Consider the following 72089-nt stretch of genomic DNA (forward strand, 5'->3'; position numbering starts at 1 on the left):
ATTTTACCTGTTTTCCAAATGGTAGGGTATGTATGGAAAGGGAGGCAGTACAAGGCCCATCTGTAGGTAGAGAAATGGCCAAAATTATGATATTTTCAAATACAACTCCCACATAAATATATTTGTTTTTTCAATGAAAATGAAGTTCAAATCAAAGTAAATAGAAGTGAAAGCAACAGAGTAAATTCACTCCTTCAAGTGAGGAATGTTAAAAAGGAAGTGAAGTGGCTCCAGACTTCTGTTCCCAGGCACCTATCTCCTCCTTCTGTTGGTGGAAACCCTGGGTACACTTGGTAAGAGCCAGGTCTCTCTCTGTAGGGAGAGTGTGCACACTTACGGCAGAAGTACAGTCTCGTACTGCTCTATACCCTCACTTGCATCGGGGGTGGGGGTTGAGGGAGCTAGGTTGGATGTTCAGGTAGCTAGGGAGAACTAAGGAGATTCCCCAGTGGTGAAGTGTTAGGATGCTACTGCTCAGCTGAGCTTCCTCAGTGTCACTGTGTACTCATCCTGTGCTCTCTTCAGTGGCTGAAGTGGCTCCAGGGGCTCTGATAGGCCAGGCGTGGCTGCTGAATAGCTAAGGCCCAGCCTAAGTCTACTGCTTTGGAGGTGTGCACAGACTCATTCCTTTCTCCACCTCTGATCTCTGAAACCTAGCATGTCCTTGTGTTGAGATTTTGGGAGGGGGGCTCCTTTGTTTCCCCTTTGCCATTAATGGAAAGAATTCAGGTTTAAAGTCAAAATTCCTGGGGTCAAGTCTTATCACACTTACCACTTATGTGACCTTAGTTAAATTATTTAATCTCTTCAAGCCTCAGTTTCCTCAACTGTAAAAGAAAAAAGTGGACCTGGATGAGCTCTAAGGTCCCTTCTCTTATGACAGTGGATTCAATGCAACATTGATTTCTATATTTTTATGTTTAAGATTTAGTAAGAATTGCCATGAATTCTTAATTTTGTTTAAATAAAATATGAGCTAAAATTATTTGCTTGGAAAAGTATGGGAGACAGCTAGATTTGTGTGTGTGTGTGTGTGTCTAAGAGTAAAGTGAGTTGCTACATAAGGTTTGGAAATCATTGTTAATCTTGTACTTTGGTCATTTGTGCACAGGTCTTATATCTCCTACTGGAGTGTAAGCCCCTTAAGAGCAAGGCAAATGTCATCTTCTACATCTCCCCACAGAATAATGGCTTTGCACAGAGCAGATGCTTAATAAATGTTTGTTAAATAAATGTATGAAAATGGGGGCTTCAGAAGATTAATAAAACTAATGAAGGTTAAACAGCAGGACCCTTGATGCAAGGGAAAAGGAGCTAGGATTGCTGATTTGGGAGAAGAGAAGGCTGAGGCATGATCTTTAAAAGGGGAGTTCATAGTGAAAATAGTTCTATTAGAGCGCAGCACCAGAAACTGAGAGTTACTACGGTGTTAAGGGGAAAAAAAGAGGCTTATTTATTTTTAAAAAGACACCTGTGAATTCATGAGTGTAGAGATTTCTGAGTGAGGAAACTCCGTCTACCAAAAGATCACTAACTTCTCTGTAGCTTACAGTTTTAAGGCATTGGTGGGCTCGTTGAAAGGTTGAGTGACTTGTCCACAGTCACGTACCCAACATATGTCAGAAGCCTTTGGGATGTGAACCTAGGTCTTCCAGACTCTGAGTGCAGTTCTTTATTCTCTGTGGAAGGCTGCCTCTCGTGAAATGCAGTAAAGGGTGACAAAAAGGCTCACTCAAGATACTGAAGGACTTATGTGATTAATCTCCTTTCTTGAGAGGCTTTTACAATAAGGTCCATATGTACGAAATAGTTTTGGCAAAGTCCAGATCAGAGGCAGGGGGTGGAGTACATGATTTCTCCAGTCCCCTGCGATTCTGGAATTTTATACATGCAAGACCACATCAGGGATAAGGGGGAAGGTGGATTTAGCCTCAAAGTGACAATGGAATGGGGTTGCTATGTATGATATCAGGTACTCAGACATGACAGCTATAGACAGTGAAGAATATTTATGTAAACAAAAGAAGTAAAAATAGATGGCAGAGAGTAAGCTAAATATAAACTATCAGTTCAAAGTCATTGTGAGAACATCTAACGCTATTTTCAGAAGGGGCGTGAAGAAATTCACACACAGCATTATTTATAGATAGATGGTTGTATGTAAACTCTGACACAATGTACATGGTTTGTAGTGGGGCCAAAGCTTAACACTCCAATTACTTTCTCACCCCCTCAAGGCTGGAAGGAAAATAAGAGAAAAAAGTCATAAAAGTGTTTCTTTGCTTCCCTTTTCTCCCCAGGACTAGAGCTGAAACCTCCAATTGTTTTTTCACTCCTTCAAAGCTAGAAGGAAAATAAAAGAAAAAAGTCACAAAAGTGTTTTTTTTCTCTTGCCTTTTCTCCCCGTAACCGTGTTGATACAAGGGTGTATATATACTGACTCCAACTATACATTTTTCTTGATGTTTCCAGGAATGGCAGAACAAGGAGAAATGAGCTTAAATTGCAGCAGAAAGAATGGAAAGACATAACCTAGAACCCATTTAAAGGTGCTCCAACATAAATGTAGCATAACTGGGATATTCAGCATTAATGCTCCTAGGTGACCTTTTCAAGGATAAAGCCAACAGCTATGTGTTTGAAGTCCTTCCACCCAACTGGTCCTAGATCATCGTTCAGAGCAGGTTGGACAGCAATGCTGGTTGAATTCTTTTCTGTTGACAATTCTGTACCTAAGAATTCAAATCAACTAATATTCAATAAGTTAGTTACTGCTTACAGTAAGTGATTACTACAACAAGCAAGGCATTGTTTTAGGTGATGAGAATTCAATGAAAAGAAATACAGTTCCTGCCCTTGAGGACCTTACAATCTAATACAGGAATATGACATGTACATAAATAAAGATAATGCAAGTTAGAATTTAATAAGGGGCAAAAGAGAGATCCAGACAAAGTATTGTAGAAAATATGAAAAGGACTTCTCGCATTGCAGGAATGCCTAAATTTGGAGTTAGGAGAACCAAGTTATTACCTGCAAAAGGTCAGGCAAATTGTTTCTCGTCTCAGGTTTTCAGTTTCTACATCAGTAAAATGGGGGTGGCAAGAACTAGATTATCTCTAAGGTTTCTTCCTCCTCTAAATTCTATAATAAGCATGAATGTTAAGATACAGGTCAGTGCATTTCTACTCATTGGCCTTCATATATGTTTATCCCAGAAGAGGGCAGCATTTCTCCAATTTCCCCCCTCCTTTTTTTTTTTTTTGATTAAGACAGGCTTGCCCTTGCCCAGAATGCTTAACAAAAGGAGCAGAACATTGGGATCTGAAAGTTGTCTCTCTCTCTCTCTCTCTTTTTTTTTTTTAATACATCCTTTTTAGTTTCTTTAGGAATTTGTGCATGCGTGCCTGGAGGCTGTGGAACAAGTCAATCTTTTTTTTTTTCCTAAAGAACAAGTTTTTCAGACTTTTGTTTGCCTGGAGACCTGCTGGGATCCTGGCTCCGGAACCCTCTCTTGGGGAGGGGGTTGGGGGGACAGCTCCAGTGACTGGGTTGCTGGGGACAGGAGCAGCTGAGGTGGGGTGGTTGGCAGTATTTGCAAATGACAGGCCCAAGATCTGAGAGGGTATATGCATATATGTGTGGCATGTATGAACTGATCAGGGACATTGGAGACCACCTGTCTGTAAGGGGGTGTAGTATAAAGGAAATCTGCCTCTTACTCATAATAGACTATGAGAAAGCTTCTCTGAGCCCCAGTTTCCCCATCTGTACAGTGGGATGACAATACCTGTCATAATATATAATAATACCTCACAGGGTTGTCCTGAGTCTCAAAAGAAATAATATCTATAACCTATATATATGACATATATATGCGTATATATATATATATGTGTGTGTGTGTGTGTGTGTATATATATATATATAATGTATAGGTATCATCATCATCTTATACAAGGCCACAACTAAATATTGACAGAAATAAGGACTAGAATTTAGATTTCCCCGTACAGTCTTCTTTTCCATTTAGTATGGGGCAGTTAGGTGCTGCAGTGAATAGAATGTGAAGCCTGGATTTAGGAATTCCTGAGTTCAAATTCAGTCTCAGACACTTATAGCCTGTGCAAGTCATACAACCTATTTGCCTCAGTTTTCTCTTCTGTAAAATGAGGATAATAATAGTGCCTACCTCTCAGGGTTGTTGTGAGGATCAAATGAGATAATAATTGTAAAGTGCTTAGCACAGTGCCTGGCACATAGTAAGTATTATATAAATGTTATTATTATTATTAGGGGGCAGCTAGGTGCAGTGGATAGAGTGCTGGGCCTGGAGTCAGGAAGACATCTTCATGAGTGAAAACCTGGCCTTAGACACTTAACTAGCTGTATGACCTTGGACAAATCACTTAACTCTGTTTGGCTCAGTTTCCTCATATGTAAAATGAGCTGGAGAAGGAAATGACAAACCGCTCTGGCATCTCTGCCAAGAAAGCCCCAAATGGAGCCACAAAGAGTTAGAGAGGACTGAAATGACTCAACAGCAGTCACCACCACAATTATTATTGGGAGATGAGCATCTAGGAAATTCAAGTTGTGTCCACTCAGAACTACCGAGGTCAAGACATTTTTCTTCTCTACCAACCCTTTATCAGCCCTCAGACCTCTCCACTCTAAGTCCCCACAGGCTAGAGCCCTTGTGGAATCCATCTGTGGATTGCCAGTGGTTACGCCTTTAAAATTATTTAGTTCAGGTGTCTGAGAGGTTTGGCCATCTCCCTCTGTATATGTATACACAAAAAAAATGACAATAACGATCCTACATTCTCTTCCTACTCCCCACCCCCAGGCCTCTTCATTGTGTCTGTTTTCTATAGGTCCTTGTATAGCATTCAGTAGCCTATAGGGGCCCAGGAATAGGATCAGATAGAAGGAAAAAGAGAGATTGAATTCTTTATTTGGTGAATTACCCAGTTCTTTTTGGAGGGACAATATTTTAAATATCTTTGGGAGGGGGCACCTTCCCATTTAGGACCAGATTTTTTGGGGTGGAGGGTGAAGGGAGAGGGGTACAATATATCTTTCCTCTTTAGGACCAAAGATTGGGGAAGCTATCTAGGAGAGATACTGTGAGGATAAGAGCATGTTAACAGCAGGTGGCTGAACAGTCTGCTCCCTGTCCTCTCCTAAGCTGACTTTGCTTTTCCAAACCTCTTCTTTCCCTCCCTCCATTCAATAAAAAGGAACAATCTTTGAAAATTCACTAAAAATAAGTGACGTATACAAAACCCTAGTTAATTTAAAACCTGGCCTAACTTTAGCGTAAGACTGGCCTCCTCACATATAATGAGTGAATTTAGAATCAAAGAATCACAAAATGTTGGTACTGGAAGGAGCCTTAGGAATCATCAGTTCTAACCCCCTCGTTTTACAGATGAAGAAACCGAGGCCCGGAAAGGGGAAGAATTTCTAATGTTTCTAGGCAAGTTGCCAAGGATACTGAATTCATTCATTCATTCATTCATTCATTCATTCATTCATTCATTCATTCTCTCCAAGTCTCTCCTGGTCACAGGGGCATGCACGCTGGAAAGCCAGTATTTTATTCAATCCTGCACTGGGCCCTCATCCCCAGACTGGGTTGGAGTATACACTTACCTCCCTACTGCTCTTCCGATCAGCATTCGCTTTGTATTTCCTGGCCTTTGTGGTTTAGCTCCTTAACATTACTCTAGCTTAGCTGGCGTGTGTGTGGATGAATTATTAGAGTAAAAAGCTTCCAAACCTCTGGCATGCTGGAACAGTTCCCCCAATCTGGGTCTCTGACGAACTGCTGTCATCGCAACTTATATCAAAAACATCTCTTGCCCCAGGGATATGGCGAGTGTTTTGAAAGCATTGCTGTCCTATCACTTGGGTGGAAAAGTGGGAGAGAGGTCCTTCTACTTCTTTTCAGCCCTGTGGAGAGGGGCATTCTTTATAAAAATTGTTTAGAAATTCTTTGGCACTTTTTAATTTTCAAATTCATTATGTTCTCTGCTCCGGAATGGATTAGACACTGGTAGATAGGGGCTCTCTTCTCTGGTTTGTCACTAACTTGCTGTGGGACCTTGGGCAAATGATTCACCATCTCTGAGTCTCAGTTCCTTTATCTGTAAAATGAAGGACCTGGACCAGATAGGAAAAAAATATCGCAAATACATTATCACATTTGATTTTTACTGAACTCTGGGGATCAGGAAGGTAGAACAGCTTGGCCCAGGAGACACAGCCAGCCATCAGGCTTTGGAGCGAGAGATAGAACTCAGGTCTTTGGGGAGCTGAGAAGAGTGGTAAACTTCCTTTTGGCTCTGAAAAGAACAAGATTTAGAGATTATCTAGTGCAACCATCCCATTTTCAAGGGAAAACTGAGGCCCAGTGAATGACAGTGACTTGATATTAAATGGCCAAGCCAGGATTTAAATTCCTGACAGCAGGTATTCTTGAATTCCATTAAATGAATATTTATTAAGTACCTACATACCATGTTGTTAGACACAAAGTTTGGACAAGATGGCATCTCAAGTTCTGGAAGAGGATAATACGCATATACCAAAAAATTGCCAAATATGTTCATGTATGAGGTGGGTCAGTCATAGAGCCAGAGTCAGGGATAGCACAAACAGAGTGCTACATTGGTACCCCCACAATATTTAAAGCTCTTAATAGAAGATTTTCAGCACTTTGAGTAGAACCATAAAGGTAGATAGGAGCCCCCATATAGATGAGACCATAAATCTATCAAAGGAAGTGCATTAGAGAAGTGCAAACAATTTGTTTATTTAAGGTCATGATTTTTGTGAGGAAGAACCAGTGAATGCTGAATGGAGGAGGTAGCATTTGCCTTGTACATTCTAGGCCAGGATTAGGGAATCTCTCAAGATCACACATGGCCCTCTAGGTCCTCAAATGTGGCTCTTTGTTTTTGTTTGTTTGTTTTCTGTTTTTTGTTTTTTTGGCTAGGCAGTGGGGTTAAGTGACTTGCCCAGGGTCACACAGCTAGTAAGTGTTATGTGTCTGAGGCCGGATTTGAACTCAGGTCATCCTGAATCCAGGGCCGGTGCTCTATCCACTGTGCCATCTAGCTGACCCTTTTTTTTTGTTTGTTTGTTTTTTGTTTTTTAAGGGCTAATCAATTTATTTTTTTAGGCTAAGCAATGGGGTTAAGTGACTTGCTCAGGGTCACACAGCTAGTAAGTGTTATGTGTCTGAGGCCGAATTTGAACTCAGGACCTCCTGTATCCAGGGCCGGTGCTCTATCCACTGTGCCACCTAACTGCCCCCAAATGTGGCTCTTTGACTGAATCCAAACTTCACAGAACAAATCCCCTTAATAAAAGGATTTGTTCTATGAAACCTGGACTCAGCCAAAAGACCGCACCTGAAGACCTAGAAGGCCACAGGTTCCCCACCCCTGTTTTAGAAGCTTGATCTTTTCAATGAATGGATTTCTCTTAAGATTGATTGTTATCTCTACACAAGAATCCAGAGACAAAGGATGTATGACCAAAGTGTGACCTTGGACCAGGCACTTCTCATTTGAAGCCTTAGTTTTTTGCCACCTACAAAATTAGAGGACTGGAATTTATTATTTTTAAGATCTTTCTAACTGTAGCATTTGATAGACTCAAGAGGAGTAATGGCAGCTATTCATACTTGTTGGCATTGGTGAAACTGCATGAAAGTCAGTCAACTAACAAGCATTAACTAAACATCTACTATGTGCCAGGCACTATGCTAAGCCATGGGAAAACAAGAAAGGCAAAGAACAGTCCCTGTTCTCAAGAAGCTCAGGGCATAATGGGGAGACAATGTACAAATAGCTATGTACAACAATAGGATATATAGAGGGTAAATTGAAGGGGGGAAGGCACTAAGATTAAGGATGACTGGGAAAGGCTTCTTATAGAAGATGGGTCTTTAGCTGAGACTTAAAGGAAGCCTGGAGGAACCTTGTGAGAGAGATCAGTGCCAGAGACATCCCTAGAGCAAAATGGACCAGAGAGATTGCTAGACTCTGTCTTAACCCCATATTAGGGACTTCCCTACAGCAGGTGATCCAATGGTAGCTCAACTCTACCAATTCTGCTTTTTAAGAAAAGATTTGAAATTTGTGTACTTACAATTGGGCCTCCAACACCCCAACTTCAGAAAGGGGTGTAGCTGCCCTTCCTCATTCTTCTACTGATCGGTCTCAGGTTGCATGTTGATCTTTGGCAAATTCTTTCTCTTTGACATCGCCCTCAGTGCTTATACAAATTTGTATAAATGTATTTGTTTGTTTGTTTTTCTTTTTCTAATGGAAAGAGGACAGTGAGAGGGCAGGATGTGATTATTTCATGCATGCTAGGAAGTTCTGATTTGTGACTTGTGGATGAAACACAAGATCCTGGACCAGAAGACCTTGGTTAATTTCAAAACTCTTCCAGTAGAGAGACCAAGTAGGGTTTCAACCACCTGCCTTCCTGTTCTTCTAACTTATTCCAGGAAGTAAAACATGTAGGTTCTTATATGATCACAAAGGATCTTGGGATCTAGGGCTAGAAGAGATCCTGGAGGTCATCCTTTTCAGAATATTACATTTATTGATGAGGAGACTGAGTCTCTGAGAGTTTTGTCCAAGGTCACACAGGGAATTAGTGGCAGGGATGAAATTAAAACCTAATTCCTCTATGACCAAAGGGCATATAAAACCATTTGCGTATAAAACCATTCATACTCTTTGACCAAGCAATACCACTACTAGGTCTTTATTCCAAAGAGATGACAAAAAAACAAAAACAAAAAAGGAAAAGGACCTATGTGTACAAAAATATTTATAGCAGCTCTTTTAGTGGTGGCAAAGAATTGAAAATTGAGAGGATGCTCATCAATTGGGGAATGGCTGAGCAAGCTATTGCATAAGATTGCGATGGAATACTATTGTGCTTTAAGAAATGATGAGCATGATGCTTGCAGAAAAACATGGAAAGACTTATGTGAACTGACACAAAGGAAAATGAGCAGAACCAGGAGAACATTGTACACAGTGACAACACTATTGTATGATGATCTACCATGAATAACTTAGCTATTCTCAGCAATACAATGATTCAAGACAATTCTGTAGGATGAAAAGTGCTGTCCATCTCCAGAGAAAGAACTGGTAGAGCTTGAATGCAGATCAAAGACACTCTTTCCTTACTTTATTTTTCTTGTGGTTTTTTTTGTCTGCATTTTCTTTCACTGAATGACTCACATGGAAGTGTGTTTTGCATGACTATACATGTATAACCTATATCAAATTGCTTGCCTTCTCAATGAAAGGGAAAGGAGAAGGAGGGAGAGAATTTGGCACTCAAAATTTGAAAAAAAAAGTTAAAATTGTTTTTACACGTAACTGGGAAAAGTAAAATATTAAATAAGATTTTTAAAAAGTCCCTTTAATTGCTAACCATTTTCTCTATCAACTGATTTGATGACCATGGATGGACAATAATAGGTGGAAAAAAGGGAGGTCACTGCATTTCCTTATTGTGACTTCAATCTTCAACCATCTCAACTCCACAGGAAACTAGGACCATACCCCTAAATTTGATAGGTGAGTCTTTTTATTTATCTATCTAGGCACCAGGTCACTACACGGCTTCCTGCAGTCTCTCCACCATGACCCAACTGGCTATCTTTTCCCTCCTTTTCAACATCCCTTTATTTGTTGTCTTTCCCCATTAGAATGTAAACTCCTTCAGGGCACTTAATCATTTTATCTATAAGAATTAATTTAAATTCTTTGCTTAAATTAACTGAGGCCTGGAAAAACCTTAATTTTAAAAGGCCATGGTCATCTGCTGCATCCTGGACCATTGCCAGTTGTCTTGACTTTTATCTTGTCTGACTCTGGAGGAGAGAGTAAGGCTGATGACCTCATACAGCTCTCCTTCACTTAAATCCAATTCATGAACACCCTCATGATGTCATTAGTCCTCTTTGAGAATGAAGGATGAACAGCAATGACAACAACAACAACAGCCACCACCTTGAGGGCAAAAGCTGCCTTGCTGGCTTTTATATTTATCCCCAGCACTTAGTATAGTACTTGGAGAACAGTAAAGCCTTAATAAATGCTTTATGTGTCTATTTGCCATGGCAAACCCTCTGAAAGCCTACGGTACTAAACAGAGACAGCCAATAAAGGGAGATGTCTGACCTGGACACTAACTCTTAAGGACTGGGCATCTGGGAATTAGTGGCAGTTGTTCTATGGAAAGTCGATGGGATTTGATTACACGTGACTCATTTGCTTCTTTTCTTTTCTTTTTTTTTATTTGGTTCTTCACACACACACACACACACACACACACACACACACACACACACTCACACACATGCTCCCACCTCCTTTTTCACTTGTTAGAATGCTTCCTACATATGGTCACCTAAACATTTATTGGAATAAAATGGTTTAGCAATAGAGGACCTGGATTCTTACATCAGATTGTCAATCTCCAGAGTTTGGCTAAGAATGATAAAAAGAATCAGGTTGTATGTGTGTTTATTTTCTCTAAAAGTAGTGGCAGGCATGCATGTGAATATGCATGTGGAGCTGCAGTTGGAACTGAGCTCATTTTGGGGGGAGGCTGCACAGACTAGACAAAGAGAAACTGCAAAGCTGGAAAGGCCATGTAGTGACCCAGTCGGGTACTGCCACAGTCCTTTTCCATTTTTCAGAGATCATGAGACACCTACATGGAACAAGGAAGTGGGTCAGGCTGAAAAGTCCCCAATGTACTGGACCTAGGATGCTTGTGATAATCCTGTCTGTTAGAGCTGGTATAAACCAGCTTAAGTCAGTTCTGTGGTTATTGGCACAGCAGAGGGATTTGTGGGTTCAGCAAGTGAACACTGCAAAGGAATCTTTGGTATGTCAAATTTAAGGGATGCTCAGTCTGCCTCCTAACTGGCTGATTCCGATTCCTAGATCAGTCTTGCTTCCTCTAGATAGTAAGGAAGCTCAAGCAAAACAAAGTGGTTAGTAAAGTCATTTTTCACAAGATCTACTATGTCCTTCACATCCAGACAGTATCCTCATCTGTCCCGCCTTTTCTCACTTTTTTCTAGCAACTCTAATTGAATCTTCAGAATCCATCCCCCAAGACCCAGAGGAAGTTAATCTTTCCAACCCAGGGCTGAACCATTTTGATATGTGACTGAGTGATTGTAAACATACCTAGCCCACTATATGTAGCTGTTCCTACACTGACAAAACATGTTTCCTAGCCATCCAGCTGTCTACCTAGCTATCTAGCCATCTGCTCAACTCTAGTTTTTCACTTCTTATACTTGGACACAACTCACTATCCCAGTGACTTCCTCAACATCCTTGTCTGACCACTATGTCCCTATATATCTTTCCTATTAGAATATAAGCTCCATAGTAGTGGGAAATGTTTTACTTTCCATATTTGTATCTCCGGTGCTTTGCATAGTGCCTGGTACTTTTATAAGAACTTACACTTGGTTGTTTTTTCCTCCACCCATTTCATTCATTCAAGAAAGAGCAGGTTTATGGCAGAGATCTAAAGCAGCCATTCCTCGGGAAAAATGTGTAAAAAGGCAGTGGAATGAGCACTAAATCTGAAGTAAAAAGACCCAAGTTCAGATCCCAGATATGTTATTTATGATCTCCATGGCCTTGGGCAAGTCTCCATCTTTATGGTCTTTGGGTTTTCTCATCTATTTAATAAAGGAGATGTACTAAATGGCTTGTGACGTACCTTCCAGCCTATCATCTTATGAGTTTTGAGGTCCTTTCTGCCTCTAAATTTATCATCTTAAATGTGGGTTGGGCACACCCCTTTCAGAGTTTGAGGGGCCACACCTGCATCATGAAAGGCCAGGAATGCAGTTGGACAGGTGCAGGTAGTAGAGACAATGACCTTACCCCCTAAGCTAAGCTTATCTCTCTGCCTTTCTCTACTCATTCATCCACATGGGAGAACAGAAGAAATTTAGGGCTTGAAAACTGTGGGACCCTGACCCCCCAGAACTGTTTGGTGGTTACTGGGAAAGCAAATCATTACCTGGTTTATAGTTTAGCCTTCAGAGATTGAAAATTGGAAGGCATTATGATGGAGTGCTCACAATAAAGGAGGGCGTGATCTCTGACAATAAGCCTTAATCCCTTAGAGAAAGAAATAGCTTTCAATGAAAAGACTAAGACCAAGGACCATTATTATTAGCTAAGAGCACTTTAATCTTTGTTTCAAAGAGCTGGGCACTTGGGTTTAAGAATCTTCTTTCCGGGGGAGGTGAGAGGTCTCAGTAGCCAAGACTTTTAAAATTTACTTATTTTTGCTTGTCTGAGGGCAATAGTTTTCCACCTTTCTTAAAATAAATCTAGAAAAGGCCTATAAAACTCAGAGAATTTGAGTGACTTTTCCTTGCAGTTAAATAGCTGGTATGCTGGATATGGAGTCAGAAGTCAGATTCAAACTTTTGGCCTGTTATATAACTGACTTTGGGACCATGGACAAGTCAATGAATCTCTCTAAACTTCAATTTCTTGATGTATAAAAAGAGGAATAATACTTGGAATATAGACCTGACATCATTATTGTGAAGAGTGTATTTTGTTAACCATAAAGCTCCATTTAAATGTGAGCTGTTATTACCCTTAGGAAAAAGTTTGTTGTTGCTCCTTTCTGTAACCTATGACATTTACCATAGTAATAACAAGAGCATAGTTTTATAAGTGAGCTCATAAAGGAGAGAGAGAGAATTTTAGAGAAGGAGAAGAGCTGTCCCCTCTGTGAAAAATGATTCTTAGAGCTTCCCCCTCAGCCAGCCCCCTTCTGAGAAATTCTTCACAAGGACATTACTGATAAGCTTATCCCGGTCAAACTCCAACCCAGGCCTGACTTGATTTAATCTGCTCAGGTTTAGGTAGAGATAGATTTTTCTGCCTAGATAGTCCAAGACTGGGGGTGGTATTTCCTGTATCCCCATGGTGGGTGATTTCAGCCCCTGTTGACCAAATTAAGTGACCTAAGTCACTTACTCAATACCTCATTTTAATATAGCCTACCTCCCAATGTGTTGTTGACCAATCAGAGTTGGATGGTGCCCCTTGGGAAAACCAACTCTTTGAAGGTGACATAAGCTTGTATTCTCAAATCCCAAATGGAGCCAGTTCTGAATTGGCTCCCTTGGAAGGCCCAGTTTTGGACTGAACTTCTATGCAATGCATGTCAAGCCAGCTTGAGAGAAATTAAACTATGGACACATGCACCCTAATTTTGTCTCTTTCTTAGAACAGACTCTAATTTATTGGGGTTTGACACCTCTTAGACTTCAGGAAATTTCCCCTTGGGTGAGATTTGGTCCTCATTCTTACTTGATCTGTGGTATGTCACTTTCAGTGGGAGAGCTCATTCACTCTATTTATTATCACAAACTGTCCCTTGGAGAAGACTTAGCAAAATACACACAATATCCATCAAAGCAATCCAGGAGCCACATTTATACAAACTGATACTACAAAATCTATATGGCCAACATACATAAACCTTATAGATGTAGATGTGCACCTAGACATATGTAAGTATACATGCATATATGTATATATACATACATAGGCTAATGAACATTTAGATAGACAAATGGACATTAAGTTACAGCCAAAATTAATGGGATGAAGAGAATGGACTGTATTACCATTGGAAAATTGCAGTTATTTTAATTACCTTACATTTCTCCCTAAAACAAAGGCCCACATTTTGAACATCAATATTGTATGAATGCAAATCATGGAATAATATAGTTTTCTAAGAACAGAAAATAATATCACTCAAAAAGTAATAGAGATAAGCTTAGTGGCTATTTTTTTCTCCAAATCTGCCCTTGCTAGATTTTTATACTCCGTGGACCAGAATGAATGTAAAAATGTAGAAAGAGAAGATTTGGAGAAAAAAAGACCTCAAGATAATGAGCCCTTGACTTAGAAGTCAAAAGGCCTGTCCTCAAACCATGGTTCTGTTGAGGTTTAGGGGTGTTGGACATCCCCATCAGTTTTACCACTTATCCTTCTAACGTATGGGCAAGTGATTTCACTTTTCTCAGCCTTGGTTCTAATCATAATTTATGGAATTTTTGTAAGGATCCTCTTAAGAGAGGGATTTGAGGTTCCCAGTTGGATGCATTGTTTGTTACTGGTCCAGCCTCCTATGACTTGGTGAGTAGTATGGAGAGTGTGACTTCTTCTGGGCTTGTTCCTCCTCCACATCCCACCACCCCAACCTCTTACTACCCTCTGGTTCAGATACATGACATTCATCTTCTCAAAACATTCCCCAAGCTTAACTCCCAAAGCAATTCCAGCAGGACTGCTCCTGCTGGAATCTCCTCTGACACTCATAGACCCAGAAGTACTCCCAATTCTTTTGATCAGTTCAAAGACATTTATTCATCTGATTTCATCCAATGACTAATTCCAAATTGATTAACTAAGTTGTTCTCATCTAGCTTATTCCTTTGATAGATTCAAAGAGAAGATTAAGAATTTTTGATACCCATTTCACACCTTTGATTGATTACATAATTCAATCAAGGTGGCATCCTCACCTGATTAAAAATATGATATAGAAAATCTTTTTAGTTTTATTAATTAGAATTAGGCTGTGTGACACTCCTCTTACATTGTTTTATGCCTTGATTGAAAATTGCCATGAAGTAATTGGACAGGGTTATCTTTATGTATATTTCAAGGAATCTTACATAATTTTGACATATGAATACAAGATACCTTATTGGAGTCTTCAAAGTGACATTTTGCTTTAACAAATCAAATGATTACAGAAAATAATCAGCAAGAAATCACGGATTGGGTCATTGGGATCCTTTATTCTGTGTGTCTTTCATTTAATTATGTGATTATAAAGAAGGGGCCTACTGAGGAATATTGCTTGCCAAAGGCTGCATATTCCTTTCTAATACCCTCTCAGGTATGCTCTCAACATGTGTATAGATTACTCTGAGACTCAAATCAGCCTTTATGTATTTACTCACATGAAAACGTTATATTCATAGGAAAAATAGGCATATAGGTTGTAATTGTTGATATTCCCTTGTTGAGCCCCCCTTTTTTGGTTATGATAGATATGGGCTTCTCCTCACCCCAACCGCTTTGGTACTTTTCCTTCCTTCAGATACCTTTTGAATTGATCCTTCAATGCATTCACAATTCTATTGCCTCTTGTATGAATCTCCTTTGTGTATATTTGATCTAGTCTGGATGCTTTCCCATTCTGTTCTCAACAGTGTGATTTCTGCCTCCTATATAAGCACATCTGGGATTGTGATGTTAGAGTCCAAATGTGATGGCTCCTTAATTCTTCCTACCGGTGTCCCCTCCATGAAAGCTTCCTGGCTATATGCGATGCTTATAGATGGTCCCATTCCCTATTCCTTAGCCATGTACTTTCTATACGTGTGCTCTCTGTTACCATTCCCTGGTCAGATGTATTCTCTGTGTGTGTGTCCTTCCTCACTGGCAGCAGGACGCCATGCCCTATATCTATATCTATATCTATATCTATATCTATATCTATATCTATATCTATATCTATATCTATATCTATATCTATATCTATATCTATATCTATATCTATATCTATATCTATATCTGTATCTGTATCTGTATCTGTATCTATATCTATATCTATATCTATATCTATATCTATATCTATATCTATATCTATATCTATGCCTATGCCTATGTCTATGTCTATGTCTATGTCTATATCTATATCTATATCAACATCTATATCTATATCGACATCTATGTCGATATAGATATAGAAATGTAGATTTTTTTATCACTTACTTGGCTATATAATCTTATCTATAGAGCAATATTGTCTTCTAAGGGCAAAAAAATTACTTATAACTCAAAGGACAATGGAGATGAACTTGGTGGTCTTTTTTTCTCCAAATCTGCCCTTGCTAGATTTTTTACACTGCAGTTGCTAGAGTGAGGATAAAAATCTAGTAAGGTCAGATTTAGAGAAAAAAGACCTTAAGATAATGAGTCTAGACTGTGAGGTCAGGAGGCTTGTCCTCCAACTCCAGTTCTATCACTTAGCTGTGTAATGTGTGGGCAAGTGACTTCCCCTCTCTGAGCCTTGATTAACTCATCTTTCAATCACTGTACTACCCACACCTTATGGTGTTTTTGTAAGGATCCTCTTGAGAGAGGGATATGAGATTCCCAGTTGGATGTATTGTTTATTACTGGTCCAGTTTCCAATATGTGAGAGGTGAGAAATGATTATGTTTCCATATGAGGAAATAGAGAGAAAAAGTAGCTCAGAGATTCTAGAACTGGCTGAAAAATGGATGAAACTGATTGGTTAAAGAGGCTGGAAGTAGGACAAAGGTTAAGCTTTACTTAGAGTGTACATGCATAATAGGCTCATTAATTACTTCTCCACCCAGATAGGAGCAATAGCACAGAACTAGGCACATTTCATATGTTAGTGGGAGGAGGGACATGTCATGAAGTGGGAATATCAGGAAGATTGTAACCCGGAAGAGCAGGGACCAATCCCAGCTCTGAAGGGAGGGACAAGAAGGAACTAACTGCATAATAGGCTTGCTCTGGCATCTATTGGGGTGTGTGTGTGGTTTTTTTTTTGGGGGGGGGAGTAATCACACACTCGATTCTTGCAAGAGCCATAAATAAATAAACGTCCCTCTGCTCACTTCAGTTTAAGTTTTGTTTCTTAAGGGAGGACGGAACTCTGCATGGTATATTTCTAGGGGAGCAGTGAGTTGTGGCTGCACGCTTGGGCTAAATTCCTAGACCTACCAAGGAGTAACTGAACCCTGTTTCTCACAAATGACATGGGCAGTGAGGTGAGGAATATGACTATGCCATTTGATTAAATGTCTTTTATTTTAAACTGATGTATGCTTTGTTTGGCTGGTGAAAATAAATATGATTGGAGGAGAGTTATGAGCTCTGATTTTTAAGTGAGAGTTAATTCACAGGGTACCTCAAATCTGCAGTAAATATCCAGGGGTCCACATATTACTGGAGATTGGGTAACACCTCTGTAATAAGTCAGAGGTAGACAGTGAAAGACTATGCCCCTGCCTCTATGACCTGCCCTGGTTATAAAGCTAATAGTAAATCCAGCATCTTGGCAGTCCTGTGTAAGAAAATACTTTAATGTTGTAAAGGCCTAATGTAACTCTTAAAGTATCAATATATTTGTCATCTTTCTTTCCTACTCTGCCCAGATGTAGAGAAACACCTCAATGTCTTCTTGAATCTCTGCATCACTTTCTCTTGCTCACTGGTACCTTGTAATAGCTAACTGGGCATCTGAAGGCTACTCTGATTCTGACTGTGGTAATTCTAAATGAAGGTTTAAAAGTTACTAGTGTACATTAGATGTATACTGTAGAAGAAATGGGACTTCGTAGGCTACAAATACTGGAGTAAACTGGCAGCATGCTGGAGAGAAAATGGACCATGTGAGCTTTGTATGCAAGCAAATCTCTGCAGATTTCCATTGTCAGCTTCTATGAATAGGTCTTTGATGTAGCCACAGATTAGCCTGATGGGCAGTCTCAGAGTAAAAATCCAAAGGATTGGGTCTCTTTACTAACTCCCCGACTGTGTGTCACTTTAGAAAATTTATTCCCTGTCTTCAGGTTTTAATTTCTCCACTCTTTCAATGGAATGAGAAGTCCTAGCATTTGGCGAATACCATATAGGTTATCTAATTCAACCTTCCGTCCTGTCCTGAAGCCCTATCTATAGTATCTCAAAAAGGAAATTGTCCATAGGGGAATTGTCAGAAGACCCAAAACCTTTCAGGAAAGAACCACAAAGGGAACTGGAGGCCCTGGGCAGCTCCTCAGCTGACAGCCTGCAACATTACTGGCTCTGGGACAGACCGCAGTGGCTAGAGAAAGATGATTCTCTCTAATCACACTTTGGGTGGGTGGGGAGGCTGGAAAAAACCATGAAAGTCACTCCAGATATGAGATTGAAAAATCCTAGGATGCCAGGGGCTGAAGGCAGGAACCATTTTAGTTCTAATTATTAAAACAAAGATTGGATAAGAGTGGAGGACAGATAAGCCATTCTAGAAGCCCATGACAAGTGCTTCAGTAGTGTTATTTGGGAGGAGGTGGAGAAGGGGTAGCTGCAGGCCTTCCCCTGGGGATAGTAGGTAGAAGGCCTGAAGCAAATAACACTATGTACTCCACTGTCTTCCTACTCCCAACATTTTCGTTGAAATTGGTTAAAATGAACAACAAAAAAAGCCTTAAAAAAGGAAAAATGAAAGTTCATCATGCAACTTACAACCTGGGATGGGCCATGGAGAAGGGACTCATCCTCCTTATAGGACTTTTCAATATTCAGGAGATTGACGCTAGAGCAGCGGTGTGAAACCCAGATAGTAGAGTCCCCACTCTTTTGAGCATATGGATTTAGAAAACCACAAATTAGCATTATCTATGTTGTTTTGTATTTTTATTTATTTTGTTAAGCATATTTCCAATTATACTTTAACCTGGTTCCCACTATACTTGTTGGCTAGGAATTTGACACCTTGTGCTAACGGAAAAGAAACCCAAACAGAGCATCAGGGATTGCCAGGGATCTTGGATACAAGCCCAGATAGTAGAGCCCAAGCTTCACATGGGGGAAATGGGTTTCCTATTCTGCCAATATGCTAAGGTGAAGACTGACCTTTCCTTTCTCTACCCCTATGTATAGTCACATCTCATATTCTAGATGACAGCTTCTAAGAGATCTGCCCATTAGAGTCTGACTATTGTTATTATTATTATATTTACAATGCCATGGTACTTATGGCATAGCATCAGCTTTTCCAGTTCAGCAATCAGTGAGGAAGCTCAACCGAGAAATAAGTCCAAATTTAATCAGTGTTAAGTACTATATGCATGCTCAAATTTTTACACAGTCCCCAGAGGGCTGGGAAGGAATAATTAAACATATTTTTAAGGAGAATGGGGAAAATCCATGCATGTGACTGTGCTGCCCTGAGGGATTGGTGGTGAGAGGATGCTTTTAAGCAGTACTAGTGCTATATGTATAGTCATCCCTCTACAAATGGGGATTTCACATTCATGGTTTTAGTTATTCTGGGGTTGACCACCAGTAATTAAATGGGAACTTTTGGAGATTCATGGCATACTGTGAAAATCACAGATGATGTATTTATAAAGAAAACAAAAACATAAATTTATAAATACTCTATATTATTAATCTATTTGATAATTTACTACCATAAGATATATACATAAATTTATCATATAAGTAGTTACATTTTGTTAGAAGTTTCAGAGTGCTAAAGAACCATGGCTCCCCACTCTTTTTGGGAACTCCTCCTCTTTGTCTCTCTACTATCCAGACCCTAACATCCATGAAACAGCTGCTACGGCTTAGGGGTGGCTGCATAGACTCTGCTGAGTGTGTGAGATAGTAATCTTTCTCACATAGAAACCACAGCTTTTTTAATGGGTGCAATGTGCTGTTTTACCTGTTTGTTTTTTGCCTTAAATAAATATGATCAGATTTATTAAAAATAAAAGTTTGTGTGTTCACAGTTTTTCACATTCATCAGGTTCTTCTCCCCTAACCCCGAAAATGATGAGAGACAACAGTCCATGCTACACCAGCTTTATTAGAATGTAAGCTCCCTCAGGGCAAGCACTGAGTCATTTCAGTCTTTGTATCTCCAGAATAATGTCTTATACATAATAGATTCTAAATAAATGTTTATAGAATTGAATTAGATCTATTCCTTTCTCTCCCATTTTGTAAGGATCTTTTCTCATCCATGACTAAAGCAGTCTAATGCAGAGTTCATTACTCAAGGCAAACTATTCCACAGCTTTACATGAAAAAATGATTTCTTGAAACTAAGTTTTGATAGTAGGGGGTTGTTCTGTCATTTCATTCATGTTTAACTCTTTGTGACCCTATTTGGGGTTTTCTTGGCAAAGATGCTAGAGTGATTTACCATCTCCCTCTCCAGCTTATTTTACAGATGAGAAACTGAGGCAAACAAGGTTAAGTGACTTGCCCAGGGTCACACAGCTAGTGTCTGAGACCATGAGAGAGTAGAAAGAGCACTGCAATGTAGAAAAAGCACAGAAAAGAAAGACTGTAACTCCTAAAAACACATCTTTCTTCCTTTACATTGAGGGCTAGCCTATCTCATACTTATGTATAATAGCAGAAGCAGGTATGGAATAATGCCAAAGAAGACTTTATTTGATGATAGGAGGACCTGATTTCAAGTCTGCTCTCTGATGCTTATTAACTTGGTGACCCTATATAAGTCATTTTACTTCTCTAAGCCTCAGTTTCCTCAGCTGTAAGATGGGGATAATAATAATAATACTAGTGCCATTTACCCCAAAGGGTTGTTGTACGGACAGCTCTCTGTAACTGCTATACACACATAAGACATTAAGCAGAAAACAGGCAAAAATTGTACACATTTAAAAAAATCCTTTCTTATCTCCTTCCTGGAAATGAGAAAAGAATGTCTTCTGATGGTCTGTGTTTGGAGTAGCAGGGAGTTTCTGAGTTCATAGACTTGGTTGCTGAATGTTAGAGACAGAAAGACTTTCAGAGATGATCTAGTCTAACCCCTTTAATTTACAGATGAGCAAACTAGGGTACAATGGATAAATTACCAGACTTGGAATCAGGAAGATCTTAATCCAAATCCTGCCTCAGACATTTACTAGCTCTATTGCCTTGGAGAAGTCACTGAACCTCTGTTTGGTACAGTTTCCTAGTCTTTAAAATGGGGATAATAATAGAACCTTTCTCCCAGGATTGTTGGCAGGGCAGGACAAAATGTAATATTAGTAAAGTGTTTTGCAACCTTAAAGTACTTTATAAATGCTAGCTGTTGTTGCTGTTATTAATAGCAAATTGGGGCCAAAATGAAGGAATTGACTCACCCCAAACCACCCAGCAAGTGCATATAATTCTCAAAAATCCTTGCTGTTGGAGTGTGCTTTGCTGAAGTATCTAAGTCCCTAGGATGCTGACACTGAACCATTAAGGGAGAGAAGTCTCATTCACAAAGCACCTGGATGTGGTAACATTCTTCTCACATTGTTTTCCCTCCATGTACCTGGATTGTCCAACACAATGTCCACAATGTTTTTAATCTTGCCATGCTTTCAAGCCCACACTGATCCCTCCCTCTTCTGCCCCTCCCCCTACTGTACTCACTGTCTGTACCACTTATTCAACACAAAAGATATTGCTTTCCTTCTTACATGTCTTTTCCCTTATGTACACTATAAATTCCTTGAGGACTTGAATTGTACCTGTAATTCAGTTCAATTCAGTTCAATTTCGTTTCACTTATTTCAACAAATGTCTTATTTTTGATCTTCTCTGTCATGGCCATGAGATATTCTTTCTACTCATGTGATTCTCCTCCCTCCCCCCACCTTTTTTTTTGGAGGAAAAGGTTAGTTAGGCTTAACAAACCATGGAGGTTGAAACAAAAGCTGGCTGCAGACCTCAATTATCAGTGCTTCCTTCTTCCACTTACTGTAGCACCCTTGGCAATTAGCCAGGGCCTATAAAGCATACATCTGTCCCACTTCTTTTATAATTCTGCCCAGCCGGTTTTAGTCTTCTGGATATTTCCCAATGCCTATAAAGCATATTAAATTAATTTCACCCACTTGGCTTGACATATATTTTGAAAAGTGGCTGTGTGATGGGGTCTTGAGGGTTGTCTAGGAAAATGCAAAGTTAATTCAGAGTTAAGAGATGGGTGCTGACTGAACCACTTCTCTATGCCTACGTGGGAAGCATCCCATTTAATTGCCTGATCACAGCTTTCCAGAATCGATTGTTCCAGAAGTCTGCGATATACAGCAAATGGAGGGTAATCTATCAGAGCAGTCTTTCTCCCAGAGGCATCACCTTGGAGGATTTTTTTTTCCTTTCCTAGCTAAGCTCATGTGCCTGTTGAACCCTTGATTAAAATGATGGGCTATTTTACATTCCACCTGTTACAGTCCAGATAAAACAAGCCACATATTTAGCCTTGAAATACATTCTGTGATTTATTTTTAAATTAGAAGCTTCCTAATTAAGTTCTACTTAGAGCAAGGTTTGCATTGTCCCAACACAGCTTTCCCATAGAAAGCTAGGGAAGAGGATAGAATTGTGCTGGGAAAACACATTCATTCTTCTAGAAACATCTTTTTCATGGATCATCATGTATAAAGCTGTCTCTCATCTGCATAGTATTTTTCATTTTTAAAACATTTTCATATCCATTGGTTCACTTAAATTTGACCAAAATTTAAGTTTTGGAATTGGGAAGTAAGCCAGGCCAGGTATGATTAGCTTTAATTTATAGCGAGGAAATGGAGTCTCAGAGATAAAATAATTTATTCAATGTCATATAACTTGACTACAAGATTGGAATCTCTTTAGAATCATGGAATTGTAAAATTCTAAAGTGGGAAGGGAGCCAAGAAATCATTTAATCCAATTCCCTCATTTTACAGATGAGGAAACAGAGACCTAGGCAAGTAAAGTGACTTACCCAAGCTTATACAAGTAATTGATGGCAGAATTAGGATTAGAATTAATATTTTCTGGCTCCCAGTCAAATACTCTTTCAATAATCCAATTCATTAAATAGTTATCAAAAATCCGTCTTGTGGAGCATGCTGTGTCAGGTGCTGGGACAGGTAATAAGGTTTAGCTTGGACATCAATCCTGTCCTTATGGAACTTATTTCTAAATAAGGAAAAAGATCAAGAATGCCATCTAATGGATGTTTTTTATTTTAATTACAGAAACTGGTTGTTTTCGCTACACCACTCCTTCTCTGATCCTTCTCAGCAGAAGACTGCCTCATGTCTTACCAAGAAAATTGAGGCCTTCTACTAGAAGCTTGCTCTTCTTTCCATTTCTATTGCTCAAATTCCCTCAATATCATTTTTCACTCATCTTTTGCTATAGTCTTAGAGAAGAGGAGATCATTCTTCTTGCCAAAGCCAATCCTTAGTTGTGCTCTTGATGTTTTGTTCTTATATTTCTTTCAGGAATCTGCCTATTTCTTTTTTAATTTCCATTTTTTTCTTTATTGAATATCTTCTGCTGCCTGGAAGGATACCCAAATCTCCTGTATCGTGTGGAAAAAAACCAACCTTCATTTGACCCTGGAAATTTTTCAAACTATTTCTCCATATTTCTTCTCCCTTTCATAGTCAAACTGCTGGAAAAAGCTGTCTACATTCATGGCCTCCATTTTATCACATTCTACTCATTTCTTACTCATTTGTGGTAGGAATTCCAGCACCACCACTGAACTGGAACTTTGCTCTTTAATGTTACCAGTGTTCTTTTAGTTATTATGTCTTTTCTTCGCCTTCATCCTTTGTGACTTGCTTGCAACATTTGACACCATATCTTGACCACCTGTTGACCATTTTATCTTCTTGGATACTCTCTAGGTTTGCACAGCACTACTTCTTTCTCCAGTTTCTATTTCTATGACTGCTCCTTCTACTCTCATTTTCTGAATCATTTTCTATGTCTCATCTCCATGCATGATCGGAGGCAGAATGATACAGTGGGAAGAGCCTTGGCTCTGGAGTCAAAGAATCTGGATTCCAATTATACCTTTGATATTTTCTACCTGTGTGACCTTCAACAAGTCACTTAGCTTCCCCAGACCTCAGGTTCGTTGAATGTGAATTGAAAGCATTGTAATATATGGCCTTTGAGGTCATTTTCAGCTCCCAATTCATGATTTTAGGGCTTTGTCCTAGATTCTTTTGTTCTTCTCTTTGTAATGGTTTAACTCCCATAGGGTCAATTATCATCTCTATGCAGATGATTCACCAAACTGTAATCCAAGCTATAATCTTTCCTGAGCTCTATTACTACATCACAAAGTAACTACTGGAGATCTGGATGTCCAATACCTATCTGAAACCTAACATGTCCAAAATAGAACTTATTCTGCCTAAACTTTTCAATCTTCCTAACATCCCTATTTATGTAAAGGTCACCATTGTTCTTTTGGTCACCCAGGTTTTCAACCATGGAATCATCTACAATTCTTCATGCTCTTTCAACTCATAGAAAATTTTTTAAACATATGTTTGTTGAGTCTGCTCTGAAATATTGCTTTTGCGTTTCTCCCCTTTTTTCAACTCATACAACAATCATAGTTCAAGCCCTTGTTAACTCACACATGGACTATTGTAATACTGCCAATTGGTCTCCCTGACTCCACATCCAATTCATTTTCCACACTACTGCCCAATCAATATTCCCAAAGTAGAGATTTGCCCATGTCATGTCCTTGCTTAGGAAGCTTTAGTAGACTTTAGGATAAAACCAAATGTCTTTGTTTGGCTCTTAAAACCTTTTCTAATCTGGTTCTAATATGTCTTTCTAGACTTTTTTTTTAATATTATCCTTTATCTATAATCCGTACAGTTTATGTCCAGCCAACTGGCCTACATGGTGTTTCCTGAAATGACATTTCATCTTCTCATTCTGTGACTTTGCCTAGACTATAACCCATGTCTAGAATGATCTTCCTTACTTCCACCTCTGGGACTCCTAGCTCCTCCCCAAGGCTCACCCTAGTGTTGCTTCTTTCATCAGGCCTTTCCTTTCCTTTTCCTCACGCTTAAATTACTTTTTACTTACTTTGCATATATTTTGTATTTATACATCTGTAAAAATGTTGTTTCTCTCCAATAATTCTTGAAGTCAAGGACTGTTTTTTTTTGTCTTTGTATACCCAGTACCTAGCACAGTGCCTGGGATGTGGTAGGGATTCAATAAATGTTTGTTGAATTTACCTTATTTCATCACATAATTATCACCACCATCTAATCATTACACTCTGTTTTTTCAGTCCAAAATTTGGTTTATAACCTTTCATCACATAATTGTCACATAGTATAATTATGTTCATCATGCCACATAGAATGTAAACAGAGCAGCAATGTTTTCACCAGTGGCATATGGATACACATTTATCTCTTGCACATTGTGAACCTCGAACATAGAATTCTCAGCTCACACGAATTGTCAGTGTATTTCCAAAAGCTGACTTGTGTGGTTTGTTTAGAGTGCTGTAGTACTAACTGTATTGTCACTTAATGAACAGCCATAAGTACAAGGGGAGCAAGTGGACAGGCAGGTGAAGCTGCCATGAGTAAGTCACATGATATGGTGAGACTTAACATCTTCCCAGGCTAGCTAAACCATACAGTTCATCTTCCAGTGATACAGTTTAGTAATACATTATTTTTAAGTAATACTGGAACATTTAAAACAGCTCCACATAATGGTCACACCCCACTCTTTCACAAAAAAAATTGCCATAAAATCTGCGACGATTATGTGGTGCAATATGGTAATTGAATTTGGTGTGTCCTATTATGTCTATTTTTGTTTGCTTTAATTTTTATTTTAGCAACCCTTAATGAGATATAAATGTAGCTAAGTGTAATACTAAATGAATCATAATAAATGCATCCGAATGCTGTGAAACCCTTTGAATGAGGTTCATTGGAAGGAAGTCTGTCACTCTGGCAAGAAGGCCAGGCCAAGGGTCATTTCCTGGGGGATCAGAGCTTGCATCACACAGGACATGTCATTTTAAAGGTTAGACATTCAACAAAGAAAGAGAAAGATGACCATCAGTTCCCATATTTGTCTACTCTACCTCTAAAACAAGATCTGTCACATCCATTCCCTTCTGTCCACTGAAAGGACCATTAGTCTACTCCAGGTCCACATCACTTTCTACCCAGATTTCTGCAAAAAGCTTCCTTGTTGGACCCATAACTTCCAGTTTCTCTCCTCTTCAACCCATTCTCCACAAAGATGCCAAAATAACCTTCCTTAAACACAAGGTTGGTCTTAGCTTTTCCCACTGGTTCTCTATTCACTCTGGGGTAAAATATACAAGTCCCTCAGTTTGGCATGTAAAGCCTTTCACAATCTTGAGTACTAGGTTCAAATCCAGGGTAGAACACTTATTAGCTGTGTGTCCTTGGGCAAATCGTTTAATTTCCTTAGGACTTAGTTTTCTCATCGGTAAAATAGGGAAATGGGACCAGATAGTCACTGAGATCCCTTCTGTTTAGAAGTCTTTGATCCTATGATCTCTGTGAGCTGGCCCAGCCTATCTTCCCAGGATTAATGTATGTTACTTTCCCTTCATACAGTCCATGTTTTAGCTAGATTGACCTGTGCCCTTAACTTGGCACTCCAAATTCCATCTTGTTGTTCATATTTTCCCCGTAAAGGAGGAAAGTGCCCTTAAAATAATTCAGCACCTAGAACAAGATACTATCTTCTCTCTAAGCCCCCAGTCCCAATGACTCACTTTTGTTATTATCAGGAAGTTCTTGTTATATCTACCTTTAACTGTCTCTTGAGAAAGGTTACACATAATTCACACATTTCCTGATGTTTCCTCTTTTCTCAAAGAATATTAATTATAGTTAACATTTTTATGGCATTTTACAGTTTGCAAAGCACTTTACAAATATTATCTTGTTATATCTTCAAAACAATCCTGGGAGGTAGGTGCATTTTTCTACCTATTTTAAAGATAAAGAAACTAAGGCAGAAAGAGGTCAGGTGACTTGACTGGAGCCACATAGCTGGTAAGTGTCAGAGCTCAGATCTGAACTAAAGTCATCCTGACTCTAAGTCCATTGTGTCACCTAGCTTCTTAGAGGTAGATTAGCAAATATTTATCAGAATATATACTTCATCCTCTTTTTAAAAATGATTCAGTATTTTATTTTCCCCCCCAATTACATGCAAAAACAATTTTAACATTCATTTAAAAAATTTTGAGTTTCAAATTCTTTCCCCCCTTTCCCCTCCCAATTGAGAAGGGAAGCAATTGGATAAAGGTTATACATGTGTAATCACACAAAACATATTTCCACGTTAGTCATGTGGTGAAAAAAAAACCACATCAAAAAAACCAAACAAACCCCCAAACAAACAACCCAAGTAAGATAAAGAAAGAAGAGAAAAAGTATACTTCAATCTGCATTCAAATTATGTCGGTTATTTCTCTAGAGAACAATAGCATTTTTCATCATGAATCCATTGTCTTGGATCATTGTTTTGCTGAGAATAGTTAAAATCATTCACAGTTGATCATTGTATAATATTGCTATTACTGTGTGCAATGTTCTCCTGGTTCTGCTCATTTCACTTTTCATCAGTTCATGTAAGTCTTTGCAGGTTTTTCTAAGAGCATCCTGTTCATCATTTCTTGTAGCACAATAGTATTCCATTGCATATACGATAACTTACTCAGCCATTCCCCAATTGATGGACATCCTCTCAAGAGCTGCTATAAATGTTTTGCACGCATATTTTCTTAGTCCCCAATCCATTGACACACTTCTAAATCCACTTATGAATTATTTTTTACCTTACTTGATAACCTGGATCTAATTAAAGCTTATTCATTCACACACACACACACACACACACACACACACACACACACAACACACTTTTCCTATAGTTAAAATCCCTTTTTCATTTATCAGGCCAAACTATGTTGTTTCAAACAAGACTCATGTACCAGGTAGGGATTTCATTGAGAAATACGGTTTGTATTCAGAGAGAGGTTTCTTTTTGGCAGATTTTGGGCTACTGTAATAAGACATTTTAATGAAGAATGGTCAAATTAGCTTTGTGGCTAGAAACTTTGGGCTTCTGAAATAGCTACTGCAATTCTCACATATAGAACAGATAGAAGTTATGATGTAAGCATAATGATATAATAATAAATAATTAATATAAATGATAGAGTTTTCTTCCCTAAAATATAAATGATACTAAGAGGCAGTATGGTGTAGGGGATAGGACACTGAATTTGGAGTTAGGAAGACTTAGGTTCAAATCTAGCCTCAAACACTTACTATGTGATCTTGGGCAAGTTGCTTAACCTCTCTATACCTCAGTTTCCCCATCTATAAAATGATCTGGTTGGACTCTTATGGCCCTTCAGGTTTCAATCAGAAAATGCAGGTATAATTCTTGGCTGTAGCACTTAATTACCTACCTATGTGACTTGGGGCAATTTACTTCACCTCTATATACCTGTTTTCATATTTGCAAAATAGAGGATGGATGGGGAGAGGTTTGGAGAAGATGATCTTAAACAAAGGCCTCCTCTAACTCTAAAAGTTAGTGATTCTCCTCTAACTCTAAAATCCAGTGATTCTCTTATTGTAGCCTAGTGGGAATTCCATTGATGAGTTGCACTGTTAAACTAGAACATGTCCAAAGGAAGATCCGTATGATAATGGTATTGGAAGATATACAGTATATGGATGAAAAGAACTTGTTGAATATAGTAGATGAAATATAAGGATGAAAAGAACAGTTGAAAGGATTGTGGGAGATGCTTAGTCTGGGGAAAAAGACCTAGAAGGAATGGTCTAGATGTCTTCAAACATGTGAAAGAGGGATCTCCTTGACCCCAGAAAGGGGAAAAAAAACCCTAGGGCTCTAGTGAGGCAGATTATCTGCTTTTAGAAAGTAGAAAGGCTGTCCTTAGGGGGTGATGAGTTACTGGGGTACAATGGTAAAAACAACAGATTTGTAGTCAAAGGAAAAAATTCAAATCCCACTTTTCCATATCCTTCCTTATGACCTTGGACAATGTATTGAATTCCTCTTGACCTCTGTCTCCTTAAGTATAAAATGATGAGAGCTGGATAAGATGATCATTTAGGTTTCTTCCAGCTTAGATACTATGATCATTGCTGCTGATTGTGCTGTTTCCTTCCAGCTCTAAATCCTATAATCCTATGACTCCTTTACTAAAGAACTCCAAGCAGTATGGATAGCCACTTGTTGGGGATACTGTAGAGGAGATTCTGACTCAGGTATGGTCAGACTCATTGATTTTTTTCTTAAATTTTATGGGTGTCTTTTTATGGATTTTATTAATGTCTTTTTTAAATGTCATCACAATTTTTTTTCCAGTATCCTTCTTCTCCCCCTACTACTCCGAGACAGCCATTCCATATAACAAATAATATTTTTAAAAACAAAAAAAGAAAAAAAAAGAGGAAGAAAAAAATCACCAAAATTAATATGCTGAATTACATCCCAAAAGTCCAAAAATATACATTCTGTAAGAAATTTGTGACTTCTCAACTCTGCAGAGGAATGGATTGGGGATATCTTCTCGGGTCTCCTTTTTTGAGCCATGCTTGCTCTTTGAAATTTTGAAACAGTTACTTTTGGTTTCGTTTTTGTGGTCATTCTTTCCATTTACACTGTTGTAGTCATGTATTGTTTTCTTGGCTCTGCTTACTTCACTTTGAATCATTTCACGTGGACCTTTCATACTTCTCCATATTCACATTTGTTATTTCTTACAGCACAGGAATATTCCATCACATTCACATACCTAGTATCTTTGTTGTTTTCAGTTGCATCTGACTCTCTATAACATCATGGACAATTGCATGCCCATACTGATCATGGGGTTTTCTTGGCAAGGATACTGGAGTGGTTGCCATTTCCTTCATCAGTGGATGAAAGCAAACAAGAGGATAAATGACTTGCCCAGAATCAAGCAGGCAGTAAGTGTCTGAAGCCGAATTTGAACTCAGGTCTTCCTGATGCCAAGCTTCCTGATGCTAAGCACTGAGCCACTTAGCTGCCTCCACCTCAGTATCTTTAGCCACTCCCTAATCAATGAGCATCCACTTTGTCTTCAATTCTTTGATGTCACAAAAAATACTACTATAAATATTTTGCACATAGGGACTTTCTTATCAATGATCTCCTTGGAGTTTAAATCTAGTACCAGAATCTATAGGTGAAAGGCTGTGGACATTTTAATGACTTAATTTACATAATTCCAAATTGCTTTCCAAAATTGTTGTACTGATTCACAGCTCCACCAATAATGCACTAGTAGTATACTTATTTTCCCACAATCTCTCTAACAATAACTATTCCCATCTTATCATCTTTGCCAATCCTTAGTATGTAGGTGAAACCTGAGGGTTCTTTTCATTTGCATTTCTCTTATTAGAGATTTTAATAGTCTTTTTTTACTTATTTTTATTCTTTCTTTATTTTAGTTTTCAACATGTACTTCCATAAGGTTTTGACTTCCAAATTTTCTCCCCACCCCTTCTCTCCTCCCCCACCAAGATGATATGCATTCTGATTACTCCTTTCCTTAATCTGTCCTCCCTTCTATCACCCCCCTCTTGTTCCCTTCCCCCCTACTTTCCTGTAGAGTAAGATAGATTTCCATACCAATTGAATGTTCATGTTATTCCCTCCCTAAGCCAAATCTATGAGAGTAAAGTTCACTCATTCCCTCTCACCTCCACCCTCTTCCCCTCCACTGTAAAAGCTTTTTCTTGCCTCTTTGACATGAGATAATTTACCCCCATTCTATCTTTGCCTTTCTCCTTCTCCTAGTACATTATTCTTTCACCCCTTGATTTCACTTTTTAGATATCATCCCTTCATATTCAATTTACCCTGTGCCCTCTGTCTGCCTGTCTCTCTCTCTCTCTCTCTCTCTCTCTCTCTCTCTCTCTCTCTCTATATATATATATATATATATACATATATATATATATATATATACATATATATATATGTATATATATATATATACATATATGTATATATATATATATATATATATTATATATATATATATTCCCTCCAACTACCCTAATAATAAGAAGGGTCTCATGAGTTACAAATATCATCTTTCTATGTAGGAATGTAAGCAGTTCAATTTTAATAAGTCCCTTATGATTTCTCTTTCCTGTTTACTTTTTCATGCTTCTCTTGAGTTTTATATTTGAAAGTCAATTTTTCTATTTAGCTCTGTTTTTTTTCAAGAATGCATTAAATTCCTTTATATCATTGAATGCCAATTCCCCCCCACCCCATTGATTACATTCAGTTTTGCTGGGTAGGTGATTCTTGGTTTTAATCCTAGCTCCTTTGATCTCCAGAATATCATATTCCAAGCCCTCCAGTTCCTTAATGTAGAAGCTGCTAAATCTTATATTTTCCTTATTGTAGTTCCATAATACTTAAATTATTTCTTTCTGGCTACTTGCAATATTTTCTCCTTAACCTGGGAACTCTGAAATTTGGCTATAATATTCCTGGGAGTTTTCCTTTGGATCTCTTTCAGGAGGTGATCTGTGGATTTTTTACATTTCTATTTTATCCTCTGGTTCCAGAATATCAAGGTAATTTTCCTTGATAATTTTTTTTGAGGCAATTGGGGTTAAGTGACTTGCCCATGGTCACACGGCTAGTAAGCGTCAAGTGTTTGGTCTGAGGCTGGATTTGAACTCAGGTCCTCCTGACTTCAGGGCCAGTGCTCTATCCACTGCGCCACCTAGCTGCCCCAATAATTTCTTGAAAGACGATGTCTAGGCTCTTATTTTCATCATGGCTTTCAGGTAGCCCAATAATTTTTAAATTATCTCTCCTGAATCTATTTTCCAGGTTGGTCATTTTTCCAATGAGATATTTCACATTGTCTTCTATTTTTTCATTCTTTTGGTTTTGTTTTATAATTTCTTGATTTCTCATGGAGTCATTAGCTTCCATTTGCTCCATTCTAATTTTTAAGGAATTATTTTCCACTTGACCAATTCTTCTTTTTAGGGCACTCTTCTCCTCATGGGCTTTTGGGACCTCTTTTGCCATTTGGTCTAGTCTACTTTTTAAGGTGTTATTTTCTTCAGATTTTTTTTTGAGTCTCCTTTAGCAAGCTGTTGACTTGTTTATCATGATTTTCTTGCATCACTCTCATTTCTCTTCCCAATTTTTCTTCTACTTCTCTTACTTGCTTTTAAAAATCCTTTCTGAGCTCTTCCATGGCCTGAGACTAATTCATATTTTTCTTGGAGGCTTTGGATGTAGGAATTTTTACTTTGTTGTCTTCTTCTGAGTGTGTTTTGATCTTCCTTGTCACCAAAATAAGTTTCTATAGTTTGAGGTTTTTCCATTGTTTTGCTCATTTTCCCAGCCAATTACTTGAATTTTTAACTCTTTGTTAAGGCAGGGCTCTACTTCCAGTATGGAGGGTGTACTGTCCTAAGCTTCAGGGGTTTTGTACAGCTATTTTCAGAGATACTTCTAGGGACCTGTAAGTTTTCAATTCTTCCAAGATGGTATGATCTAAGGAGAGGTTTTTACTTCTTTCCTTGTTTGTGCTCTGGTCTGTGAGTGACCACAAACACTCTTTTCTGCCCTGAAACTGTGAGGAAGGTTCCTTCTTCACTGCTACCAAAACCTCTGCTCTGCCAGTGCTCCTTACCCCAGGACTGCCACCCAGAGACTGTGCAGGCAAAGTAACAGAATCCTGCTTCAGTGCCAGCAAAGGGATCCCTGTAATCTCCTGCTGATCAATTGTTTGATCCCCTTACTGTCTGTGGGCCAAGAGCTCCAGAAGCAGCCATTGTTGCTGCCACCGCTTCTACGACTTCCACTGCCACTGCCCTTGAGCTGTTCTGGGACTGGGGCTGGACTGCACTCCTCTCTCATCCAAGTCTGACAGACCTTTCCTACTGATCTTCTAAGTTGTCTTTGGTGTTTGTGGGTTGAGAAATCTGGAAACCACCATAGCTTCCAGTGATTCAGTCCCCTGAGGTTGCTTTGGATTTGCTGGGTCCTGGTCTGTGCTGGCACAGCTTACGCTAGACTGTGCTCTTCTCTCAGCCTGGTGCAACAGACCTTTCCTGTTGGCCTTCCAAGTTGTCTTGGGCTGGAAATTTGTTTCACTCTGTCATTTCATGGGCTCTGCTGCTCTAGAATTTGTGTTTAGAGTCCTTTTTTACAGGTATTTGGGGGGATTTGGAGGAGAGCTCAAGCAAGTCCCCACCTTTACTCTGCCATCTTGGCTCCTCCTACAAACATTCTTTCATAAAGCTGTCAATAACTTGTGATTCTTTTGAGAACTATTTGTTCATATCCTTTGACAACTTATCTATTGAGTAATGGCTTGTTCAGAATTGAGTTTTCCTGAATTGAGCTGCTTAGTATATTCTCAATCCATTAATCACATATTTTTACTTTTGTAGCAACTGTGTGCAGGTCTTATGTCTATTCACTGATATGATATTTTTATATGTACTCAGATTTCCCTTATGGTTTTCTAAATACATGGGTCAATCTAACTATGTTCTTTTCTTTTTTTATTACCAAACTGGAAAGTAGATTATCCATTTACATTACAAATTTGGATGATTCTTTTTTGTAGTGAATGATATTGCTGAGCTTAGTAAATACCTTCTTAACACACAGGTTAGGATCATAGTCCCATTCTAGCATTTTCACTTTTAATATATGACTCAGGTTTTTGTCCCTCAGAAATATCACAAAAAAAAATGGGTCCTTCGATTCTTTACATTTAATCACAAATTTTGTGTAGTTCCAATGCTTTGCCAGCCTTTTAGTAATTCTGTAGCAAACCCACTGCAAACCTTTATCAACAAGGATTTTCTCCTAAAAAGATTTAAAATGTGGACTTACCATATTTTTTGTGTTGTAGTTAATCTATATTTGGCACTACCTATATGTGACATATCTTTCTCTGATTCAAGCACATTCCTAAATTTATCTACTGGCAAACCTCAATGCATGAAATTTCCGATTTTTTAAATTAACTCATTCTTTTCAGAGGTGTGTCTAGAGATTAATTTCTATCCCATGTCTTTTACTGTCAATTTGTCAGGAATTTTTGAGTGATCAACTAGATTTGATAATTCATTAAATTCTAATTGAATAGTTCATTGGCATAGTTTGAGAGTGCTGGATTTGGACTTGGGAGGATAATTTTTCTGGACCTTAATTTCTCAGCTTTAAAATAGAGGCATTAGAATATATGGCATTTAAGGTCCCTTTTAGCTCAAGATTTTTGATCCTTTATTTTTCTGGTCTTATCTTGCTAATTATCACTTTAGATTTCTCTAAATCTTTTCCAGCTCTTTTTTATAATGTCCTTTTTTCTTATACAGAGTTCTTACCCCTAAGATTGGATGATCTCTGTATGTTTTTACATTCATTATATCCATACTGATTGAACATTCCAGGTTCAATTTTTTTTTCAAATAGTTGTAGCATAAACAATCTATTTAGCAAACTAATAATGTTAAGTTAATCATTAAATATGCAGCATATACAATAATACGTGATGAAAATCTATATGTAATTGATATTTATGAAATAGAATGGTAAAACAGGACAATTGACATTAATTATCAGTCACATTTTCAGGAGCTTTACATTTATATTATCTGATTTACAGTGGGTTTAAAATGAAAGAGACACTGTCTGTAAGAAAGAAAAAAACCTCAAGTATCCCAAGACAAACTCCTGTATATATTTGGAGGTATTAGGAGATGATACCCACATGTGTGTAGCTTAGGTAGGGTAGTTACTCCCTCCTTAAATATTACTAACTCATTTTCCTTATTACTTCTCATCTAGGATTCTAAGGAAACCAATGTGTATTTCTTCATAAATTAATAAAAATTTATAATCTCTCATTAATGAATCAATCAGGTCTGAACTCTCACTTCAGCTTATTATTAGTGCAGACAAGCCTCTTTTCCCAGGAGCATTTATTCATCAAACTTTCTAGTCTCATAGGGTTAATAAATATCAATATTACTGACTATAAAATTTTAATACTGTAAGAAATAATGCAAAAAAGTATTTAAATATTTCAACAGTGTTTGACAGTGATATGTATCAATGACCATAATGCAATAATTCAGCTCTCTCAGAATGACAGTTAAGATCTATTTTCAAGAATTCTTTTGATAATGCTTCTTTGCAAGATTAAAGATAACAATCTTTCAGGAAAGTTCTCTTAGTCCTTTATCTCCTTCAGTGAGTCAATCAGTGAACACTTAACAAGCTCCCACTATGTAGCAGGTACTGTGCTTAGTGTTAGGGATACCAAAAAAATCCTAAGACATCCCTAATCTCAAGGAGCATCTACAGCTATGACAGTTTACATCTATCTAGAATGACACTCACTCTTCTCAGAAATAGCAGTTAAATTATAGCTCTCCAATATTCTATCCGTTTTTAAAAATAAGACAGTTTTCAAGTGCCTGTGGGACACTTGAAGAAGAAACAATTCTTATTGATTGATGTAATAAATTGGCTTTTGATTCTCTTCACAAGAAGCCAGTGTGATGGAGTTGGAAAAGCACTGGGCTTGGTGTTGGAAGATGTACAGTCATGTCCAAACACTGTCCCATTCTTAAATGGGTGACTTTGGACAGTTAATATAGCTTCTCTGGATCAGTATCCTCACCTGTGGAGTGAGAATAAGAATAAACCATCTGCTTCACAGGTTGGTGATAATCAAGTGAGATAACATTTGTGTAGTAGGGATGTCTCCCACCTGCTTAAGAACAAGCATATTCAGGGTTGGCGTACCCCCATATGGATGGCATGAGGCACAAGGCAGATATTTGAAACTGGAGAGGGGAGAAATGGTAAGTCATGATGCCTCCAGCTCCAGGACACAATCATGGTCTAGATGCCATTGACCTTTCCCCATTGGGGTTTCAAGGACAAAAAAGTGCTCAAGCTGAGGGATTTCAAGGTAAAAGTGAGAGAAAGATTGAGAGGGGAAAAGCAGGGGGAAGGTCATTATGATGGGCCGTTCCTTGAAGTCAAGGAACACTTTCCAATAGTGAGCTAACGTCTCAGAGGTGAGAAGCCTGAATTGACCAGAATAAAAGGGGTCTTATGGGATTCCAATACCATACCTATCATAAATCTGTGAATTTAGACTGCGTTTCCTTATGCTTCAGGCTGCAACTTAGTGTAAGGATATTTATGGCCAGATACTGACATCTATAGTTCTGTGATACAGACCACGTACAGGGAGAGTGTGGCTAAGGGATGCCAACTTGGACAAATTTGGTTGTTTTTCTCCCCTTTATTTTCAGAGCTGGACCTGAATTGGAATCAAATAGAATGTACAATTCATGTTACATGCAAACAATGATTTTCCATTCTATTACCCTTTTAATTTAATTCAATTAAACTGAACACTAAGAAAATAACACTGGTATGGGACATTTAATTGGCAGTTGTGAAGGGAAGAAAAGAAGTGGTAAGGAAGTGGGGACTGGGCTAAGAAATTTAATTGATGGACACATTTGCATACTCTTAGATGTGATGTAAGGACCCAGAATATTCTAACGAGGGGAACTGAGCCAGTAGAGGAGTTGATAAACAACTCTTCTTACAATCATGATGGAAAGGCAGCTTGGAAAATATACATAGCATGCCCCAATGGCAGTGGTATGCTGGTAAATGTTTAGCAACTGGTTCTCTGAAAACTCCACCACCTGGTGACTGCATATGTAAAGTGCTTTGCAACTTTGCTATATAAGTGAAGTGTTATTATTATGAAGAAGAGGAGAAAAGGGTATATTGGAGCACATCTGTAATCCCTGCTTCTGGGAGAAGCTGAGGCTGTTAGATAATGCTTGAGTTCAGTATTTCTGAACTGAAGTAGGGCTAAAACCAGTCAAGTGTCCACACTAAATCTGGCATGGATATAGTGAGCACCTAGAAGGAGTGGATCCCTAGGTTGCCTAGATGGGAGCAATCCAGCTCAGGTTGAAAAAAAAATTGAAGCAGGTTGAAACTTCCGTTCCAATCAGTATTGAAGTTGGGCTCATGAGTGGTGGCTCCACGTCCAGCCTGGGTGAGATGGGGACAGTCTCAAAACAAACAAACAAACAAACAAACACAAATTATAAAAGAAGAGGAGAACTATATCTTGACCAGATGTGATAGTATGACAATAGTTAGCAGGGAATTGAAATCCATTTTAAGTAAAGAAGTGGGAAAAAGCAACACCCACATGGCTCAATAAGGTTGTCAACAAGCCTAGATGAACTATATTCCAGAATATTGAAAAACTGGGCAACAAATGTCCTCATTATCTCCTAAAAGAATGTACATGCCTTAAATTATGTAGTCCAATCATTTAATTATAATTCCTGGCAGAATTCTTAGCATCTTCTAGTGGAATCTGGATATCTAATTTTGTGACAAGTTATAGAAGACATTTTTGCTTAAATATAAATTAAATTAGGTGAAGTCTGAGCTCTTTACTGACCCTTAGAGCCTAAATTTATGAATGACATGCTATTCAAAAAAGTAGGGTAATTAGTTCCAGTATATTAGGAGATACTCATTCACTTCTGAATAGATCTAAGCCTCAGAAAGTGGGGAGCTCTTCCTCATTGGTCTTTAAGCAGAAGCAAGATGACCATTTGTACGTATGTTGTAGAGTGAAGGGGATTCTTTTAGGGTTATGAGTTCATGTTGTTGTCATTAGTTGTGTCTGACTTTTAGGATGCCATGGTTGTTATTATTTGCTGTGGTTCTTGTTGTTGTAGTGGTTGGTTGTGGTTATTGTTGTCATTGTCATCTTCTTCAGTCATGTCCAACTCTTCATGATCCTATGGACCATAGCATGTCAATGCTTGCCCATGGGGTTTTCTTGGCAAAGATGCTGGAGTGGTTTGCCATTTCCTTCTCCAGTAGACTAAGGCAGAGGTTGCTGGAATCAGCTTCAGTTGGCCTATTTGTTAAATTTCAGTTATAAGTAGTTACACCTCAGAAATCAGCAGATCCAATAAATCAGGATTTCATTTGTTTATTTTTGTCATTGTTGATTGTCTAGATTTAAGAAAGTGATGAGGAACATGTTGATGATGACAATTACGTTTAAAAGTGTGTCATGAATTACAAGTTCTCCCCCCAGAGTCAGTTGTTAGACATTTACCCTGTTATTGCCATTTCTGTTCTGGCCAGAAACTCTGAGGGTTTTTCCATCCCAGACTGATTCTTTTATGAAGGCAAAAAAAGCCATCTTTTGCCTCAATTCTTACCTAGCCTTTAATGACTGAATAGACACTGATTGCCTCAGACAAACTGAGACCTTAGCTTAAAAAGGCCAAGGTTTCCCACTGCATCCAGGGCCATTGCCAGTCATCTTGACTTATGTCTTGCCACTGGACTCTGATCTTGACAGTGAGGCTGATGACTTTGCACATCTCTGCCTCACTTAAGTCCAATTCACTTGGAAGTCAAGATATCATCCTCCTGACATAATTGGTCCTCTTCCAGAATGAAGAATGAGCAATAACATCAGCAACAACATTAGGGCATACTATGAAGTTTTCTAGATGGAGGCTGCAAACCAAGAGAAGAAAACATCTTCAAAATTATACCCAGACCCTTTGTGTCCCAGGGGTTTCCAACATACAGATATAAACAACTAGTCATGGTAACACACATCTGTGATCCCTGATGAAGCTGAAGGTGAGCTGGTGGAAAACTTGACCTCAAGAGTCCTTAGCTGCTGTTAAGTTTAGAGCCAATCAGGTGTCCACACTAAGTCTGGAACCAATGTGATGTGCTCGCAATAGCTAGGGATCATTAGGCTTCTGACTGAGGGGTGAACTGGCTTCATTTGGAAATAGAGCAAGACAAAGCTTCCATGCCAATCAGCGGTGGGATCAGCTCTGTGAGCGGATGCTGTATTACCAGACTAGTGAGGGAATACCAGACTGAAAACAAACAAAAAATGAATGAATAAATACATAAATAAATGAAAATATAACCAAACAAATAAAAAGACCTTAAAGTTTTTCTTTCAAATGATGATTTCCTGTCAACATTTCTTTGGTCTCCTATTCAGTTTGTAACCTTGGAAGATCAGTCTTTCCCTTGATTCCTTTTGAAGCAACTTTCTTTCATGATGTGCCCCCTAAACAAGGGACTCACCTTCTTTTTTCGTGTCATAGAACCACAATGGCCCTCTGGTGAAACCTATGGATGCCTTCTCCAAATAATGTTTGTAAATGCATGAAACAAAATACATAGGCTTATAAAGTAACCCAACGATATTAAAATGCCCATTATCAAAACATAAAATATTTGTGATATAGTAATATGTGCTTCATTAGATGCATTAAATAAGACAACATGTAAAATATAGAATTTAAAATTAAATTATATATTTTTAGACATCAGTGTGAAAGACTACTGCTGCTTATCTTGAATAAGAACATAAAACAATGGAGTGGTCTTTGACAAGGCAATACACATGTTATATTGGATAGCCAATTGATTTCAATTTTTTGTTTTGATGGTTACAAGTGTTGAAAATCTTAATTGACAGAGATAAATGTTTTTGCTATTGGAATTAAAAATCCATAGCTTTAAAGATTTACAAGGGGAAGACAAGCTTTTCCCAAGGAATACCAAAATTCTCCAAATTTTCTAAGTTTAACCCCAATTATAGCAAGTGTTTTTGCTTTGTTTTGTTGTCACTAAGATCAGTGAGTTCATCTGTGGCTAGGGAAACATTTTTGATACAGTTTCTGTCAAGAAGAAAAAGATTGCGAATCCATAGTTCAACTTTAATTCTATCAAGACAGGAAGAAAACCCCCAAACTCCAAACTTTTGAACAAATTGTGAAGTGTTTCCAGGCATTTACTTAAGTCCCTCCAACAGCCTGGGGCTTCCTCTTTTTCAAAATATTGTAGTCAATTGAAGTTGATTAAAGAAAGAATAGTTTTGAAATAGAAAATTCAAGTTTTGGAAGTGTTTTAGTTTTTTTGATCAAGTCCTCTTCACATAAAAAAGTCACCTATGTCTTTGAATGCATTTTCAGGATAGATTGATGTGATATGATCTTTTGATTTTACTTGCTTCATACTTCCATTTGCAAGAATTTTTCTACTCAAACTGAGTAGATGTGAATATGTGTCTTATGTGTCTTGTCACATTTATTATTGCAACTGAAACCATATTATACATCGCCTTATTATATTTAATACACACACACATTTTGTCTTTCCTTAATTACTCTCTAAGGAAAAGCTTTTTTCTCTAAGGTCCCAATCCTTGAAGAAATGTGACCCTTTCTTTTAGGCTATTCATGTAGGTCTAAAGTCTGTGCTAAAACCATTCTTCTCATGACCTCCAAAGCCCTGAGTTGTTGCCTTATTTTCCATGACTCCTGTGTTTTAAATCTCACAAACTAGTAAATTATCACATCTGTTGCTGTCATCCCATTTGGTGTTTTCTTGGCAAAGATACTGGAGTGGTTTGCCACTCTGGCTCATTTTACAGATGAGAAAACTGAAGCAAACAGGGTTAAATGAGTTACCCAGAGTCACATGACTAGTAAGTGTCTGAAGCCAGATTTGAACTCAGGAAGATGAGTCTTCTTGACTGCTGTTCTATGGCACCACTCAGCTGCCCCATATCTATTTGTAATGACACACAGAACAGCTGATAGACACCAGGGAGCTGAGGTGCATTGAAAGTATGTGATAATTGAAGATAATATTTTAAATTACACTCTACTTTGTTAATGGTGCAAAACTTTTGCTCTCACTACATATCACTATTAATAGTTATTAACGTTAATATTCTATGAAAGCAATGCAACAGAATATATTTCATCATTTTAAAAAATCTTGGTTCTACACTTTGTGAGATTTGTAGGTCTTGTTCCAGTTTATTCTGATACTTTGTAGGTCTCTGTTTCAGTTTAAATGGCTGCCTTAGGAGTAAAAGATACCTCTGAAAGGTTCATTGATCCAAACAAATCAAAGAAGTGCAAACAAAACTCCCACAGCATGCCCGGGTCATGCCTGTCTAAGATGCAGAGGTGCCCAAACTCTACATCTGAGGTCTTGGATCATTGATGGAATAGGGGCTGGATTTTTAAATTTGGAACACAAGAGGATTCATAGTTTGGGGGTTTAAATGCAATCTGTAATTCAGAGGGTTAAGTGGTTTGTCTGATCATTGGAGGCCTCATGGTACAATAGGAAAGGCATTGGCTCTGGATTCATAGGATCTACATTAAAATACTGACTCTTATACTTACTACCTGTGTGATAACCTATGATTAACTCAGGCAAGCCAATTAACCTTCCTGGGCCTCAGGTGCCTCATCTGTAAAATTAGGAGGTTGGACTGGATGGTCTTTGAGGTCCCTTCTGGCTCTAAATGCATTATGCTATGACTTCATCTGACCACAACTAACATATCACCAGTCATGGTTAATGGAATTGACAGCCATCCCAAGAACAGAGCAAGACTTCCATTGTACCCATAGCTCTCCTTTCCTGAAGTGCCTCTGCATCTTTCCTCTTTTTCTCACTTCCTATCTCCATTCTACTTCCAATCCCAACTATTCTGTCCTGGGGTAGAATAAAGACAGATTGCGTGAGAGTCAGGGAGTATTATTTTCTGAAGCAGAAGACTTTGGTTATTGTCCTTCATCTATCACGCGGTTCCTTCCTAATTATGTGTTATTATGCAAACCACTTAACCTTTGTGAGCTTCAGTGGATTTATCGATAAAATTAATATCAAGACAGATTACCAGCCAAATTATAGGGACCTGGAACAAATGATCTCTTGATGCATTTTCCAACTTCAGAATCATGTAATTTTATTCTTGAAAATGACTATCTATCTATCTATCTATCTATCTATCTATCTATCTATCTATCTAATCTATCTATACATATATATACATATACATACACACATATATACACATATAGATATATATGTACATATATACTTATATACACACACATACATACACTATCTGTGACTATACTATCTATTTATCTATCTATCTATCTATCTATCTATCTATCTATCTATCTATCTATCTATCAATCTACTATAGTCCAATTTCCTTATTTTCTAGAGGAAGAACTTGGGGCTTAGAGTGATTAAGGTAACTTAGCTAGTGGCTAAGTCAGGGCTCAAAGACAGGTTTCCTAAGTCCCATTCCATTGCTATTTTTATAATTCCTTCCCTTTCAATATAGTGCATTCCAAAATCCAGAATGGAAGCTAAAAACCACAGAGTAGGGTACTCTAGGTAACTAAACTCTATAGTTGTCCAAATTCTATTAAAATATACCTTTTTATATTCAACTGACACGGAAAATATTTCTAAAATGTATGAATTATCTTTTGGTAGGAATAAAAACAAATTAATAAACGCAGTTTTATCTTTGCTGGGGCTTATATACAGAGCCTTTGGGGGAGGGGGAGGAGAAAAGTAATATCATTGAAAAGGTCAATTTTAATTATTTAAGTCTACATATGGAAGGTTGTTGTAGATGTGGACTAAGACCAGGACATTCTCAAGAAATTATTTTTTAAATTGCTGTGAATATATTTTTTAATATAATTGCAATTATTTAAAAAAACCTTATCACTTGTGTTACTTTCTTCTAAAAATATGGTATAACTACTAAATTCAAATTAAGTAAGGGTTCAGATGGGTTAGGTTCTAGTTAATGAAAATTTTACTATATACTTAATACTTGAATTTTTACCTCTTTTGGAATATTTGCTCCCTTGTCCCTTGCCATCAGTGTGAATTATTGTTTTTAAAAAAAGTGGGTTTGTAGATCATGGGGAATAAAGTTGTTTAAGAAACATGTAGAGAGAAAATTCAGAATCATAGAATGTTAGTGTTGGAAGAGATATTATGAATCATCTAATTCACCCACTCCCCATCCCTGCCAGCCACCAATTTTCCAGATGAAGAAACTGAGGTCCAGAGAGAAAAATCCAGAGCTACGCACTTGATCCTCATTCTCTCATACTGAACTGAGCTGAGAAAAAAAAGGTTGAAGTCAGTTTTAAATATAGGAATTTCTTCAATCCAGATTGCATGAAAACATTGACCAGAAGGTCAGGAAGGACAGGTACCAAGAAGATTGTGTGTGGAATTCAAAATGACCAGTTTTTGATGACAAATGCTTCTTTCATATTTTAATAGCAAGTCAAGTGTTGCCCATACTCATGACATAACAGATGAATGAATGAATGAATTAAGCATTTATTAAGTTCTTACTTTGTGCAAAGCACTGGAGATACAATGAAAAGCGTAAGACAATCCTGGCTCTTTAGGAGATCATATTTTTAAATTTTTTTTAAATTTATTTTGATTTATCAACAATCACTTCCATGTGCTTTTGAGTTGAAAATTTTTCTCCCCGTCCTCCCCCCCACCATGCCCGAGATGGCGCACAATCTGATATAGGCTTTACATTTACATTCCTATTAAAGATATTTTCACATTAGTGAAGTTGTAAGTAAAAATTAAAACCAAAAGGAGGAACCAACAGAAAGATGAAAAAAAATTCAACAGAAGGTAAAAATAAGTGATAGCGATTCAACTTCCATAGTCCTTTCTTTGGATGTGGACAGCATTTTCCATCCCGAGGCCTCTGGTGATGTCTTAGATCCTTGTAATGCTGAGAAGGGTTCAATTTAACAATCTTAGTCATTGCATAACGTGGTTGTTATTGTATACAAAGTCCTCTTGGTTCTGCTCACTTCACTCAGCATCAGACCATATAAGTTTTTCCAGGTTTTTCTGAAGTCAGCCTGTTCATCATTTCTTATAGCACAATAGTATTCCATTACATTCATATACCACAACTTCCTCAGCCATTCCCCAATTGATGAGCATCCTCTCAATTTTCAATTCTTTGCCACCACAAAAAGAGCTGCTATGAATATTTTTGTACATGTGCGTCCTTTTCCCATTTGTTTGATCTCTTTGGGATATAGCCCTAGAAGTGCTATTGCTGGATCAAAGGGTATGCACATTTTTGTAGCCCTTTGGGCATAGTTCCAAATTGTTCTCCAAAATGGTTGGATCATTTCACAACTCCACCAACAGTGTATTAGTGTTCCAATTTTCCCACATCTTCTCCAACATTTATCATTTTCCTGTTTTGTCATGTCGGCCAATCTGATAGGTGTAATGTGGTACATCAGAGTTGTTTTGATTTGCATTTCTCTAATCAATAATGATTTAGAGCATTTTTTCATGTGACTATAGATGGCTTTAATTTCTTCATCTGAGAACTTTCTGTTCATATCCTTTGACCATTTATCAGTTGGGGAATGGCTTGTGTTCTTATAAATTTGTCTTAATTCTCTACATATTTTAGAAACAAGGCCTTTATCAGAGAGACTGGTTGTAAAAATTCTTTCCCAATTTTCTACCTTCTTTCTAATCTTAGTTGCATTGGCTTTGTTTGTGCAAAAACTTTTCAATTTAATGTAATCAAAATTATCCATTTTGTTTTTCATAATGTTCTCTATCTCCTGTTTGGTCATGAATTCTTCTGTTCTCCATAGATCTGATAGGTAATCTATTCCTTGTTCTCCCAGTTTACTTAAGGTATCAGCCTTTATATCTAAGTCATGAACTCATTTTGACTTTATTTTGGTATATGTATGAGATTTTGGTCTATGCCTAGTTTCTGCCATACTCTTTTCCAGTTTTCTCAGAAGTTTTTTTCAAAGAGTGGGTTCTTATCCCAGAAGCTGGGGTCTTTGGGTTTATCAAATAGTAGATTACCATAGTCATTGACTACTGTGTCTTGCATATTTAACCTATTCCACTGGTCCACCTCCCTATTTCTTAGCCAGTACCAGGCAGTTTTGATGATTGCTGCTTTATAATACAATTTAAGATCTGGAATTGCTAGGCCACCTTCCCCTGCATTTCTTTTCATTAGTTCCTTTGATATTCTGGACATTTTGTTTTTCCAAATGAATCTTGTTATTATTTTTTCTAACTCTATAAAATAATTTCTTGGTAGTTTGATTGGTATGGCACTGAATAAGTAAATTAACTTAGGTAGGATTGTCATTTTTATTATATTAGCTCGACCTACCCATGAGCAACTGATGTTTTTCCAATTATTTAGATCTGATTTTATTTGTGTGAAAAGTGTTTTGTAATTGTGTTCATAGAGTTCCTGAGTTTCTTTTGGTAGGTAGACTCCTAAATATTTTATAATGTCTACAGTAAGTTTAAATGGGATTTCTCTTTCTAACTCTTGCTGTTGGGCTTTGTTGGTAATATATAGAAATGCTGATGATTTATGTGGGTTTATTTTATAGCCTGCAACTTTGCTAAAGTTGTTTATTATTTCAAGTAGTTTTTTACTTGATTCTCTAGGATTCTCTAAGTATATCATCATGTCATCTGCAAAGAGTGATAGCTTTGTTTCTTCTTTGCCTTTCCAATGCCTTCAATTACTTTTTCTTCTCTTATTGCTAAAGCTAAGGTTTCCAGTACAATATTGAATAACAGTGGTGATAATGGACATCCATGTTTCACCCCTGATCTTATTGGAAATGCTTCTAGCCTGTCCCCATTACATATAATGCTTGCTGAAGGTTTTAGATAAATGCTATTGATTATTTTAAGGAAGACTCTATTTGGAAATGCTTCTAGCCTGTCCCCATTACATATAATGCTTGCTAAAGGTTTTAGATAAATGCCATTGATTATTTTAAGGAAGACTCTATTTATACCTATGCTTTCTAGTGTATTTAATAGGAATGGGTGTTGTATTTTATCAAAAGCTTTTTCTGCATCTATTGAGATGATCATGTGGTTTCTGTTGGTTTTGTTGTTGATATGCTCAATGACACTGATAGTTTTCCTAATATTGAACCAACCCTGCATTCCTGGTATAAATCCTACCTAGTCATAGTGTATTATTCTTGTGATAAGTTGCTGCAATCCATTTGCTAGTATTTTGTTTAAAAATTTTACATCTATATTCATTAGAGAAATTGGTCTATAATTTTCTTTCTCTCTTTTGACTCTTCCTGGTTTAGGTATCAACACCATATTTGTATCATAAAAAGAATTTGGTAAGACTCCTTATTTATTTTCCCAAATAGTCTATAGTATTGGAATTAATTGTTCTTTAAATGTTTGATAGAATTGCATGTAAATCCATCTGGCCCTGGAGATTTTTTCCTAGGGAGTTCATCAATGGCTTGTTCAATTTCTTTTTCTGAGATGGGGTTATTTAAGTATTTTACTTCCTCTTGTTAATCTGGGCAATTTATATTTTTGTAAATATGTATCCATTTCACTAAGATTGTCAAATTTGTTGGCATATAGTTGGGCAAAATAATTCCTAATTATTGTTTTAATTTCCTCTTCCTTGGTGGTAGCTTCCCTTTTCATTCTTGATACTAGTAATTTGGTTTTCTTCTTTTTTTTTAATTAAATTAACCAAAGGCTTATCTATTTTATTGGTTTTTTTCATAAAACCAGCTCTTAGTTTTATTTATTAGTTCAATAGTTTTCTTAATTTCAATTTTATTAATTTTTCCTTTGGTTTTCAATATTTCTAATTTGGTGTTTAGTTGAGGATTTTTAATTTGTTCTTTTTCTAGTTTTTTTAGTTGTATGCCCAATTCATTAATCTCCTCTTTTTCTATTTTATTTATGTAAGCATTTAGAGATATAAAACTTTCCCTAAAAACTGCTGCATCCCATAGGTTTTGGTATGTTGTCTCATTATTGTCATTCTCTTGAATGAAATTATTGATTGTTTCTATGATTTGTTGTTTGACCCAATCATTTTTTAGGATTAGATTATTTAGTTTCCAATTATTTTTTAGTCTATCTTTCCATGGCCCTTTATTACATATAATTTTTATTGCATCATGATCTGAAAAGGATGCATTTAATATTTCTGCCTTTCTGCATTGGATTGTGAGGTTTTTATGCCCTAGTACATGGTCAATTTTTGTGTATGTGCCATGTACTACTGAGAAAAAAGTATATTCCTTTCTATCCCCATTCAGTTTTCTCCAGAGGTCTATCATACCTAACTTTTCTAATGTTCTATTCACCTCCTTAACTTCTTTCTTGTTTATTTTGTGGTTAGACTTATCTAGTGCAGAGGGGGAGGTTCAGGTCCCCACTAGTATAGTTTTGCTGTCTATTTCTTCCTGTAACTCCCTGAACTTTTCCTGTAAGAATTTGGATGCTATACCATTTGGTGCATATATGTTTAGTAATGATATTACTTCATTGTCTATGGTGCCTTTTAGCAGGATGTAGTTTCCTTCCTTATCTCTTTTGATTAGATCTATTTTTGCTTTTGCTTTGTCTGAGATCAGGATTGCTACCCCTGCTTTTTTACTTCAGCTGAGCATAATATATTCTGCTCCAGCCTTTTACCTTTACCCTGTATGTGTCACTCTTTTTCAAATGTGTTTCCTGTAAACAACATATTGTAGGATTATGGTTTTTAATCCATTCTACAATCTGTTTCCTTTATGGGAGAGTTCATCCCATTCACATTCACAGTTATGATTACTATCTGTGTCTTTTTCTCCATCCTTTTCCCCCTCCTATTTATGCTTTTCTTTCTCCTTTTTCTTTTCCCCCTTCACTAGTGTTTTGCTTTTGACCACGCCTCCTTCAGTCCCTTCCCCTTTTATTATCCCTTTCCCTTTTCTTCCCCTTTAGTCTTACTGCTTCTTCCCTTTCTTCCCCCCTCCCTTTTCTTTCCCCTTTTCCCTCCTACTGCCTATAGGGCAAGTTAGATTTCTATACCTAACTGATTATATTATGCCCTTCTTGAGCCAAATCTGATGAGAGTAAGGTTCAAACAATGCTCCCCCCCTTCTTTCCCTCTGCTGTAATAGGATTTTGTGTCTTTTCCTGTAATGTAATTTACCCTTGTCTGCCTCCTCCTTTCTCAGTACATTTTCTAAGATCAGATTGATCCACTTATTTGGATCCATTTAACCCACTTGATTAGATTTTTTTTATCATTACATCAAAGTCAACTAATATCCACCCTCTTTATGTATACTCCTTTAACAAGGTGTAATAACAATACAGTTCTCAAGGGTTGCAAGTCTCATATTCCCTTGTAGGGGTTTAAACAGCCCCCCCCATTAAAACATATTGTATCCTTCTGTCCCATTTACCTTTTTAAGTCCTGTACTTGAAGATCAAATTTTTTGTTGAGCTCTGGTCTTTTTATCAGGAAAGTTTGGAAGTCTCCTATTTGTTGAATATCCACCTCCTCCTTGAAAAATGATGCTCATTTTTGCTGGGTAATTGATCCTTGGCTGCATTCCAAGCTCCTTTGCCTTAGGAATATCATGTTCCACCCTGCGGTCTTTTAATGTAGAAGCTGCAAGGTCCTGTGTAATCCTGACTGTGGTTCCATGATATTTAAATTGTTTCTTTCTGGCTGCTTGCAGCACCTTCTCTTTCATCTGGTAATTTTGGAATTTTGCTATTAATTCTTGGCATTGTCAATTTGGGATCTCTTTCAGGTGGTGATGGATTCTTTCTATGGTTATTTTCCCTTCTGGTTCTAGGACTTCAGGGCAGTTTTCCTTTATGATTTCCTGAAAGATACTGTCCAGGCTCTTTTTTTCATCATGATTTTCAGGTAGTCCAATAATTTTTAAATTGTCTCTCCTGAGTCGATTTTCCAGGTCGGTTGTTTTACTGATGAGGTATTTTACATTTTCATCTATTTTTTCATTTTTTTGTTTCTGTTTGACTGATTCTTGCTCTCTCATAGAGAATTTTTCCATTCTCTTCTTAGTTTTTAACAGATTGTTTCTTTTGTTAGTTTTTTATATTTCCATCTTCAACTGGCCAATTGTGTTTTTTAGGGACTTGTTTCCTTCAGTATACTCTTCTGTTAGTTTTTGTACTTGCTTCTTCAATTGGCCAATTGTGTTTTTTAGGGACTTGTTTTCTTCAATGTATTTTTTTTCCAACTGGCCAATTGTATTTTTGAAGGACTGTTCTACCTCTCTCATATGACTATTAAAATCCTTCTTGAGCTCTTCTAAGAAGGCTTTTTGGGCTTCAGAACAGTTCATATTCTTTTCTGTTGTTGCAGATGTGGGTTTGTTGACAATGTTGTCCTTTTCAGAATTTGTCTTGATCTTCGCTCTTCTCATAATATGAATCTATGGTACGTTTCTTTTTACTCATGGTGTTTCTTTATTCCCTGGCCTTTAAAGAGATTGAGCTCTCCTGCTGGGGAACAGATGGCACTGACCCAAGCTTCTTGTGTTGGGAGCCTAGGTCTTGGTCACTGGCTTTATGTGCTGGAGCCTCTTATGCTGGCAATTGGAGGCTGCAGGTTTCTGGCAGCTTACCTCATGTTGGGCTGGAATCAGCAAGGCTGGAACTTTCAGGCAATTCTAGGTTGCCTGCTTTTCCTTACCTTTAGCTTTCTTCAGCTCCTTTTAGATGGGTGCTGCAGGGTGTTTATCTGCCTGGGGCCCCCTGCAGTGTTGTCTCCCTCTTTTCTGCTAATGTACTGGGAGATTCCTTTGCAGTGGAGTGCTGAGGCACCTGGTGGTTTTCTGAGCTGGTTTCCACCAGTTACCCCCACCTTCACTGAGGCACTCGGAGGTCCAGGTGTTGGTGTTTGCCTGCTCTACCACGTAGGCTTCAGGATTTCTTCACAATTGGAGGCTGCATGGCTCCGATAGCTCACCTGTTGTTGGGTTGGAATCAGCAAGGCCGGGGCTTTAGGAAGCCTTTAACTTGTTTTCTTCACCTCCTTTCAGATGAATGCCACAGGGTACTTATCTGCCTGGGGCCCGTTGTAGTTCTGCCTCCCTTATTTTTGCTGAGGCACTAGCAGACCTGTTTGCTGGGCTGCTGCACTGCTGCTCCCTGTATTTCTTCCACTTCAGGTGTTCCAGGGTTTTTTTTCTGGGGTTATATTTTCTGGGTTTTCAGAGGTTGATGGGGAGAGTGAGAGCGACACCTTTTCACTCCACCATCTTGGTTCCCGGAAGCAGAACAGGAGATCATATTTTTATGCAGGAGACAATACATATGGCAGTTGTAAGTCAGGTGGAAAGTTGCCATGGTCCTGAGAGTGCAGTGGCAAAGTGGATGATAATTTCTTTTCTTTAATGTCATTTCTCCATGATAAAATCAAACCAATTTCGTATATTCAACCATTTCACATTGTCAAGGACTTTGGTAACAAGAACTTTCTTGTCTGAGTCTTCAGTAGATGTGGCTATTAGTACCTATAAGAATGGTTACCAGGTTGCATCTCCACAAGGGTTACTTCCCAGAATGATGGCTGAGGACACTGGGCTGGATGTATTGCTATTCCAAAGGCTCTTGGTACAAAAATGACTTTATAACTGAGTCCATAAGCAGTTAAGAAAATAATTCCATTTCCCACAGTCCACATGACTCACAATACTAGTGAACATCAATGTCCCTGGGTTTGTTCATCTATGAGTTGTCTGTGTTTTGTTGCTGTTCAATACACTTGGTAATAGAAAGATCACAGGGCTTATAATAAGAGCACCCAGATTTGAATGCTGACTCTGACACAATAGATTCCAGTAACTGCATGTTAATTTTGTAAAAAAAGTTAAAAAAAAAAGCATAGTACATAATATTTTATAGTTTTAGAAGTTTTTAAAACTATCATTAAGTCCTCACAACAAATCTAGAAGGTAGATAGGACAGAGACTATTATTCCCACTTTATATAAAAGAATCTCAGAATTGGAAGGGACCTCATGGGTAATATAACCAAACCTGTACTTGACCAAGAAATCCTTTTACAACCTACCCTAGAACTGGTTATTCTAAACTTTGCCTGGATGACTCTAATGAAAGGAAACTATTACCTCTTGAAGCCTCTCATTCCATTCTTTTGTAGCACCCCTGCTGTAGTACTGACCTCAGATCATGCTATCAGGGTGGGAAGCCCAGGTGATGACAATCCCTGGGTCAAGGCATTTTGTGGATGCATGCTCCAGAAACTATAGATGAGAAGCCCTTACAGGTGCACTTTCCTTCAACAGTTAGTCCACTGACACAAGTTACTCAAACAAAAATATTTATTAAAAATAAAGTAGCTACAAAACATTCCTCCAACAAACATAGGAAACATTATCCTACCAATACACACAGCATAAGTAGAAAGTTACCATATACTTAAAATGTACTAGGAGAAACTCACCTACGTAATGAAAACATACGAGCAAGGCTATTAATACCTTTAGTACTTTAGGCCTGATATTTTAATGTTGTTGTTTAGTTGTTTTTCAGTTGTCTGACTCCTCATGATCCCATTAGAGGTTTTCTTTGCAAAGATATTAGAGTGGCTTGCTATTTCCTTCTCTAGCTCCTTTTACAGATGAGAAAACTGAAGCAAACGGGCTTAAGTGACTTGCCAGGGCCACACAGCTAGTAAGTATCTGGGGCCAGATTTGAACTTAGGAAAATGAGTCTTCCTGACTCCAGAGTTGATGCTCTACCCATTGTGCCACCTAGCTGCCCCCTGTTTTAATATCCTTTCTCTTTTCACAGTGTCCTCACACTGCTTCCCCTGAATATAGAATCTCTCATGTACATATTGTTCAGCTAGACTGCATGGGTCTGCTCCTCTTTGGAGCTCAATTCACTTCTGTCACTAAACTCTCTGGGTCTGCTTCATGCTTAATATAGTATCTCCTATTGTGCCCAATTGCTTCATTGCAAGATGTCATTGCTTAGGGGGGATGGGAAGAGAGAATTTCTCATCTCCTGGATAATTTCTCAAAGAGGTGCATGCAAAAAGGAAAAGAGTGAGTTTGTCTTATCAGCTAGATCTTATTCCAAGTCTTGTTGACTCTCTTCTCAGCTGCCAGATGACTCCCTAAGCTGATTCCAGGGATGAAGTCCTTAAAATATATCTGCATAGCTGGCTAACTTGTTTTTCTGTTCTTTTTTTTTAAAGGTCAACAAAGTGTCCCTTCTTCAGCCAGTCAATGGCTAGCCATCCACTAGTTCCACCAAATTGAAGAAATATATTCATGCCTCTTAAAAAAGCTCTTTACACTTCTAAACACTTCTTTGCAAATTTAAAATTCATTTTATAGGCTGTGGATTGCCACTCCCAGTTGTACACCCTTTACAATTTTCCAATAGGGAATTCAGGCACTCTAATTTTCACACCTTTTATGAGGTACAAAATAGTATAGTGATGAAAATCCAAGAGTTTTACAAGGTTTTAAATTCAACTACTCTATGTCTGAAAGAAATAAAACCTTAATCCCTCAGTTGTCTGTTACTATTATTATCTCATATTCTTCATTCTCATCCAGCTGAGGGACTCAATTGATCATACTCTGCTTCAAGTTCTGCCCTTTAGATATAACTTTAATTTTTGAAGATGGCTATAATGTTCCCACAGAATCTACTCTTCATCAGTCTGAACAGTCCAAATTTCTTCATATGACGTTGTCTCAAGGCCCTTTACCACCTCCCTTCTTGTTTATCAATGTGTTTCATAAAATGTGATTGGCAGAGCTGGACATAATATCCCAGATATGATCTGATTAGCAAATATCACCTCCCATGATGTGAATACTATATTTCTCAGTGGTGCCTTAGATTGCTTTAGCTTTTTCTTTTGGTTATCATATCATTTTGTAGGCACATATTAACATTTTAGCCACTAAACTACCAGATTTATTAGTGATAAACTCATGAAGATGAGGACACAAAGATTCAGAAATTCTTAGTGCCTTACCAAAAATCTCAAACTTGTAAATATTTGAACTACAAGTCTAACCCAAGTCTTCTGATGTCAAGGCCAGGGTTTTTTCCAGTATGCCATTGAACTTTGGTGGTCAGCTTCTTCTTTTCATATTAGCCAGGAGGGCTAGGTTGTGGTTTCTGATCCTTGCTTTCCTATGCCCACCCAGAATAAAGAATTATATATATGGATACCAGAGACATTGCTGACAAGGGACTTTGCAGACAAGCAAAGCTGCATGTCATCCCTCTGCATTTGGAGGCTGAAAAGCCACATCTAGAATTATGATTTCTCAGTTGATCAGATACTTTCCTAATTGTACTCCATTTAATGGAAAGCATGGCTGATATGCAGAGCTAGGGGAAGCCGTTGCAAGTTCATTTGTGAGGTCATGTTTACAACTCTGTTATCAATGCTAATAATTTCTTTCAACCAAGGTCTCATTAGTATATTGCAGTCATTACAGTCTTTCAATAAGAGAAAAAATTGCTTTATTTTCAAAAGTACAGGGCTCATAATTTGCATAGATTTGGGGATTTCATGTACTTCAAGCTCAATATGAGTAAGCAGTGCAACCTAGGAGTTAATTAAATTCCATTCAATTTGACAACCATTTGTTAAGAGCCTGCAATGTAATATTGCACAAGGCAATATGGATAAAAATTCCGAAATTAAATAGTCCTTGCCTTGAAGAGCTTACATTCTATTGGAGGGATACAATATATGTGAATGTGACTATATGCAAGGTTTATGAGGATGACAGCATAGGAGACCTCTTGATTTGTGGACATTCCTGAACTATTGTTTTAGAAACATAGATATTAAATAATTTGAACAAGATCACACAGATAGGGATCACTTGATCCCAAGTCTTTCTGATTCCCAGCCCAGCGTACTTTCTATTATGCTATATACTGCCTCTATGTTTGAATGTATGTGTGCAAATTAAGGAGGAAAAGGAGGGAATAAGGAGAGAAGGAGCATTAATGATGCGGGTGGATGGGAATAAAAGAACAACTCACACAGGAAGGAAGTTAAGTATTCTGAAAGGAAGAGGAGGCAATGGAATGGAGGCATGGAAAAAGCCTTATGCAAATGCACGGATATAGAAAATAGAATGTTGCATTTATATATAGTTGTCTAGTTTGGGTGAAAGGCAAAATTTGTTTGTTGAGAGTTTGTTAGGAGAAGTAATATGAAATAAAGCTGGAAAGGTAGGCAGAAAAATGATTACATAGAGATTTAAATGCAAGGCTGAGGGGTTCAAATTATATACTAGAAGCAATAAGGACCCACTGAATGTTTTTAAGAAGGGCGGTGACATAGTCAGAGCTGTATCTTAGGTAGATTATTCCTGAAGCAGCATGAATAATGGATTGATGAGAGGGAGGAGAGAGAATACAGAAATACCAGTTAAACATCTATTATAATAAGCTATCATAATGAACTCATATATATGAGAGTTCATATATATGAGAAATAATGACTCAATAATAAAATGACTGATTTTGAATTCACCAACCATAAAACCAAAAGATTTGACAAAAGAAAAGCAAAAGGTAATAACTTGGGAAGAACATATGAATTCTACAGAAGCCAAAGTAACCAACTTTGAATACAGGATGAACAAGGATATTTTAAGTATCATAGATGTCTCATAAGGACATTAATAATAGTACAAACCTACATTCTGTACTGTGGAATATAATGAAAGAAAACTTCCAAGGATTTTTGAAGATAGTCGACAAAGTATTGGTTTATCATGTCAATAGATCATGATAGAGAAAATACTTTATAGTTGAAACTACAAGGTATATAACCTTTAACAATTTCAATAGTAAATTAGGCATTTTGCAAACAACCAAGAGAAAGGATTTCAGATTTAAAAGATAAATAACTTAGTATTATTGTGTAGCCATGAGAAATGAAAGAAAAGAATGAATAAGAATTCAAAAAACAAAATAACTTTTTTTTGTTGTTGCAAAGCTGAATCTAATAATCAATGAAAAAAGAATGGACCATTGAAAGAGTGGAATTTGAGGCATTACTGAAAAAAGAGAGATGAACAGAACATTTTGATTTACAAATACCTCAAGCATGAGAAACACAAGAAAATTAAATAAGTACAATTAGCAGGAATAGACTAAACAATGGAATAATTTATCTCATGTTCATATGCTGTTATTTTAAAGAAGGAAACTGGAAAGATTTGCATGAAATAATGAAGAGTAAAACAAGCAGAACCAAGAGAACATTGTATACTGTAACAGCAATACTGATTTAAGAATGACTTTGAGTGAATGTTATTTTGACTATTATAAATACCCAAATTACCTATAAAAGGCATATGAAGAAAGATGCTATCTTCATCCAGAGAAAGAACTGATAAATAGAAGTATGTATAGAATAATTACACACACACACACACACACACACACACGCATGCACACACACATATTTGTGTCTAATAGTGGGGTGAGGGTGGGGAGGAAAGAAAAAAAATTACATAATAATTTTCTTGTGTATTTGAAAGGAATAGCAAGTTGTGCATGGTAGATTTGTAATTTCATGTGTAAACATCTTTTCTATTGTACTATGTTATGGAAATGCTTGTTTTATTCCATAAATTAAAAAAATTTAAAAATATATAAAAATAAAAAAAGGAAACTGGACTGAAGGGTAAAAGAACAAAGAAGCTCATCAAGGGGCAACAAAGCCCTAAGAGGCTAAAAATTTAAGGGAATTTTAAAGAATCGGGAGGATGGAAGGAAGAAAAGTTGGATTAATATTGTGTGAACCAAATCCCATTTATCTCTAACAATGGATTAATCTTTCTGGAAGGGTTTTCATAAAAGAGGGAAGTCTCTCAAGTAAGGATGGGGAAGAAGTGAAAGACAGAGCAAGAGATATAGACCCATCCAGCCTTCTTGTTTTTCAATCACTCAGCCATGTTTGACTCTTCATGATCCCATTTTGGGGTTTTCTTGGTACAAATATTGGAGTGGTTTGTCATTTCCTTTTTCAGCTCATTTTACAGAAAATTGAGGTAAATAGAGTTAAATGACTTGCCCAGGGTCATACAGTTAGTAAGTATCTGAGGCCAGATTTCAGTTCAGTTCTTTCTGACTCCACATCACCACCTAGGTATCCACTGCACCACCTAGCTGCCAACCCAGACCAGCAACAATCAAAGAAAAAATTCTCTTAATATGTCAACAAAAGCAGGGAGGTTATAGAAAAATAGAATAAAAGTAAGTGAAGGCAAAAACTGCAATGTGGAAGGGAATTAAAATTGGAGTCATACTCTACATAGGGAAATTAAAAAAGTACAATTAAGGAATGCTGTCTTGGGAATGTAGTAGTCTTTGGTAAAAGATAGAAAATTTATAATTAGTTTCATTTAGGGAAAATGGACACAGAAGAAGTTTTAAGTCTGCTATCTCCCAGGACAGCATCCCAACCAAGGAAAGTGGATATATTTAATTTTCATGTAGTAGTCAATACCCCAGGTAGAAAAAGGTGGCACAGAATCGAGGATAAGATAATCTGATCTGAAGAATAGTGACTGATTACAGTAATAGCAGAGGGTAAGACTGAGCCTTGTGATATAGAATAACCACAACCACTATACACTGTTTCCTTCACAAATCAGTATTTCTAAGAAAAAACTCCACTAAAAATGAAGCCAATACTAAGCTAGCTACATATGTGAATGTGTGTGTGTGTGTGTGTGTGTGTGTGTGTGTGTGCAAATGAAGTGAATTCTACAAATGTAATAATACGGAAATGGGATAACAGAGGAAGCTCACATTTGCTAGTGTATAACCTAAATAGGGAAACAAGTAAGGGTTATAGCCCATGAATGAGAGAATAGAGTTCAGAATAGATGAGAAGGGAAAAAAAATAAGGAGAAAGATAAACTAAGTGAAAATTGCTTTAGAAGAGTGTCACAAAAGAAGTTTTCATAAGCAAAGAAGTTGTAGATAGAGAAAGAAAATTTTGAAGAAGATGCTTTTCTGGGTAGGAAAAAAAGAGATCAAAAGAACATGGGATGATAGATGGCAGATAAAGAATTTAATGATGAGTCAATTTAAGGAAATTCATATTGGCAGATAAATAGAAACAAGGAGTGAAGCCTAAATATACTAAACTAAAATAAAAATGGTGTAGGTAAAATTAATTAAAGAAAGAGGTAAAGGAAGGAAGAAACAAATTAATGAAGAGAAAGAAGGAAAGATGGGATAAGAACACATGGCAAGTGATGGTGTTTTGACTGAAACGGAGTTAAAAATTAGAGGCTGGGGAAAAATCAATAATGCTTTAGCTGAACTAAAACAACAACAACGACAATAACAACAACAGCAGCAACAACAAAAACCCCACCGGGGTACTAGCTATATTTTCTGAGAAAGCAAAAATAAAAATATACTAGCTTAAAAGAGATTTAAAAAAAGAAACCCAAATTATGATTAAAGACACCATGAACAATCAGTAATGTTGCTACTTAATGTGCACAAAATAGTACATCTAAATACTTATATGAAAATTTAATTAATTTGCATGAAGAAATAAACAAAGCAACTATAATAGTTGGGAATTTCAGTGTGCCATCATCAGACCTAGAGAACTCTAATCAAAATATAAACACGAAAGAAGACAAGGACCTGAATAGTATTTAGGAAAAGTTAGATAAATATATCTCTAGACATTACTGAAAAGGAATATAGATGAGGATACATGCATACATACATACAAACACACACACACACACACACACACACACATCTCCTATACATGGTACTTTTACAAAAACTTACTATGAACTAGGGCATAAAGGCCTCATAAAACAAATGCTGAAAAGCAGAAGTATTAAACACATCTCTTACTGACTACCCACAATAACAATTATATGTTCAGTAGACAGGCTTTTAAAAAGGATTTAATTATTTGGTGACTAAATAAATATTATTGGTTCAAAGAACAAATCATAGAAAGAAGAGAAAATTTCATCAAAGAAAATTTCAACAATGACAAGCATGCTAAAATATTTGGGATATAGTCAAAGCTGTCCTAAGGGGAAAATTAATACTAACAAAAAAGGAAAAGATAGATTAATGAATAGCTAATGCAAATTAAAAAAAAAACACTAGAATTACAAATTAAAAGCCCTAAATAAACACCAAAATTTCAATTTTCAAATCACATATTTTAAAAAATTGAAAGACCGTCTCCTAAAAAAAACCCCACACTTAATTTGTAAATAAATGTAGGAGCTAACACTATAGGAAAAAAAAATAGATAAACCTTTAGCTACCGTGATTTAATCATAAATAGAGGAAAACCAAATTACAACCATCAAAAATTAAAAAAGGTTAAATCATAACAAATGAAGAACAAATATAGGAAATTATTAGAAACTTTTGTTTTTATGCCATGGAAACCTTATAATTTAAATAAAAAGGGAGAATATCTACTAAAATATAAAATACATTGATAAAGAGAAGAAAAATAGACAAGATAAATAGCACAATGTCAGAAAAAAAATGAACAAACAGTAAATGAACTCTCAAGGTGGAATGGGGAAGAAGGAACATTATTAATTGGATTTAAGAATGAATTCTATCCAATAGTAAAAAAATAATTACTTATAATATTACATAAAATTTTGACTTTTGGAAGAGGAGTCATCTAAGAATTCTTTCTCTGATGTACATATGGTATTGATATCCAAATGAGGAAAAGACAAAGTAGAGCAAGAAAACCACTGAACAATATTCCTAATGAGTAGCAATAGAAATATCTTAGATAAATTATTAGCAAAGAGACTATAGCAAAACAATCCAGAAGACTGTGTATTATGACCCGATATAATTTATACCAGTAATTTATACTGAGACATATTAATAAAAAATCAAAATCACATGATTATATCATTAGCTGCAGAAAAATCTTTTGACAAAATACAATGTAAATTTCTACCAAAAAACTCCATGAAAATATAGGAATAAATAGACAGTTCCATAATATGGTAAATAGTATATATCTAAACCCAAGAGAAATGCAAATTAAAACAACTCTGAGGAACCTCACATATCAGCTTGGCTAACATGACAGAGAAGGAAAATCACAAATGCTGGAGGGGATTTGGAAAAATAAGGACACATACACTATTGGTGGAGTTGTGAACTGGTCTAACCATTCCGTAGAAAATTTGGAACTATGCCCCAAAAGTTATAAAACTGTGTAATACCACTACTAGTTCTGTATCCCAAAGAGATCAAAGAAAAAGGAAAGGACTAAAAATATGCAAAAATATTTATAGCAGTTCTCTTTTGATGACAAAGAATTGAAAATTAAGGAGTTGTCCATCAATTGCAAAATGACTGAACAAGTTGTGGTACATGATTGTGATGGAATTATCTTACTCTATAAGAAATGAAGTAACTGGTTTCAGAAAAACCTGGGAAGGCCTATATGAATCAGTACAGAGTAAAGTAAGCAGAACCAGGAGATCATTGTACATAGCAATAGTATAATGATGATCACCTAGCTACTCTGATCAATACAATGATTCAAAACAATTCTGGATTCATGATGAAAAAAGTTATCAACTTCCAGAGAGAGAACTGATGAACTCTGAGTGCAAATTGAAGTATAATTTTCTCACTTGATTTATCTTGCTTTTTTTTCTGCAACACCACTAGTATGGAAATATGTTTTGCGTGATTTCACATGTATAATTGATATTTTGATTACTTTCTCAGTGGTTGGGGTAGGGACTGGAGGGAGAGAGAATTTGGAACTCAAAATTTTTAAAAAAGAATGTTAAAATAAATAAAGAATAAATATAAAATAAATAAATATTAAAAAAGAGAATAGTAAGCACAGGAGAGCAGAAGAGCACAATTTCCTGCAATTACCTATTAACCATATAAAAGTTGGTTGGAGCAAGAGAACCAGGTATGCAAACTTACCTCAGTGGACTCTGAATGAGATGGTTCACCAGTTATATAAAGATTGTTTAGACCAGCCACTGATTCAAGAAAGCTCTTTTTCAATGGGCACTGTACATTTTAACCCATCAACCTTGCCTCAAACTGAGGAGAGCCTCGATTCAGAAAGGAAAAGTGGACTGAAGCCACTGGCTAAAACCCCTCTTCAGTAACTCCTAGGGTATTAAGAATGAAAATACTGATGGCCAGCATGAGTAGAGATGGAGGTCATTAGAGTTCAGGGGCCTGATAGACTGAGAAGTTATAGTCTTTGAGGTAATATCAACATTAACATTGAAACCCTGCAAGTATGCAGGTAAGATTTGGGATAGAGAAGAAATCTGTGAACCAGTTATGAAACTCCTTCAGAGAGGAAGGAGACTGATCTTGAGTCATATAGATTACCACAAAAAGATTCTGGACAAAATTATATAAATGGGTGGATTGACTCTTAAAAGAAGGAGAAGCAAATAGGGGTCTGGAAATAGTAATGGAGTATGCTGAGACCTAAAACTAGGCAGAACCTGCACTCTTTGGGAGGTAATAGTGTCATTATGCTCTTTCTGACCAGAACACATCTACCACATTGTATTCAGAGTGTATCTCTTTGTCAGCAAGGGCTTGATGGGAAAATATATTTTTTTTTCTCCAGCTGGAAGGATCATGGAAGGCAAAAGTTTGTGAGTCTCTCTCTTCTTAAAACTTATGCCTCCCATGATCTTTTAGTCCCACCTTCTAATTAGGAAAAAAATACATACTTTCTATCAGTATATTTACCAATAAGACAATGCAATAAAATCAAAGATCTCAAGCTTCAAGGACCCCAGAGACCAGCTAGTCCACCTCCAGCTCTGGAAATTGAGGTCCAGAAATGCTAAGTGACTTGCCCAAAGTCACGTAAATAGCAAGCGACAGAAGCAGAGACTAGACTGAGGTGCCGTGATTCAAGCTTATCATTCTTTCCACTGTATCATGAATTCCCCACTCAGTTCTAGGTGTCCATTTTTGAAATAACATTTACAAGTTTGGATGTGACTCAAAAGACTAATAAAGATGATCGGAAGACTGGCAATGGTATAATTTAAGGTTCATTTAAGGGTCTGGGCATGTTTAATCTACAGAAGAGATCACTTAGAGGAAGCATGATTGCTGTCTTTAAGTATTTTAATGGTTTAGACTTGTTCTGCTTGGTCCCAAGGGGCAGAACCAGAAACCAATCAATCAACCAATTAACAAGCACTTATGAAATATCTATGTGCCAGGCACTGTGGTAGGTAGTGGGTACCTAAAAACAAGAGTGAAACAATCCCTACCCTCAAGGAGCTTGCATTGATGGGAAGAAACAACATGTAAATAATAAAAGCTAACATTTACATAGTGTTTTAAGGTTTACAAAGAACTTTACATATAACACCTAAGCTTCCCTTCTACTAAATAAACTCTAAGGGCTCCCTATTGTCTTCAAGATCAAATGTACAATTCTCTGTATTGCTTTCAAAACTTTCCATAATCTGTCCCCTCTCTACATTTCCAGTCTTCTTCCACCTTAAGCCCCGTGCATGTGCTCTACAATCCTCTGTCTCTGGCCTCTTGGCTTTTTCTCACACAAACAAACACTGGCTGTTCCCCAATAGTAAGAATTCTCTCCCTCCACTTGTGGCTTCTCTGATTTCCTTCAGGTCTCACCTAAAGTCCCACTTTCTTTGAGAGGCTTTTCTCACTCCTCCATAATCTTCTTGCCTTTCTCCGAGATTATCCCCATTTCATCCTGTATGTCTTGTCTGCACATACTTGCCTGGGAGATTTCTGCTTCATCAAAATGTGAGCTCCCTGAGAGCAGATACTGGCTTTTTTTTTGCACAGTGCCTTGGACATAGTAGACACTTACTAAATGCTTGCTAAATTACTAATGGTATCACTAGAGTTACATTGCATGTACATAGTATACACTTAATAAAATTCATGTCAACTTGTTTCATTTGATCTTCACAACAAAACTGTGGTGTAAGTGCTGTTATTAGTCTATTTTTTACAGAAGAAGAAATGGAGATGGAAAGAGATAAAGGACTGGATCAGAGTAGTAAGTGTCTAAGGCAAGATCAGAGCTCAAGTCATCCTGATTCTAATACCAGCAACCTATCTATGATTCCACTAAATTATCTCATAAATGAGAATAAACAAGATAGATTTGGGAGGGGGTGAGGGGAGATGGATATTGGCAATTGGAAAGGTCAGGAAGGGCTTACTATAAAATATGTCACTTAGGAGTAAGAATGCAAGAAAATAAAGAAAAGAAAAAAAAACTTCCTAACTAATTACAATTACATCTGTTCAAAAATAGAATAGGCTACCTTCAGAGATAGTAAGTTCCTCATCATTAAAGATCTTTTCTTCAAACAAAGGCAGAGTGACCTCCTGTTGTTACTGTTTGTTCTTTGTTCTTGAGGAGGGTCAAGGCATTGGGAAGGTGATGTCATGACTTGCAAGTGAATTGGATTTAAGTGAGGGGGGGTTGTTCAAAGTCTCTCTCCTCCAGAGTCATCTGGGTCCAGTAGCAAGATACAGATCAAGATGACTGGAGATGGCCCTGGATACAGTGGGAAGCCTTTGGCCTATTTAAACTAAGGTCTCAGTTTGCCTAAGGCAATGACCATTCAGTGATTAAGGCTAGGTAAGAAGTGAGGCAAATAGTGACCTCTTTTACCTAGTCAAAACAACAGCAACAACAACAAAAAACAATCTGGGAGGGAAAGACCCTCAGGGAAACCCTGACCTTTTGTTAAGGATGCCATAAAGGGAATTTCTGCTTTGGGTAGAGAACATCTGAGGTCTTTTCCAATTCTGAAATTATTAGATTCTTCGATTGTATGATTTGCATTTATAATAATTATTAAGATTTTATGACTTGAATTACTTAGTAGGGATCCACTCCCCTCAATATTAAAAATCAATTATATCCATCAATACTTCATTCTATTCAAATAGCTTTCATTCATATTATGTCATATAAGAAGGTATTATTAAGTATAACTTAGATAAGCAAATTGCTATTAATACCTAGAAGAATCAGGCCAAGGAAAAAAAGTGAGATACTTTGTCTCTTTGTATATGTTTGACTTTTAGAGATATTGAATGTTAATGGATATGCATCTGCTTTAGTCCCCTAGCCTAGTAATGACAGGGAATAGTACCAGGTGCAGGTGATGGAATGGTATTTGTAGGTATGGGTGGGAGTGAAAATTTATTGATTTTTTTTCACTCATTCAAGCAATCAATCAATAAGTCTACATTAAATGCCTACTACATACATGACAGACTAGGCACTGGGGACAGAAAGGAATCAATGAAACAATCTCTAACTTCAAGGAGCTTGCATTATATCAGGGGAGATGACTTGTAGATTTAAGTCTATGAAAATGAGAATATACAAAATGTATAAAAAAATCCAAGGTAATTTTTTGGGGGGAGGAGGCGTTAGTGCAAAGACCTTATGTAGGAAGTGTCATTTGAGATAAGCTTTGAAGAAAACTAGAGATTCTATGGTGTGGAAGTGAGGGGAGAGAGTGCATGTTGGACATTGGGGACAGCCTGTACAAAAGCAGAGGAAAGGAGGAAGAGCAAAAAAGTCAGATGAATCAAACCAAAGAGTGCATGAAGGGGAATAATAAATGAGGCTGAAAAGACAGGTTGAAGTTGAGTTCTGAAGGACCTTAAAGGCTATTCAGAGGCGTTTTTGTTTCATTCTAGAGAGTAGCACAATGAATAGATTGCTGAGCCTGGAGTCAGGAAGAACAGAGTTCAACTCCAGCTTCAGGCTCATTAGCTTTGTGACCTTGGATGAGTCATTTAACCCTATTTTCCTCAGTCTACTCAATTGTAAAATGAAGATACTAATAGTGCCTACTTCCTAGGATTGTTTTGAGGATCAAATGAGAGTGTTTGTAAAGCACTTAGCACAGGGCCCATGCTTAATAAATGCTTATTTGTTTCTTTCTTTCCTTCCTTCCTTCCTTCCTTCCTTCCTTCCTTCCTTCCTTCCTTCCTTCCTTCCTTCCTTCTTTCCTTCCTTCCCCCTGACTTTATTGAATAAGCCAATGCCATGGTCAAACCCATGTTTTAGGAATATCACCTTAGCAGCTGAGTGAGGATGAATTACAAAAGAGAGAGAGATCTGGGCTAGAGAGACCAATTTGAAGGCTGATGAAATAGTCTAGATGAGGGGTGATGAGAGCCTCAATTAGAGAGGTAGCCCCACAAATAGAGAAAAGGGGACCAATTTGAGAAATGTGTAGATAGAATTGACAAGGCTTAGAAACCGATTGTTTATAGGAGTGTGAGGGATGATTTTAGAATGGCTCCAAGTTAGCAAACCTGTATATCTGGGAGGATGGGAATGATGTTGATGATAGTAATAATAGTCAGCCTTTACAGAATGCATTAAAGTTTGCAAAGTGCTTTACAAATATCCGTTCATTTTATCCTCACAACAACCCTATGAGGTAGATGCTATTATTATCTCCATTTTACAGAAAAGGAAACTGAAGCATGCAGAGATTAAGTGACTTGGCCAAGGTCACATGGCTAATAAGTGTCTGGGGCCAGATTTGAACTGAGGTCCTTGGGACACTAGGTCCATTGCTTTATCCATTCTACCAGCTAGCTTCCTTTTAGTGTCTTTGACAGAAATAGAGAAATTCGGAAGAAAGGAGAGTTTCAGGAAAAAAAAAGATGATTGACTTTAGATGTGTTGAGTTTGACATACTTATGAAACATATAGGTTCAAATTGTTCAAGAGGCGATTAATTAGTAATGTGATATTGGATTTCAGGAGAGAAATCAGAGCTGGATATATAGATGTGGGAGTCATCTTCATGGAGATGATAATTGAACTATGGTAATTGATGGGCTCACTGTAAAAAAGATTGTATAAAGAGAGAAGGCTAAGACAAAGCCTTGGGGGGAAAGGGTGCACCCAGTTAGGGGGCAGAACCTGGATGGATCAGGAAAAGAAAAGAGGAGTAGTTAGCAGAAAACCCAAGAGAGAGAGGTACCATGAAATCCATAGAGCAGAGAATATTCAGTCATTTGCCAGAATGATCACAACACCCACATCCCCAACATCCCCATGAAACTGAATGGGAAAGTCAGTTACAATGGGAAGAGTTGATCAAGGTCACCTAGTGCAACTTACCTATCTTACAGGTAAGGATCCAGATAAGAGGTAGGAAGGATAAGTGACTTCCTGGAAGTCACACTACTAATTTGTAACAGAGCTAGGACTCAAAACAAGGTCTCTTGATTCCAAGTCCACTTCTCTTATGAGAAGCAATAGAATTCAGTAGAAAGGCTACTGAAGTGAGACTAGAGAAGCTGACTGATATTAACTGCCCATGAGTCTTTTTAAAAAATATTTTAAAAATTTATTCCATTAAATGTTTCCCAATTACATTTTTAAAAATTGTAAATTTTGTAAAACTTGCAAATTTAAAAAAAATCTCGAATTCCAAATTCTCTCTCTTACCTTTCCCCACTTCTTGAGAAGGCAAGCAATATGATATTAAGCATATGAAGTCATGCAAAACATATCTCCATGTTAGCCATATTGAAAAAGAAAACATACACACACACACACACACACACACACACACAAATCCAAAAAAAAAATTTAAAAGTGAAAAAAAAATCTTTCAATCTGCACTCAGAATTCATCAGTTCTCTCTCTGGAGGTGGATAACATTTTCCATCATGGGTCCTTTGGAATTGTCTGGGATCATTGTCTTGATCAGAGTAGCTAAATGTTTCACAGTTGATCATTGTTACAGTACTACTGTTACTGCATACAATGTTCTCTTGGTTCTGCTTACTTCACTTTTTATTAGTTCATATAAGGCTTCCTAGATTTTTCTGAATCCATCCTGCTTGTGATTTTTTATAACATGACACAGTATTCTATCACAATCACATACTCCAACTTTTTCAGCCATTACTCAATTGATAAGCATCCCCTCAATTTTCAATTCTTCTCTACCACAAAAAGAGCTGCTATAAATATTTTTGTACATGTAGTTCCTTTTCCTATTTTAAAAAATCTGTTTGGGATATAGACCTAGTAGTGCTATTGCTAGGTCAAAGGGTATGCAAAGTTTTATCACCCTTTGGGTGTATAGTTAGTTGTTCTCCAGAATGATTGGACCAGTTCACAACTTCACTGACAATACATTGCTGTCCCTATCTTTCCATGTCCCCTTCATAATTTTTCATTTTCCTTTTCTGTCATGTTAACCAACCTGACAGGTGTGAGGTGGCATCTCAGAGATCTGTGAGTCTTGAGCAAATTACTTCCTCCTTCTGTGCCTCAGTTTATCATCTGTAAAATAAAATATTTGTCCTATAGCAGGAGTGTTAAACACACTGCCTGGGGCTGCACGTTCCTCAAACAGCCCCTAGCGTGGCAGAATCAGATTATTTGGGAAACAGAATTATATGGGAAATATTTAGCAAAACAAATAAAAATTCCATTAAAAAAAGTATGCCATTACATTTTATAATGAAGTCACTATGAAGCCTACAGGGATCCTTATATAGGGATTGGTGTCCCCTATTTCTACTGGAGTTGACACCACAGGCCTAGATGACCTCTAAGGTCCTTTTCAAATTTAAATCTGTAATCTGATGTGTTTTCCATTACTAGTGTAGTATAGGAACAGAGATCAAGTGATTTGCAAACATAAATAACAGAAGCAAGAACTAATCTTAGTTGGTTCTTTTTTTTAACTTTAAATCCAGACTTCTTTCCCCTGCTAAGCAGAACATTTCAAAATGTCACATTTAAATGGCACCATTTTGTCTGTAGCATGTGGCTAGTCTGCCTCAGGTTCACTTTAAGTCTCCCCTCTTTTTCCAGTGAGTATAATGAAAAATATGCATAACAGAGCACCCAGACCACAAATTTTATTTTCATTCCTTCTTTTGCTTTTCCCCCCTTCCTATCCTTTAATCCCTTTATCACCAAACAAATTTGATTTAGGCATTCCTCAAGAACTCATCTGAACCTTGTGTTTTTTTTTCTCCTTCAGAAGGAATAAGGGAATTCCCAGTTCCTATTTGAGTCTCAAGTTCTTATTCTTACAACATGTTGGGCCAGATCCTTCATATGAGTAAGAAACCCTTCCCTGAGGGTGGAAGCCAGGGAGAGGCACTTCAGGGATGTGTGTTAACTCTTTCAGGCCCCAACTTTCTAATCTTCTTAGGTAAAATTTTTTTTCTCTCCAGATACATGAATAAATCAGTGCTGCTGCTGCTTCTTCTTCTACTTTTTTTTTTTTTAGGAGGAAACAGCCAGGATGTAATAGAAATGAAGGCTACATTGGAAAGCAAGAAGCTCAAGTGCTAGTACTAGCTTTGTGGGACTTTTAGCAAATCACTTCTTGCTCGGCCTTGGTTTTGTTATTGTAAAACAAGTGGGTTGGACTAGATAATTTCTCTAAGTTCTATGATTAACAGAAATGTGTATAATCCACCTCTAGGTCAACAGTAATGTCTTGGAGTATAACTGGGTAAACCAAACTGGGTAGGCTTTCTCCGTGTATAAAAAGCAAGTGGCACGCAATCTTGCCATTATTTTTTTTTCTATGCTGAAATAACAATGTAAATGCTAGCTAATCACAAATTATTAAAATTGCATAATGAATTTAAGTCAGCATATAACATGAAGCAATTTTGATTTTCTTTATCAGCTTGAGTAAGAAAAACATCTTTAACTTGCACCCAACCTTTTGCTAGTTAGAATTGTTCTGCCTTTAAGATCTGGAATGGCCTTAAAGCCTCGGGGTTTTGCAGTGTCTGGCTCAAAGAAGCATGGCATTTAGAGTTAAAAGGCATAGAGATAATCTAGTCTGAGGTTCTTAGGTTCCATGGATAGATTTCAAGGAATCCATGAACTTGGAAGGAAAAAAAAATACATCTTTATTTTGACTAATCTGTACTTGAAATTTAGCATTTCCTTAAATGTCTTAATTAAGAAATTTTCTGATAAGGCATCCATAGGCTTTGCCAGACTTCCAAAAGGCTCCCTAAAGTGGTGTGTTGGCCAGTGCTTAATGGTCGGCTCTTTGGAAAACAAAAACATGTATGCTTGGCACACTTTTCAGTTTAATCTGCATTATTAACATTTTCTCCATTACTTTTAAGAGTCTAAACAATCAGCAGAACAAAAAATCAAGCCCTGATTGATAATGTTTGCTTATTTCTGAGGTATAAATGCTCACACTGAAAATTTAATCATTAAAAAAAAAGAAAAAAAAGAAAATTTAATCATTAACTCTCTTGAGTCAGGTTGAGCCACTAGGATACCACTAGGTTCATGTCATTAAAAAAAAAAGATTAAGGACTCCTGATCTACTCCATCTTCCTCCTTTTACAAATGAAAAAACTGAGGCCAAGAGAGATTAAGTGACTTCCCCAATATTAGATAGGTAGGTAGTATAGCAGAATCAGAATTTGCAAATAGGTCCTTTGACCCTTTCTTACCCATTAGTCTTCTCCTTGTCACAAAGGAAGAGAGAAAGAAAAGAAAAAAAAAAAACCCCACACTTTAGGGCAACTCCCTTTAATGTTATTTTGATTAGGAAAAAAAAATGGTTTCCCTGGTGACCTCCCTTAGTTATCTATCATTCATTCCACTGTACCACCCCCACTCCCAGGAAAACATAATGAAACAAAATGAGAACTTGCATTACATACATGTATGTAAAAGTTATTTTGTATAGACTATTCAAGATTACTCATTACCTACCCTGGCAACTCCTATCAGTGATTTTGGAACTGGATTTATGCCAGAGATGTATTAAAGGTGCCAAACTCTTCTTCTCCTCGGAACATTTTGAAACAAAATTAGAAAAACCAGAACGGTGTTTAAAGAAAATTATACAGTTGGTTTCCCCATAGCAAGGCATCACGCAATGCAGGTTCCACAGACATTTATAATGGAAAAGCACAATGAGATAATTTCACTGACTTCCCAAGTCTGTATTTCTCCTTTGCACAGGCCTCTTACTCTGCCTGCCCCTCTTTCACTAGACTAAGCCAGCCCCGGGAGCTGCCCTTTGGAAACACCGAGTCTTGGCCAGCTATAATAAAGGAGACAGTCAGCTAAATACTGTGGTCAGATGATTAGCCTGCTTCTCCAACAGCATCCTATTGCCTGCCTGAAATCCCTAGCACAGGATGATAAAATCTTAGAGTTGGAGCAGATTTCCAAAATCCAAAATGACTTTGACATCACCTCCAGGAAGTCTTCCCAGATGCCTCTGGTCAGTAACACACAGAACTTTTTTGTCTTGTATACTATAACTATGAGAGGAGGACCAAGTCTAATTTAAAGTTTGTACCTTCCCTAGCTGGAGAAACAATGCTCTGCACAGTATAGATCCACCATAATACATGCTGGTGATTGTTTCTCTCCAGTTCCATCTGAACAGAAATGTCCTCTAAGATATCCCCTGCAAGTGGCCATCTAGCCTGTGCTCAAATATCTGCCATCTCTTTCTTGAAGCCTATGCTTGAAGCCTCTCCTGAGCTAAGGCACTGTTTCCAATGTCTGAGTTTTGGGTTCAGGCAATTGCATTTGGAGTTAGACATTACTCCTGCTTAAAATACAAATGAGAAATGGTAACATTTTTGCCTACTGAGCCTGATTGTCACATCCTTCATCAGTTGGCTGGCACAAAGGACTTCAGGGATCTAAGGCACAGAACAACCAGATTTATATGGTCAAGAGGATATTGTGGTAGAGGAAAAAGACTGGTGCAGGGCATGGGTCACTGAGAAGGAGAATAAAGGTGGGATATTGCAGGGCAGCATCTGAGGTTGGATAGAGGGGCATTGATGCAAACAATCAGGAAAACTCTGATGGGGAAGTTAGGGGTCACAAAACATAAGCCCTACTCAATTCATAACCTTCATGACTGGGAAAGTCACTACTCTTGACTGGGTATACTCATTCTTGTCATAGAATATGGTGAAAATACAATTCAACTCAACAAACATTCATTAAGAAGCTAAAAAATACTATACCAGGCTCTTAGGGGAGATTTTTAAAAATAAGACCTAGTTGGGGGCAGCTAGGTGGCACAGTTGGAGAGAGCAACGGCCTTGGAGTCAGGAGGACCTGAGTTCAAATGTGACTTCAGACACTTACTAACTGTGTGACCCTGGGCAAGTCACTTAACCCCCATTGCCTCTAAAATGAAAAAAAGGACCAAGTTCCTGCCCTCAAGGAGCTTACAGTCTAGTAGGAGATGCACCAAAATCAATATATATAAAACAAATGCTCATTATCTTTCCCCCAAATCCACCAAACTTCCCTGTTGCTACTGAGGGCATCCCTATTCCTAGTTACCCACATTCACAACCTCAGTGCCCTACTTGACTCCTTACTCACTCATCCCATATGTAATCCACAAAGTTGCCAAATCTTGTCATTTGTCTCTCCACAACCTCTCTCATGCATGTCCCCTTCTTTTCTCCCACAGCCACCAGACTAATCAGAACCATCACTTCTCTTTCTAGTTCTAATAGTAGCTTTCTAAACAGTCTCCCTGCTTCAAGTGTGTCCTTACTTCAATTCATCCTCCACATGGCAGCTAAAGAGATTTTCCTAAAAAAGACCAGGTCAGACTATGTTTCCACTTTTCTTAATGAATCCCAGTAACTTCTTATTATCTCTAGGGTAAAATGTAGGCTCAGTTTGGCACTTAAAACTCTTCCTAACCTGGTCCCTTCCCACCTTCCAATTCTTCTTACATATAATTTTCCTCTATACCCTTTATGATCTAATCATACTGGCCTAGTCGCTATCTCATACACTACACTCTGTCTCTCATTTATGTGCTTTGGCACTGGTTATCCCCAATGCCTGGAATGTTCCTCCTCCTCACTTCTGCCTTTTTGAATACTCGGCTTCCCTCAAGGGTCATCTTCAGTATTACCTTCTGGCCCCTTCTGCTGCTAGTGGCTTCCCCTCTAAGGTTACTGTGTAGTTATTTTCTGTTACTTTATGGTTTACATTTTAGTTGTTTTATGTTTTCTATATACCTGCATATGTATATTTTGTCTCCTATATTAGCATGTAAGCTAAGCAGACCTGAGCTTTAGGAAAATTCCCATCGCAATTATAAGGAGAATAATAGCTAGCATTTATATGAAGTTTGCAAAGCACCTAACAAATACTCTTATTTTATCCTTGCAACAATTCAAGGTGGCAGATACTTTTTTTATCCTTAGTTTATGGATGAAGAAACTGAGGCAGACAGAGATTAGATGAATTGCCAAGGGTCACATAGCTAATAAGACTGAGAACAGATCTGAACTCAGGACTTATTGATTATAGGCTCAGTAATCTATCCACCATACCACCTAGCTGCCTACCTGTATATATGACTGTTGCATGAATGGTAAAAGGGTGAGCTACATACAAAATGCTATGAAAGATTGAAGGAAGGAGAAAACACTTTCAGTTAAGGAGGTGAGGTGATGGTTCATAAATTTCAAGGTAGCATATGAGCTGAACTCATCATTTCTGAACTGACTTCTAGAGCCTCAGATTTGGAAGAATACACATGGATCATCTAGGCCAGTCTGTACCTGGAATAGAAACCCTTCTGCATCCCTGAAAAGTTGTCATCCAGTGTACTTATGATAGCTTCTAGTAAGCAGGAATTCACTACTTCCTATGGCAGTTCGGATCAGTTTCAGACACCTCTGATTATTATGAATTCTTTTTCTATATTGAGGTGAAGTCAACCTTCTGCACCATCACACACTGCTACTTTTCTACACTTTGTGACCAAATAGAACAAATCAAATACTTCATTTTCACCGTGGCAGTCCATCACATTTGTGAAGATAGCTATAATGTTCCGCAACTATATCTTTCCTTATGTAAGCTAAATACTTAACTGATTTTTGTATAGCATGGTCTCCAGTTCCTTACTGTGGTGACCATGACCCTCCTCACTGCTGCTCTGTTACAACAGAATTATCAACCCTGCCCGATCTTCTCATTCTCAACACTGAGCCTTTAGGCATACAGCTTAAAATTAGGGATGCCTCCATGAAAGTCCTCTCCTGATGCCTCACCATGATGTGGAGGTGATGTAAGTTTTTCCAAGCAAAAACACTAGTAGGTTGTACCAAGTTATAAGAGATGTGAGTAGGCTTCCAGAGCCTGGAACCATATCTGCTTCTGAGGATCAGTCTCTCTAAGTACCAAGATTCTAATCACTCACAGGTTGACAACGAGATGGTGAATCCTCTGGCTAGGTCGATCTGAGAAATGAACAAAGCTAAAGCTCTGCCATGATTGGACAAGAGGTGATGCGATCTTTAGACCACTTAAAACATTGTTTGCATTCTAAGTTTGTGATCTTTGTCCAGTGATCAAAAAGTTGATGAAAGGAATCCAACTAAATGAAAGGCTAGCTTACAAGATAGCTTCAGAAGTGCAAGT

Source organism: Phascolarctos cinereus, unplaced genomic scaffold (assembly GCF_003287225.1).
Source record: "Phascolarctos cinereus isolate Bilbo 61053 unplaced genomic scaffold, phaCin_HiC Scaffold_1;HRSCAF=81, whole genome shotgun sequence".
NCBI classification, from domain to species: domain Eukaryota; kingdom Metazoa; phylum Chordata; class Mammalia; order Diprotodontia; family Phascolarctidae; genus Phascolarctos; species Phascolarctos cinereus.